The 72,089-nt window shown below is 46.4% G+C and overlaps 1 protein-coding gene across 1 annotated transcript; it reads right to left on the reverse strand.

Annotated features, from left to right (window-relative positions):
- Positions 1-2,465: 2,465 nt before the first annotated feature.
- LOC136303463 (olfactory receptor 6E1-like) lies at positions 2,466-41,008 on the reverse strand (the record flags this gene model as incomplete). The annotated part of the gene is given in 7 exon segments (XM_066207126.1): positions 2,466-2,911; positions 2,914-2,956; positions 2,958-3,048; positions 3,050-3,406; positions 4,866-4,999; positions 31,740-31,879; positions 40,837-41,008. Coding segments are annotated over 7 exon segments (1,383 nt in total), but the record flags the coding sequence as incomplete, so codon positions are not given.
- Between the last annotated feature and the right edge of the window lie 31,081 nt (positions 41,009-72,089).

The raw sequence follows: 72,089 nt of genomic DNA on the forward strand, positions 1-72,089 counted from the left end.
TAGTCCGGGGTGCAATGGGGCTCAATTGGGCCGCGGTGCATGACGGGAGTTGAAGGCAAAACCGACACGTGGCACCGACACCAGGCACCGCCCCGAGGCCCCGGTTTCCTGGCACTGATTGGGTGCTGGCGGTGACGGGCGGGAGCCTCGGCAAATGGGAGTTTGCGGAGGCGGGAACAGCCAATTCAACCCCTCTAGTCCTTCCCAGTACAGCCCAGTTCATCCCCAGTACAGCCCAGTTCATCCCCAGTACAGCCCAGTTCTACCCCTGTGGCCCTTCAGTCCCCCCCTTTACAGCCCATTTCATCACCAGTACAGCCCAGTCCCTCCCAATACACCTGAGTTCATTCCCATTCCCTTCCAGTTCCCCCCAGTATCTTCCATAGCATGCCCCAGTATTCCCCAGTCTTCCCCACAGTGTTGCCATTGTCCCCAGTTTGTCCCAGTGTGTCCGTGGCCACAGCCCCTTGCAGTGGCCCAGGGCAGGTTGGGATGCTGATCCACCCTCACAGCCGGCCCAGGGCAGGGCTGGAGTGGTTTTGGTGGCCCCTTGGGCTGGCACACACTTGAGGAGTGTGTCTGTTTTCAGTGGGGAAAATTACGAGTTTTACATTGCTTCAAAAATAGAAAAGCCCTTTTTGTCTGAGTGCAGGCAGCTCTCTGAGCAAAGCAGGTCCCAGGTGAGTGAGGACAGGCAGGATGGGCTTGGGGAATGTGGAACAAGGTTGTCCACACTGGGTCAGACCTCAAGGCACAGCTTCTCTGCGCAGGCCAGACCTAAGGAGGGACCATGGATCGACATCAATCACAGAATGCTGCAATCACCTCTGCTCCAAAGAGAACAGTAATAAAACACACCCTTTATAACAGGAATGTGTATTTCTTAGAAGTTCTTTGAAATCTTTCTCCATAACTGCAGTACAAAACCTTCCTAATGAACTGCACCAGAGCAGAGGGAAATCAAGGCAGAGCCGTGGTTTGTCAGGACTTGCTTGATCCCAAAGAGCCCCGTGGTGCATTTGGTGCTGAGCCCTCAGGGCCTGAGAGGAGATGGCACAAACCTTTCCAGGAGTCCAAGTCAGAGGAAAAACCCAACGTGTCTCAAAGCATTCCTGGGTCCCACTGAGGTCCATCCCCAACACAGGCTCCTCATGGACTCCTTGGAGGAGAGAACTGGAGGCCAAGAGTGCCCAGAAACCTCTCAGAGACGGAGTGTGGGAAGGAAAACCCAAAGTACCTTAAAAGACATTGAGTATCTCAGAGCATTAATGAGCCCCACTGAGTGTCAGTACAAAGCCTCTCTAGGGACTAATTACAGCAGATAATTGGAGGCCATGACTGCAGAAACCTCTCAGAGTGATTCAGTGTCAAAAAGTAGTACTTTAATGACTCTTGAGTAACTTGAGGCATTAATGAGCCCCACTGAGTGTTGTTAGTGACAAAACATCTCAAGGGACTAATTACAGCAGACAATTGGAGGCCGTGATTGCACAAACCCCTCAGAGACTCCCAGGCAAAAGCAAAACCCAAAGTGCTTTGAAAAACCTGCAGTCCCTGGGAGCACTGAGGAGCCCCCCCTGGGCCATTCCTGACCAAGGCTCCCCAGGGACTGGTCCCAGCAGATCCCTGGGGCCACTGGGATGTGGGGGGATGCTGAGGGCAGGACAAGGGGGTGACAGTGCCCAGCCTTGCTGGGGCTGTGCCAGGAGGCCCCAGGGCCTCAGGACAAGGTGTCCCCTCCCAGCCCTTGGTGGCACAGACCCTGCTGTGCCCCAGGGCACCAAGACTTGGCTTCTCCTGGGCACTGCCAGCCCTGCCGGGCCCTTGGCCACGTCCAGCACAGCTTGTCCTGCGCTGTCCCACAGCTGCTGCTGTGTCCCTGCAGGCTGCACACTCCCATCTCGCTGCCCCCCTGGCTCTGCCCTGCATTTCCCTTTCTCTTCTCCCTGATATCCTGGGATGGAACGTGTGAGAATGGTTCAAAGCTGTACCAGGGAGGGTTTAGACTGCACAGGAGAAAGTCTTTCTTTACTGGGAGGGTGACTTTGGGGTTTCAAACTTTGGGGTTTCAAAGCAGGGCTGATGGCTGTCCCAGGAAAGGAGCTGGGACAAGGTGTCCATCGCTCAGGAGCTGTAATTTGGATTGTCACTTGCCACTGTTCCTCTGAGCTCTTCTCTGTTCCAGAGATGGGCTCTTAATGAGCTGGTGGCTCTCCTGAGATGGGCCCGGGAGCAGCCCGGGCAGAGAATGAACTGAGTTTGTCCTGCTGCCATTGTTGGTGCCCTGTCTGGGAGTGCAGATGAGTCTCTTCTCTCTTAACCTGACACAACCCAGCAGGAGCATCAATCTCCTGAGGCAGCCGTGTTTGGAGGCTGCACACACAGGCACTGGTTTTGTGTAACATGATACCAGATCCTTGGGATGGCTTTCCAGAAATGCATCATGCTTAGAGGAAAGGCTTTGTTCTTGGCCTGGCAATGGATTTGTTCAGGGCCAGGATCACAGATTTGTTCCCAAGGCTGCAGATGAATGGATTTAGGAATGGGAACAGGACTGTGTTCAGCAGAGCTCCAGTTCTGTTGGTCCTCAAGGAAACATCTTCTGCAGGACACGTGCAGAGAGCAATGCAGCTCCCACGGGCAATGGATAAGGTGACGGGATGGGTAGAACACGTGGTCAAAGCTTTCTTCCTCCCAGAGGCTGCTGGAAGATGCAGAACACAGAAAAGGACGCAGATGTCAAATGCCAGAGTCAAACATAAGGAGCCCAGCACGACACACGGTAAGAAGACAGAGTCTGTTTCCCAAAGCAGGCTGGTGTCAGAGCAGGACAGTTTGAACAAGGGGGAGTTGTCCCAGAGGAAATGGGGGATCTTGGAGCCACAGAAAGACAGCTCAGAGAGGAAGAGCAGCGGTAGCTCAGCAGGACAAAGCCGAGGACCCAAAGAACCAACACCCAGGTGGACACAGAGCTGAGGCTTTGTGATGTCAGCGTAGAGCAAAGGGTGGCAGATGGCAACACAGTGGTCAAAGGACATGACAACCAGGGAAAAACTCTGTGCAGCCCAGGGCAAAATAAAAATAGTTTTGGGCAAAGCAGCTGCCTAGTGAGAGAGTGTTCTGACCAGAACTCAGCATCACAAGCCATTTGATGCTTGTGGAGGATGTAAACCAGATTTCCAGGAAGGCCAGGCTGCAGATGAAAACGTCCATGGGGGTTTGCAGGTGGTGATCCACACACAGGAGGAAAAGGATGGTTTCACTCCCCATCACTGTTGTCAGGTACATGAGCAGAAGGGCCTGAGATAAAAACATCCGCAGTCTTGGATCATGCTCTGGGAAACCCTCTAGGATGAACTCAGTAACTGCTGTTGCATTTTCTGGTGCAGAATTCCAGCTCTTTGTGCTGAGACAGGATCATGGCAAAAACAAGGGCGATAATTTCACAGTCTGGACAAACATTTCTATCCTTCCTTCTCTGCTTCTTTCTTTTCCTGCAGTCTTGCCATAAAGCACAGTGATTGCACTTCAAACACTTTGTTGCCCAGTACTTTTTAGAGGAGTAGTTTCCTGCCCAATAGTTTCTTGGGGATTAGTTTCTTGCCCAATATTATCTTACCCAGTAGTTTCTTAGGGAGTAGTCCCGCCGTCCCTTTTATTTAATCTTCCTTTCTTTCATTTCTTTCTTTCTCTCTCTCTCTCTCTCTCTCTCCTCCTTCCTTCCTTTCTTCCTTCCTTCCTTCCTTCCTTCCTTCCTTCCTTCCTTCCTTCCATCCTTCCATCCTTCCATCCTTCCATCCTTCCATCCTCCCTTTCTGTAATGTGGTGCCCTTATCCTCCCCAAATCACTGCCACGTAACCTCAGCCCTGCACAGCTTGGGACCTTTACCTCTGCCTTCCCAATTTCACTGTGATCTCCCAGAATGCACTTCTAGGCCCCAAAATTGCTACAAGCAACAGGAGCCTCCAAAAAGTGCCTCTTGCTTTCCCTTCCTCTAGACCCACTACTCCAAGAGCAAAAATTACCCAATACCTCATTGCAATCCCTACACCTGCCAAGTTCCTTACCACCCCCACAGTGCAATCCCCACATTTCACCGCTCCACACCACCCTACCCCACGGTACCCTACACCATCCCATCCCATCCCATCCCATCCCATCCCATCCCATCCCATCCCATGACTTCGGGGCAGGAAATCCCTTCCAACCAGGACTTAAAACCTCCCAGGGATTCAGGGGCAGCCGCAGCCTCTCGGGCCAACCTGGGCCACGGCCCGACCGCCCTCCCAGGGTACAAGTCCATGCCCACATCCCATCTCGGCCTGGCCCCAGCAGCACAAAGCCCTTCCCTGTGGCCTCTCCTTGCAGACCCTTGGCAAGAGTCTCTCTCAGCCAGCAATTACTGCTCCTCCCTGCTGTGGGTCACAAGCTGCAAGTTGATTTTCTCCCCGTGGCCCCGGCCCAGCCCAGAGCCAGGGCCAGGACCTTTCCCCGCAGCTCTGCGGCCGCTGCCTCCCTTCGGCCGCAGCCCAGCAGACGCAGCTCGGAGCTCCCCGGGGGCTGCGGCTCCTTGCCAGGGCCGGCGCTGGGGCAGCTCCACCTGGGCCCCGGGGGAGCAGGGACAGCAGCCCAGGGAACGGCTGGGGCTGGGCCAGGCTGGCTCCGGGCCAGAGAGCAGCAAAAGCTCCTTCCCCTACAGGGGGCTGGGACACTGACCAGGCTCCCAGGGAATGATCACAGCCCCGAGGCTGCCGCAGCTCCAGGAGCCTTTGGACAGCCCTCCCAGTGATGCCCAGGCTGCCATTGCCTGCACTCCATCATTCCTCTGGGTCCCTCTCGGCTCAGCCTCTTCTGCCATTCTCACCTCTGGCTCAGCCTGTGTGTCCACTCCAGGGGCTGACAGAGCCCTTCAGAAGCTGGTGGGGTAGGCACAAAGAACTGGTTGAAGGGCTGGGAGAAAACTTCCCCTGCTGTCATTTCCTCACAGAAAGTACCATTCTTAAAGTAACCCCAAAAACATACACTTAGAGTGTGATAGCCGTGTATCTATGTGCTTTAACTTCAAGCAGAAGTTAAATATCCATGAATTCCTCACCTTATCTGTTGGGTTTGGTCTCCTCACCTGAGCTTGAAGATGGTAAAAAGCCTTTTTTCCCTCTGAAAGCCCCGAGCCAGGTCGCAAGAAAGAAGCGGAGTCCTCAAGGTCTTGTTCTCTTGATATTTCGTGTTGTTTATTGTTTCATATCTTAAAATGTTCACCGTGCCAAGTGGAGATCTGAACAGCAGCTGGGACACGAGGCGACTCCCCCCACAGTGGGACGTCGCAGTCCCTTTATACAGAAAGTAACGTATCACCTGTTTACACTTATATTCCAATACCTAGCACCTATAGTAAAATGGTCAACTTTACTCTAATCCAATCTCCTTAAACTACTTTGTGCCACCGTCACCAAAAGATGGAGGCCAGGGGAGAAGAAGGAAGAACTAAGGGCAACACCCTAAGCCCTCCATCTTGTCCCCCATGTACCTATATTCTAAAAACTCAAAACTACATCATTTCTCATCCTATACCAAACTAAACTACTTTTTTCACATCTTTGTGGTTTGTTATTCTTCCCTCAATGTTGGAAGCCGTTCCCATGGACTGAAGTCAAAGACAGTGTCTTCCTGAGCTCCGTGCCAGGGTCTCCAACCTCCCTGTAGAGCTCCAAAACCCCCCTGTACAGATCTCAAACCCTCATGCTCAGGTCTGTGGCCTCCCAGGGCATCCAGAAAAATGCCCTGGACTCCGACATTATCAACCCATAAAACAAACTAGATAACAGACCCAGTAGCCTTAGTTATAGGGCCCCTGTTTTGATAAGGGCCTGCAAATGGGAGGAATACAGCCACAACCATGTGCCATCCAAACCAGGGTAAGCTAGACAACATGGTGTTACCTAATGAGGTTTCTATATCCAGCTCACAGAAAATTACAAGCTGGCCAGAAGGTGAAAACTTTGGTCTCACTGATGAAGAGGAGCAGAAACAAGTGACAAAGGCTGAAGAAGCTCCTCTGTCCAACCAACTGCCAGCAGAAGAAACACTCTACGCTCTTTTCACTGACAGCTCCTGTCGCATCGTAGGGACGAACTGGAGGTGGAAGGCAGCTGTGTGGAGCCCCAGGCAGGGGAGTATGGAGACAGGCCGCTGAAGCTCCTGAAGGAGAAGGTGGATCGAGTCAACTTGCTGAACTCAAAGCTGTTCAATTGGCCCTGGACATTGCTGAAAGAGAGAAGCTCTACCTCTACACTGATTTGTGGATGGCAGCCAATGCTCTGTGGGGCTGGCTGGAAAGGTGGAAAAAGGCCAGCTGGCAGCAGAGGGGAAAACCAGTCTGGGCTGCTGATGAATGGAAAGACATTGCCACTAGAGAACAGTGAGATGTTACTTGGGTAGAGAAGCTACCTATGAAAGTCCGCCATGTAGATGCCCATGTCCCCAAGAGTCGGGCTAATGAGGAGCAGGGAGATCAGGCTGCAAAGACAGAGGTGTCAAAGATAGATTTAGATTGGCAACACAATGGAGAGTTGTTCCTAGCTCGATGGGCCCATGATGCCTCAGGTCCTCAGGGGAGAGATGCCGCCTGTAAGTGGGCACGAGACTGAGGGGTGAATTTAACCATGGACAGTATTTCTCAGGTTATCCGTGACTGTGAGACATGTGCTGCAGTCAAACAAGCCATGCGGGTGAAGCCCCTATGGTATGGTGGGCGGTGGTCCAAATATAAGCATGGAGAGGCCTGGCAGATTGACTACATCACCCTTCCCCAAACCCTCCAAGGAAAGTGCTATGTGCTGGCCATGGTGGAAGGCACCACTGGCTGGTTGGAGACCCACCCTGTGCCTCACGCTACTGCCCAGAACACCATCCTGGGCCTGGAAAAACAAGTCCTGTGGAGACATGGCACCCCTGAGAGAATCGAGTCTGACAATGGGACTCATTTCAAGAACAGCCTTACCAACACCTGGGCTAGAGAACATGGCATGGAGTGGGTGTACCATATTCCTTATCATGCACCAGCGGCCGGGAAAGTTGAACGGTGCAATGGCCTGCTTAAAACTACCTTGAAGGCACTGGGTGGGGGAACCTTCAAGAATTGGGATATTAATTTTGCAAAGGCCACCTGGTTGGTGAACTCTTCAGGTTCCACGAACAGAGCAGCCCTGCCCAATCTGAGCCCCTGAGAACAATAGATGGAGATAAGGTTCCAGTGGCACACATGAGAGATATGCTGGGAAAAACTGGATTAATTCTGCCTTCAGCAAAGACAATCCCATCCGTGGGGTTGTCTTTGCTCAGGGATGAAGTTGCACCTGGTGGGTGATGCAAAAGGATGGAGAGATCCGATGCATACCTCAAGGGACCCTTGTTTTAGGGAGAACTACCCGTGACACTGTATCTGTATCCATGTTTGCATGTATATATGTATATAATTAAGGAAGTGAATGTATGTATATTCTTTAAAGGTTTAAATTCAATGTAATATGTTGGTATGGGGAAAAAAATTGGGGTGGATATTGTTGGGGGTTAGATTTGTTTCTTTTTTGCTTACAGAATTTTGTCCGATAGGTTGCTAGGAGACTAACTGCTGGGTACTTGTGGGTGCTTGACTAAAACAAAGCAGTAGCCAAAAGTCAGGAGAGTAAGTGTAGCATTGGACTACACTTCTTTTGTCTCTGGGAGTTTCCCTCGGAGGGGGAAGATAATCTGAGTTTTGGAGGCAGGTAGAGGATGGGGCTGGGGGCAGCTACGCTGTCTCTTGCCCTCGTATTTAGGAGAGAGGACGGCCAGGCTGCTGCATGCTGTGGGAGGAATCCACTGACACTACCAAGTCCGGTCCTGGGAAATCTACCCTCTGCTCGTGTTCCCAGGAATTCAGGGCTGCCTCCTCCTGCCCTGCTGGAGCTGGGCCGGCCCTGTCTCACCACTGCCCCTTCTTCGGCACAGCCCTTTTTGCTACTCTGTGGGCCTGCACTCCCCTGTCCTGCCGGGACGTCCCTGCCAATGCAGCTACCACCGTGGAGCTTCTGATATACCTTACCCACCAGCCCAGGATTTTTCACTGTTCCAGCTTGGTGCTCTCATAGTCCCGCAGGGGCACCAAAATCAGACTGCCCCAAGCTTTCTGAAACAAAGACGCTCAAGGTTCCTGGTTCTGTTTTGTTGTTAATGCTGTTGTTCTTGTTGTTTGTTTGCCTTGTTATACATACTAGAAAAGAACTGTTTTTCCTATCCCCATATCTTTGCCTAAGAGCCCCCTCAAAATTCAAAATTATAATAATTTGGAGGGAGGGGGTTTGAGTTCTCCCTGCCCCTCCCTAGTAAACACTTGTCTTTTCCAAACCAAGACACCCTTATAACCTGGAAACCGTTAAACAATAAAGATGTTAAATTTCCCAAAAATGTTTCAGGTAAAGAGGATTAGTAGGAGAAGAAAAAGAGAGATTGAGAAAGACAGAAGATCTATATCCAAAGACACACATATAGCTAGCAACTGCTTGGGTTCCAGTGTGGGTGAGACACAAACCCCAGGAGAAGGAGGGTCCACACCATGGGCTGAGCTTGTGATCCGTCTTTTAAGCTCCTGGGCCTTTGTGTGGCCACTGTGACACTGCAGAGCCAAGGAGACCATTGCTGACAGTACAGAACCCTACAGAACCGAGGGGCCATGGGGACACTGTGGTGCCTCATGGAATCAAGGGGACCATTGTGAAACTCAGGGGCCCCATGGAAGCAAGGGAACGTGGAATAGGCCTGGCTGGTTTGGCCTCCCGGGGGCTGCTGGACAGGTCTGGCTGACCTTGGCATGTTGAGGGCTGCTGCTCATCTGCCCCGGAAGCTCTGGGGCTCTGTGTTCTCCTTCTGTGGAAAAGAGCTGTCCTTCTCCTCCAAGGGCCTGTGGCTAAATTTGCAATTCCTCCTCCAAATTTCCTTAAATGGAAAGATTGTTTCCAGATGACATCTGCCAGGAGAGACTGATCTAGCTGGCCTGGAAACCTGGGGTCCATCTCACATTGTAGTAGTTTGAAGACAAAACAAATGAGAGGCTCCAAGTCAGAGATACAATTTAATAGGAAAAAAAAAAAAGAAAGAAAGTAAAATAAAATAGATGCAATAATACAAAAGACCACTGACAGAGTCAGAATACAACCTGAGCGTAGTGATGGAAGCAGTCCAGATGAGGTGGTCTTCCTGAAGCAGTGATCCTGTAGAAAGGTCTGGTAGCTCGGGTCCTCTGGGAATCCAGTGGGTAAGCGCCCCTCTGGTGTTCAGAGTCTCAGCTTATATCCAGGCTGGAATGCTTGGTTTCTCCCTCTGGACGGAGCATCCCACAATGGGATGGTGAGTCATGTGATAAGGCCTGATGGGCCCATTAACAGGAGGTAGTCCAGGAGGGGGTTATCTGTGAGCTGTGTAGCAAAGGTGCTGATGGCCCATTAACAGAAGATAAGCCAGAGTGGAGGAGGCAGGGAGCACTGCCTCACCTGGTTTCAACAGTTCTTGAAGATGGTGATAGAATATACTTCAACCCAGGACATTATCCACCCCTTATTCTATTACCATCTACATCATCCCAAATCAATACCTTCCTTAAACTACACACACACACACATATATATATAATGAAATCCTACACACAGTTCTCACTTAAAATAAGGTCTCCTTGTGGTACACAGTGGGTGTCCCCATCCTTTTGCATCACCCACCAAGTGTAACCAGGTCCTTGTGCAAAGACAGCCCCTCGGATGGGTTTGCCCTTGCCCGAGGTGGGATTAATCCAAACAGTCTTTCCTAACATACCTCTCATGTGTACCACAGGGACCCTATCTCCATCCACTGTATGCAAGGATTCAGACTGGGCAGGACCAGCTCGATTGATGGACCCTCGGGTATTGACCATCCAGGTGGCCTTCGCTAAGTTCAGTTCCCAATTTTTGAAGGTCCCTCCACCAAGTGCCTTAAGGGTAGTTTTAAGCAGTCCATTGCAGCGTTCCACCTTCCCGGCAGCTGGTGCATGGTATGGGATATGGTATATCCATTCGATTCCGTGTTCTCTGGCCCAAGTGCTTATGAGGCCATTCTTGAAATGAGTCCCGTTGTCTGACTCAATTCTCTCAGGGGTGCCATGTCTCCACAGGACCTGCTTTTCCAGACCCAAGATGGTGTTCCGGGCAGTAGCATGAGGCACAGGGTAGGTCTCCAGCCATCCAGTGGTTGCTTCCACCATGGTGAGCACGTAGCGCTTGCCTTGGCGGGTTTGGGGAAGGGTGATGTAGTCAATTTGCCAGGCTTCCCCATACCTATACTTTGACCATCGTCTGCCATACCACAGAGGCTTCACTCATTTGGCCTGTTTGATCGCAGCACAGGTCTCGCAGTCATGGATAGCCTGGGAGATGCTGTCCATAGTAATGTCCACCCCTCGGTCACGAGCCCATCGATATGTTGCATCTCTCCCTTGATGACCAGAGGCATCATGAGCCCAACGAGCTAGGAATAATTCTCCTTTGTGCTGCCAGTCTAGATCAACCTGAGATACTTTCACCTTGGCAGCTCGATCCACCTGCTCGTTGTTATGATGTTCTTCATTAGCCCGACTCTTGGGTACGTGCGCATCCACGTGTCGAACCTTCATGGTCAGCCTTTCTACTCGGGTGGCGATGTCCTGCCAAATCTCAGCAGCCCAGATGGGTTTCCCTCTGCGCTGCCAGTTGGCCTTTCTCCAGCGGTCCAGCCATCCCCACAGAGCATTAGCTACCATCCATGAGTCAGTGTAGAGATAGAGCCTTGGCCACTTCTCTCGTTCAGCAATATCCAAAGCCAGCTGGACAGCTTTAAGCTCTGCGACCTGACTTGATCCACCTTCTCCCTCGGTAGCTTGTGCAACTCGTCGTGTGGGGCTCCATACAGCAGCTTTCCATTTCCGGTTAGCACCTACAATTCGGCAGGAACCGTTGGTGAAAAGGGCATATCGTCTCTCACTCTCTGGTAGCTCATTATATGGTGGGGCTTCCTCGGCCCGTGTCACTTGCTCCTCCTCTTCTTCAGAGGATAATCCAAAGGTCTCACCTTCAGGCCAGTTTGTTATAATTTCCAGAATCCCAGGGCGATTCAGGTTTCCAATACGGGCGCGCTGCGTGATCAGGGCGATCCATTTGCTCCACGTGGTGTCGGTGGCGTGATGTGTGGTAGGAACCTTTCCCTTGAACATCCACCCCAGCACTGGTAGTCGAGGTGCCAGAAGCAGCTGTACTTCAGTACCAATCACCTCTGAGGCAGCTTGGACTCCTTCATAGGCGGCTAAGATTTCCTTCTCTGTGGGAGTGTAGTTGGCTTCGGATCCTCTGTAGCTTCGGCTCCAGAATCCCAGTGGTCGTCCCCGAGTCTCACCCGGCACCTTCTGCCAAAGGCTCCATGACAGACCATGGCTCCCGGCTGCAGAGTAAAGCACATTCTTCACCTCTGATCCCGTCCTGACTGGGCCAAGGGCTACCGCATGAGCGATTTCCTGCTTGATCTGGGCGAAAGCTTGCTGCTGTTCTGGGCCCCAGTGGAAATCGTTCTTCTTGCGGGTAACCAGGTAGAGAGGGCTCACGATTTGGCTATACTCGGGAATGTGCATCCTCCAGAAGCCTATGGCACCTAGGAAAGCTTGTGTTTCCTTCTTGTTGGTCGGTGGAGACATTGCAGTGATCTTATTGATGACTTCAGTGGGAATCTGACGCCGTCCATTTTGCCACTTCACTCCCAGAAACTGGATCTCTCGAGCAGGTCCCTTGACTTTGCTCCTTTTGATGGCGAAGCCGGCCTTCAGGAGAATCTGAATGATCTTCTCTCCCTTCTCAAAGACTTCTGTTGCAGTGTTTCCCTACACGATAATGTCGTCAATGTATTGCAGGTGTTCTGGAGCCTCACCCTTTTCCAGTGCAGCCTGGATCAGTCCATGGCAAATGGTGGGACTGTGCTTCCACCCCTGGGGCAGTCGGTTCCAGGTGTACTGTACGCCCCTCCAGGTGAAGGCAAACTGAGGCTTGCATTCTGCTGCCAGAGGAATGGAGAAAAAGGCATTTGCAATATCAATGGTCGCATACCATTTTGCTGCCTTGGATTCCAGCTCATACTGAAGCTCCAACATGTCTGGTACGGCAGCGCTCAGGGGTGGTGTGACTTCATTCAGGCCACGGTAATCCACTGTCAGTCTTCATTCTCCGCTGGACTTACGCACGGGCCATATAGGGCTATTAAAGGGTGAACGAGTCTTGCTTACCACCCCTTGGCTTTCCAGCTCACGAATCATCTTATGGATGGGGACCACAGAGTCTCTGTCGGTGCGATATTGCCTACGGTGCACTGTTGCTCGGGCGATTGGCACCTGTTGTTCTTCAACTTTCAGTAGTCCCACAGCAGAGGGGTCGTCTGAGAGTCCAGGCAAGGTACTCAGTTGTCTGATGCCTTCTGTCTCTAGAGCAGTTATGCCAAAAACCCAGCGGTATCCTCTTGGGTCTTTGAAATACCCATTTCTGAGATAGTCTATGCCCAAAATGCATGGGGCCTCTGGACCAGTCACAATGGGGTGTTTCTGCCATTCTTTCCCAGTTAGACTTACTTCAGCTTCTAGTACAGTCAGCTCCTGGGATCCTCCTGTCACCCCAGAAATGGAAATGGGTTCTGCTCCCACGTACCTTGATGGCATCAGCGTACACTGAGCACCGGTATCAACCAGAGCCGTATATCTTTGTGGGTCAGATGTTCCAGGCCATCGGATCCACACAGTCCAGTAGATCCGATTGTCCCTTTCCTCTACCTGGCTAGAGGCAGGGCCCCCCTATTCCTGGTCATGGCATACATTGCTCTCTTCTTGTAAATATGTTTCTGAGGTTCCTTCAAGAGGATCAGTCATATCATCATTCCTGTACCGTCTGGAGTTCTGTGCACGAGAGACCGGAGCAACATTGATTCTAGATGGGCTCTTTGTGGTAGGTGTTTCTCTTTTCAGTTCACGTACCCGGGCTGCTAAGGAGGAGGTGGGTTTTCCATCCCACTTCCTCATGTCTTCTCCATGCTCCCGAAGAAAAGACCAGAGGTTACCTCGGGGTGTGTATCCTCTCTCCCTGGCTGGGGAGCGCCTGCTCCTAATGGCAGAGACTCTCATTGGCTCTGGCTGGATATGGTAAATTTCTTCCTTAAGTTTTTTTTTCAGTTTTTGATGGCCTTCTTCAATCAAGTTCCGGACTTGCTCAGCTAGTCTTGTTTCCACAGACGAGACATGGGTACGAACTGGGGCAGTGACAGTGTCCTCGTAAATTCTTAGTTTATTAGCCAAGACACCTACCCTGTCCTCACCTTCCCTCCATTGCAGTGTTGCCAGGTAACGTGAGTACATCTCGGGTCCAAGCCGTGCAAATCTCAACCACATCCGTGATGTGCACTGGACACCATCTGGGTTTTTAGGAAATCTCTCATCTTCTGAAAAAAGGATTTCCAACACAGCCAATTCCCTCAGGCATCGGATACCTTGTTCTATTGTGTTCCATTTTCTTTGGTGCACTTGGAGGTCTTCTTTACAAAGGTACCTATCCTTCACACTTGTTAGCAGTCGCTGCCAGAGGCTGAGAGGTTCTTGGCTTTTCCCAATCCCCTGGTCAATGACCACATCCCGGGACAACGATCCCAGTTGCCTGGCCTCACTTCCATCCAGAATGGTGTCATTGGCTGCAGCGTCCCAGATGCGGAGCAGCCAGGTCAGGATGGACTCGTTGGTCTGGCGGGTGAATTCCCTTCGCAGGTCACGCAGCTCACCCAGAGATAGAGAGCGAGTGATGATTTCTGGCTCTGTCTCTTCTGCTGATTGTGAAGGTCCTGCTGCACTCTCATCAGTCACTATGCGGACTGATTTGGTCCTTGATTTCTTCTTCTGAACGGGGGCAACTGCTACTGGTTTAGGCTGTTCCGGTTCAGTGATGGTTTGTGTGGAGATGCTGATGGCACCCTTAGTCTCTTTCTCTTCTGTGACAGTCTGCGTAGATGTGGACACTGTTGCTTCACTTTTGGCTTCTTTCTCCTCTGTGACGGTCTGTGTAGATGAGGACACTGTTGCCTTGCCTTTGGTTCCTTTCACCTCTGTGACACTCTGTGTAGACACTGATATCGTTGCTCTGCTACTTTTTCCCTCTTCCTCTTCCTTCAGAACACGCTGTATCACACCATGTAGTGTTTTGATTCTAAGCATGGTGCGGGCCGTGCAGAGAAGACAAAGCAGGACTAACAACAACATCATGCTGTCCTTGGCATCCAGAGGGTATTCCATATTTTCAAAAACTGCTGTGTCATGCCTGAAAAGCTGGAAAAAATCATTCTTCACCCCTCCCCACAGGGGCTGGGTGAGATTGTTGAGGCCCCAGATGTAGCATCCTAGACCAGAACAAGAAAACAAAAGTGGGTGTATATTCTGAATAATGTTCATTGCCTCAGAGTTTATAAAGCAATGGACATAATAGACTACTAAAGCAATTTTAGTACCATACCCTGGTCTATGCAGGAGCATTAAGACTGGCAGATAGTACCCCAGTTGTGGAAAAATATAGAGAGATAGATATAAGACACATGTAAGCATGTTGAGCATCATAGCGAACAGGTGTCTTCTTCAATACAAAATTGTAATTCTGACTTTTCTCAGTGCCTTGTGCCCCACGTTGGGCGCCAAAAATGTAGTAGTTTGAAGGCAAAACAGATGAGAGGCTCCAAGTCAGAGATACAATTTAATAGGAAAAAAGAAAAAAGGAAAGAAAGTAAAATAAAATCGATGCAATAATACAAAAGACCACTGACAGAGTCAGAATACAACCTGAGCGTAGTGATGGAAGCAGTCTAGATGAGGTGGTCTTCCTGAAGCAGTGATCCTGTAGAAAGGTCTGGTAGCTTGGGTCCTCTGGGAATCCAGTGGGTAAGCGCCCCTCTGGTGTTCAGAGTCTCAGCTTATATCCAGGCTGGAATGCTTGGTTTCTCCCTCTGGGCGGAGCATCCCACAATGGGATGGTGAGTCATGTGATAAGGCCTGATGGGCCCATTAACAGGAGGTAGTCCAGGAGGGGGTTATCTGTGAGCTGTGTAGCAAAGGTGCTGATGGCCCATTAACAGAAGATAAGCCAGAGTGGAGGAGGCAGGGAGCACTGCCTCACCTGGTTTCAACAGTTCATGAAGATGGTGATAGAATATACTTCAACCCAGGACAGGCATGTATAAAAACTTACGAATTCCCCATTGTTTCCCAAGTTTATATTTCAGTGGTCTACATAAATACACTTTCAGGTTGGCCAATTGCCTCCTTCACCATACCATAATCATCTGTTATAGGTATTAAAGCTTTATTTAACACTGAGTACGTTGTCCCTGTGTCCCCCCAAAATTTCATTTCCTTTCCTTTGTTCCCTATCTTGATTACAACCAGAGGCTCCCCTAGGGTAAAATCCTCTAGTCCTCCTCAGTCTTCTTTGATGTGAGCAACCACCCCCTCCGCTTTTCAGTCTCCTTTAATCATCGCCTTTTCTTTGTTCTGGGCACTGGTTCTTCCAGCTTCCAAATTTCTTACAGAATGCACACTGGTCTTTCCCTAGTCGGGGTGGTCCTTGCTTTGGTGGTCCTTGTCCACATCTCCCTTTTTCTTCTTCCCTTACTACTGCTGTTAATTTTCTTATCTCTTGTTTGTATCCTTCCTCTCAATTGCTAAAAACTCTCCAATCCTCATCTAGCAAAGAAGAAGCCGAAGGCGAGGCAGAACTGATGATAGTAGATTTTCCAGGACTGGATCCTTTTGGCCACAGTGAAACTTTTCCAGCCAGCAACAGCCATTCTCTCTCTCTCCCCGAACGCAGGAAAAAGAAGAGCCCACCTGCGTTATCTCCCCCTTCCACCTTTGTCCACCTCTTTGTTTCAGTTAAGTACTCTCAAGTATCCAACACTTGGTCTCCTTGGTAACTTGTGGGAAAAAATTCTTTAGAGAAAGAAGGAACAAACCTAACCCCCAACAATTATTCTTTGCATTGTTTATCCAGCTAATTTGAACACTGTTACCCTTTCCAAAAGCTGAATCACTGCTTCCTTCTGGTCTTCTGTTGCATTATCCAAATGTTCCAGCCAAACTGAAAGTTCCCTTCCATGTGTACTCAAACACTCCACTGTCACGTAAAACCTGTCCAGGAAACAAAGGGGGAGGTGTGTAAATAAACCTCAAAACACCTCAAATACAAAACTCCAGGAGATGCAGATCTTTTTGTACAGTAACTTCATGATTCCTTCTTTTGGGAAAGAAAAGAGGAAGAGCAGGTCGATGAAAAGAAGTACCTGCCACTCTCCTCACCCCCTCAACTCAAGAGGCCTTTTCTTTCCACTCACTAGTGGGACTTGTCAACTGCACAGTGGACACTAAAAACCTTACCTCTATAATTTCTGGAAAGCAGGTTATACTGCTTTCAGAGGGTTGTACATCTTCATGTCATCACAGGCAGAAAAAAAGTGCGCCTTAACAACAGCCTGTAGGACAGTTTAGAAAACTACTGATCTAACAAAGAAAATCATCGCTAAATTAAACCTGAATCAGGTGTCGACCACACAATCATGCAGTAAAGGTATCTGCTGCTTCAAGAAAAAAATTTACCATCCTGGCATTTCAGACCAGTGGGATATAGTGAATATCCCAATATTTCAATTCAAATATGTATGTTGATGATTAATTGTTTGCTGGAAGTTTTCAGATGAGAGTGGGTACTTGTAACAAACATTTTCATCAGTAAATAGAAGACTGATTTTTCACCAGATAGCTTCTCTGTTTCAGAGATGTCCGACAAGAAAAATGTATTAGAATTCCTCTGCTACAGCAACACTGTATAGGACTATGTTGCACTGACAATGATACGCAAGGTAAGCGTGTTACTTTACAGACCTGCCCAAAAGTCCCAAGGCCAGAAACCAGTGGGATCATTTACACTACTTTGCAGTCAATGAGCCAGCATCGTTGCATTCATTTGCAAAATGTTTTCCTGAAAAGTGGAAGAAGACCGTAGTAACGGAAACCCCCAACTATTGAAAGGGCCCAAGACAAAGCAACTTCCCTCATCAATCATATTTCATTCCCTAATCATTCCATGTCAATCCCTGCTACCTCCTCAAAGCCAGGTCCACTCCTTTCTCCTGACATGACAAGCCAAGTCTTGACAGAGTACTTATTTGACAAGCCTGCAGTAAAATAGAGCTGGGGCCCTGATGGTTTCCACCAATTATGGAGAGCATTAAAAAATGTTGGAATCCTCCTTGGGAAGGGGTGGGACGGCTCCCATCAGTAGCTCATTTCCCTGGTCTGCAGCTCAGGCTTTCCAGACAAGTGGAAACCAGCACACTCTTTCTTGTGAGGGAACATCTCCAGAGACACAAAGAGCTACAGCAACCTTCTCCTCCGTTCATCAGGGAGGCAAAAAATGTTTTCCTTGTAAAAAACCTTCCAGCTCAGAAGGGAGTTTTCACTACTGCTAAGACTGTAATTCCTGCTGCTTTACAAAAGGGTCACCCCTAAAATGGCTGGACTAATTTAAAACTAGGCGATGCCAGAGGAAAACATTTGAGGACAACAGAGCAAGCAAACATAACTTTGCACCAGCCTCTTACCTGTCCTCTGAACCAGGCAAACTTGTTGGCAGGAAGTTCTAAAGCCACTTTCAGGATATGGTGCTGCAGAAGAGGAGGGACCTCCTCCTGCAGGCCCTTTCCAGTGACGATACCTGAGGTGTGAACGCAAGAAACAAACTTCACTTCGGTTCCTCTGCCTGAGACTTCAGAACACTCCTGTTTTAGGGTTTAGAACACAACTGTGAGACAAGCTGGCAATTCACAGATCTTCATGTCATGGGATCCCCAGACACACTGCAGCGAAGGCTGGCCAACCCAAGGTGGGAATCCAGCCCTCGGAGGGAGATTTCATCAGCTAACCCCAGCACAAAGCACTGGTCGTGCATGGAAATATAAAATCTCTTCTATCAGTCTCAGCAACCTTGAAAAGCTGTGACCTACAGGCAGGACAAAGGATGGACAAACTGGAGAGCAAAATACAGAATTTAACTCAACAAATGCTTGTACCACGACAATACTTGCTCCAGACAATGGAACTTCACACTCATGTCTCTCCCTGCATCACTGCTATCACCAGCTCATGAATAACATCACTTATTCTTGTGACAGCTCAGGGAGCTGTCGCAGTGCAATCAGAACCTGAGCTGCCCCCATCTGACCTGACATCAGCAGCACAAAGCACTGGTGTCTGAGCCTCTCGGAGCCTGTGTAGGATCTTTGTGGCCCTCATTCGAGAAACAACACCACATTTTAAAAAGTCACCACCAAGGCAATCCAACAGTAAGACCAAACAACAAAAACTTAATAAATAATAAAAACATAACAGAGAAACTAAAATGGGCTACTTTTAGAAAACAGTTCCTTTATCTCCACAGAAAAGCAAACCTTCCTTTTTGCTGTGGACTTTATAAACAGCCAGAGAAAACACTGGAGGAAATACAAACCCCCATCACATACCTTTTAGCAGCTTGCTAAAATCAAAGTTGCTCTGTGCTACCAAGTGGGGCACAACCTTCTGATAAAGACATGACCTGAAGCAATGCAGCTTTCAGAAGCAGCATCTCAGCATCATCTGAACCTAAACAAAATATTACCATAATTGGCTTCTCCTTCCTTCACAGCAAGAGTGAAGTGTCACACCTCCATTACCCTGCACGAGCATTACCAACTTTATTTCCAGCAGACTTGCCTAGGAAATGACCTGCCATCTTCCCAACAGGAATGAGAAAAACACCCACGGAATCCCCAGTTTCCTTCCCCACACATTCCTGTATGAACACTTTCAAAACTAAATCCACTTATTCGGTGCTTAGATCGAGAGCTGCCGTTTCTAATTTGACTCACAAGTGCTCACACATGTAAAACACAACCTGAACATCTGAATACTCACTGTAAGAACCCCACCAGTCCCACTGCTGTTCAGTGCAGGGCTGAACAACAGGAAAAAGCGAAGGAAAGGATATGGTCATGCTGCTGATTTCTGGGCGCGCTACTTTTAGCTAATGTCAGGTAGGTTTGGCTGGGGAAGTGCACGAGACAGTACACTACAGTTTGTGGCAAATTTATTATTTCACTTAAAAATTTCTCTCTTTCCCTTTCCCCTTTCAAAATAAGGCTTGTCAGCGTAAGCTTTTGGCAAGAGGCAGACAACAAATACCTGTCCGAGAGAAACAGCAATAGCACTTAATGCAACTGCTCACTTCCTAGGAAAAGCCATCTCAGGTTTCAGTTGTAACATGAGGAGGCATAAAAGCTACCTGTTATCCAGCCATTAATGAAAGCAAGCAAAGCACATGGACCAAAACAATCAACACCTAACTTTTCCCTGTTAACTTCATCTCCCTCGGGGAGCTAGAAAGAACTGGATGAATGCCATGGATAAACTTTGTTTGCCTGAGTCTCAGCTCCCATTAGAAAGGAATTCTCTAGAGGCCACAATGCAAATAAAGCTGTTAAAGGTGAACTGGGAGTAAGTGACAGCATCATGACCACAGAATGCTGAGGAACTACAGCTGCAGTCCTACAGAACCCAGCTGCCCCACTGGTTTCCAAGCCTTGGACTGTCAGTGCTGACATTTTGCTGCCCAATGGGAGGCACAGAAGGACGTCCACTGAAAAACCTTTTGCTCCAGGAAGTGTCTCTGTGGAATATGCCCTCTGAAGGGTGAAACTGGTTTCAGATTTATCTCCAGCCTACAAGGAAAACTTCACAGGCCAGTGGCCAAGATGCAGACAATCCTGAAACTTCCCATCCCCTGCTGTGGGAAGCAGTGGGACTGTGGAAGCAAGCCCTTCCGGAGGGATGCTGAGCTTGAGAGAGGAAAACTGAAGCCTTCACCACGTCCCTCTTCCAACGCTCACAATTCCACTCCTGTATTACGTCAAGACAAGCATTGGTGTAGCCACAGTACCTAACTGCTAAAAAACAAATATGACCTCCTGGTAAAATAACCTGGACAAACAAAAACCTCTCAAAAAATTATTTTTCAGGCATATGAGTGTCCCTGCGAGTTTTCCTTTGTGGCTGTGAAACAGCCACCAGCATGGAAAGGTCAAGGGCAGGAGGGCTGGGTTCAACAGGAGGAAGAGCAGAGCCCTGCACCTGAGAAGGAACAGACCCATTCCACAGTGCAAGTGGAGAGCAGGTTGCCAGGGAAGGATCTGAAGGCCCTGGTGTCCTGACGTCAGGGAGCATCTCCTTCCCCTCCTCTCAGCGCTGGGGAGGCCAAACCAGGAGTGCTGTGTTCAGGCCTGGACTCCCCAGAACATGAAGACACTGGAGGGAGTCAGGCAAAGGCTCACAAAAATGCTGAAGGGACTGGAACATCTCTCCTGTGAGAAACGGCTGGGAGAGCCGGGACTGTTCAGGCTGAAGAGAAGGCTCAGGGCCACCTCATCAATATGTATGAACACCTGAAGTGAGGCTGCAAAGCTCCTCCCAGAAGCACCCAGCGCAGGAGCAGAGACACTGGGCACAAAGTGAAACACAGGAACACTCTGAGCACCAGGAAACACTCTCTGACTATGGAGGCGATCGAGCACCCACACAAGTTGCCTAAAGAGGTCCTGGGGTCTCCGTCTTTGGAGATGTTCAAAAGCTGTGTGAACATGGACCTGGGTAACCACCAGGATTAGGCAGAGGTATCAGGCAAGATGATTTGCAGAGATGCCTTCCAGCCTCAACCATTCTGTGATCCTGGGACAGCAAAGTCAAACTGCTTAACCTTCCAGTAACAGTGGCAGCCTACACATTCAACTGTGTTTTCAGGCAATTCTAATGCCCTGAAGAAATGAACAAAGAAACGGTGAGCAGTAAATACACAAGTGAGATCTGGATTCTGCTGAAGTGAAGGGTGGGATGAGGATTTCACAACACCCATTCCCACACAGATAGGAAGCTGTAACTCCACCTGCTTTGCCTACCATGCTGCTCAGCAACTTCCATCTCGGTCATTGCCCTCACAGTGGAGACATCACCTTCCTTTTTTCTCTGCTGGGCTGTCGCTGTGTTGTCTCTCTTCCTTCAGAAGAGACTGCCAGACAGCCACGATACTACTCACGTCCGGTAAAACCTAAAAGCAAAACGGGTAAATTGCAACAGCTCTCCTTTGTAAGACAAAGCTCCTACGACAAATACATCCCCAAACCCAACAGGAAGATTTGCTGCTCTTCACAAAGGTAAGAATTGACCTTGTGTGCAATCAGGGAATGACCTGAAATCAAGCAGTTCCACTTCTGTAGAACAAAAGTACTGGAAAGAACATTTTACTGAAAAGGTTTCCTGTGAAAATTTTGTTTGGTTCTTCCTTCTCATGGTATATTTCCAACTCAAGTGCTCCTTTGTTTAGTAAGTTCTGAGTAACCTCTGCGGGCTACATTGACTTGAACCAGGACGAGAACTTGCTTCCTGGCCTTGAAAGGCATTTGCAGCTCAAGAGCCATTAATGTTACAGATCATCTCACCACAGAATTTTATTTGCATTCCTGTCAGACAGATGTGTCAGGAAACGCAAGCTCCTACCTCACCATTTCATCCACAGCCTCCCCCAGGATACCATCTCCTGGCTCCTAGGGTTCAACTACATGAGGAGAAAGTACAGAGGAAAGCAGTTGTCAGCCGCCTGCAAAATGCCTCCTGTCAGCCCCCAGTTGTCTCTTTCTTTCTACCTTGCGGACAGCTTCTCTGTAGAGCCGCACCAACTCCTGCATTGTTGGCAGCGTGTAGATTTGTGACCTTTGCCAGGTTCCTCCAGACAAACAGTGCTCAGTGTTCCTCAGGGCTCTTCTCAGCACCATGGATTCCAGTGACAGGATGCTGTGCTTCACCACTGTGCTGGGCAAATAAAAGAAGAAGTCAGTTAGAGACACTTCAGTGATTCCTGTTATGCGTTGCACAGAACCTATACTTTGAATGTGTTAAAACTGGTCAATGAATTAATTATTTTCTAGGTCTTGGCTAGCAGTAAAGAATCCATAGGTTTTCAGATTCCCAGCCTAAACTACCACCGGACAGCGGAAGAACTGGTGCTTGTGAAAGGCACCTGGAATCAATATCAGCGGTTTTCATTCATTTCCCAGTGCTTTCCCAAGCCAGATTTCTGCTGGGGCGGACAATACAAAACACAGGTAATTAACCAACTAAAGAAATTTCTTCAATGATCACACAGCAAAATCAAACAGTACTAACTGGGAGAGAAAAGTCACTGAAATACCACAGACTGCCCTTACATTTAACCCCTGGGTGAACATTATTTTATTGCACACTGCAGGGACTGTTGTTACCATCACCATCAAAAGCAATCTGGGGAGAGGAAGAAATTCTGAAGTCTTAGAAGACTTGGAGATCTCTGGTTGAGCCTCATAGATCTGAAAGAAATGAAAGAAAAGAAAGAAACTTTATGCCCCATTGGTACATTCCCAGAGATGACAGCTTCCTTCTTCTGGGGAGCATTATACAGAAGGATTTTGACTTGTCTGAAGTAACAGCATCATTAAATATCAATTTTTAGGCAAATATGCTAGAGCATCCGCCAGAGTCCTACTCAACTAAATGCACTCTCTGTATGCAACCAGCATCCCTGCTAAAGGCCATCCCTTTTCAAGAGATTCCAGATCCTACTTGATCATTTTCATCTAAACAAATAGGCAGTGGAACACTCGGAAACGACAGAACGTTCTTTTAGCTGAGCTTTGATGCTGCTGCCTCAAAAAATACATCACTGATGTGATGTTTTCCACTGTTTCTTACACCAAAATTCCTTCTTTCTCAGTTCAGTTGAAGTGTTTATAGAGCCTCCTGCTCTGAGCATGGTTTTTTACCATCATCCATACTCTTACCTTCTTGAGTAACTTCATGTTGTCCATCCAAGCAGACATCGCTCTAGGAACGAAGGAATAGTGGGTCTCCTACAAGTATCTATTCAGTAAATCTGGGCATACTTTGAAAATATTCACCATGAGGTCAGCAACCATTTCATCTTCTGTAGTCGTTTTTAAACCAAGCAGGAAGTGCAGAAGTACCAGATTTCCTCCCTTGTTGAAGACAAAAACTTTATTTTGAATAAGAAATCCTTATTTTGATACTTTATATGGGATGTGAACTCTGCAGCTTCTCTAACTGTTAATTGAAGGCAAGATCTCTCACCCTCCTGGCATAATTTCTGAGTTTACGCTCAGAGAAGTAAGAAATTAATTTACCTCCACGTTTTCTGCATGACAAACAGTGAATTACTACCACACATTTTAGGGCAAACACGATAACCAGTGAGGTCTCTTCTGCTTCTAGCAAAAATTCCATGCCCACTCCCAGCCGCACAGTGACTTACTTGCCAGAAGTTCCAAGACTCGGATCATAGAAGGTTATGCCACGTTTCAGAGAGTAGCAGAGGTCCATTAGGAAACTATGCACAAGCTCTCATACCATTGCCTTTCCCACTTCCTCAGAACCTTGAGCCACCTTTAAAAACCAAAAAGGAGTAAAAAAGGCATATGAGATTTGACATCACAGGTATCAACTGCACTCTACATTTCATATGGCTCCTCTTAGGGAAATACTAAAAGAAAGTTTGGCTTCTGTTCAGATTAAGAAGAGAAGCTTCAGGACCTGAAGGTCCCTTCCAACCCAAACCATTCTGTGATTCTAAATTCCATTAACCTTCTAAATCTGGAGCAACTCAAGATGCCTATGGATGAGGAGACTCCTGACAAGTGTGGCTGGGAAATCCCGAATCACATGACGTACAGGGACTGCCAGGAACTGTAACAACTTAATCTTATTCAGAACTGAAATGCATGCTTATGAATGGGGTCAGAGATTTGCACAGCTCCAAGCAGACCCCTACTAGAAACAGATCTCCTCCAAAGGGTGTTTACGGTGTATCAGGATGGGAGTGGCGGGGTCATAAGCATCTAGTAGAGGAATACACGAGAGCAGACACAAGAGTAAAAAGATCTGTAGCCAAAACCCAGCGAGAAGCAGCAGAAATTTGGGAGATTCTTTTTAAATAGGCTCAGTAGATTCCTCTTTTTGAACTCATCAAGCTCAGAGCCATTGGGAGCTGTTCCAAAAGCTGTGGGCTGCAAGAGGCAGGGTAAAAAACAGGCAGCAGAAGGACTAGGAGTAACAAAGAAATAATGACAGACCCTTAAATCCTCAGGGCTGACATCAGTAATCCCATTTCAACAGTACAGTGAAGCGATGTGAAGCAACACTCCCGCAGTGAAAAAAACGCACCTTCCGCCTTTTACTGATACTTTTATTATGAACCACCTAAAAATGAGAAAAAAGCAAACTCTTCTAGTTATTGCAAGTTATGACAAAATCATGGCAAAATAACAACACACTTCATTCTTCTAGCACACACAGAGCTGGCTTTCCTCACCAGGGCAGAAGAAAGGGTCTGCCTGTCCTGTCAACACTTCTCTCACATGCCCCTGCTCCACTTGGACCCTACACCAACCTCGGCAAGCCCTGCACACGCTGGACAGGACAGATGTCCACGTTCGGCTGAGGAGCACAGATCATGTTTAGAGCATCACAGCCACAGACTACAACCACGGGAACCTGGGAGCAGACATGGTAAAGGCTACTACAAAGGAAGTTTGAATGAAAGGGAATACACAGCCAAAGAAGTTCCTCAAAAGTTCTTCTACTGTGTTTTACTGCTGGCATTGCTTTAATTCTGATTTTTCTTGCTAGGCTGAAAGAGTCATACAGTGTGCTAGGGTCCACCAATAACGTAATGGCCCATGATTCCCATACAGGAAAAGCCTCATTTGAAAAACAAAGTTTTCGAGGAGGTTTATTTTACATTTAAATGGTAGCTTTTTTTATTCTCCTTCTTTTTCATGTTATTGCAACAGCAAAATGAAAGAACATTTTTGGCTTTAATTGGTCAGTTGTGAAAAGCCCAAGTCTGAGGCAGGCTCTTGTGACTACACTCTAAATTTGAAACTATTTCCTCTTCATTCCCTCAAATGTTCACCCAACAGCTTCTGCAACATTGCTACAGCAGTTCAGAACAGGTATTTTAAGAAAACATAGATACTGGAGCTAAAAACGTCTTTAAAGAAACAAAATGCATCTCAGGTGCAGCTGCTCTACAAGCAACAAGTGCATCCCAGGGAATAGGCAGGGCCACGCTCAGAAGGTGACAGAGCACAGGAAAGGCAGCCACCACTAAACCAACTCTCACACCCTTCAGCAATTCCTGCTTCCCTGTTTTCAACCCTGAGACAGTAATATAGCCAAGCTACCAACCCCCAACACATATTGCCAGTCACAGACACTGCAGCGGCACACTGCCAGCAGCCCTAAGAACTGAACACTGAGAGAAATCACTGCAAAACTGTTTCCTGTTGTGAGGAAAATAGAAAACATGAGGCAACACAGTTTCAAGGGTGTATCATACCTTAGTTCTCAGGGTGGAAAGTAACAGATTGACAGTAGAAACTCTGTCTTCCTTTATTTCAGAGCGAAGAATATCTGGAATGAAATCTAAGAGGACATTTCAAATGTTAAGTCAGAATGTGAAAGCTCTTTTCATACTAAAATGCTTCAGGGAATTCACAGCCATTCCTCTTCCTTCTCACATTATTTACCCTGCTGTTACATTCCAGGATGAACCTAAAGGCAGCAAGCAGAGCTCAGAAGGATGATGTGTCTGACTACGGTGATGAGCAACTGAAGCTGCCAAACCTACTCTCATCTTGACTGGCTAATTTGCCCACTTGCTGATTAACACTGCTACAGCATCTGTCAACTTCAAACACATTTTGGGCCCTGAAATGCCGTACCTAAATTCATATTCTTCCCAATGAAGCACTTGTAATTGTTTCACTGAGTGATTCTCAAATGTTTGGAGATTCCATCTCCAACCACATGTATCATCCTTTGGCTCACCTGTGCACCCCAAAGTTAGACAACTTCAGTTTAGAGAGAACTCAGGGCTCTCACAGGGGAATGAAAGCCAGCTGTACTGACTGGGCCGGGGTGTGCAATCCCCAGCCTGAAAGAACTGAACAATTGCCAGCACCTAAAGAAAATCAGCAGCCCAGGACAACTGCAGCCAGTTCTCAGTCCCCCGCCTGAGGAGAAATAACCTGCTGCCAGCTAATGGCTTAAGGACCTGTTTTTAAGCAATATTTCTACATCCCTCCTGAATTCTCCCATAACTTTACCAAGGGTCACAATTCACAGGGCAGAAAGGCAACTGAAGCACACACTTTTCAATAGAAAATTAATGCAATATATCCACTGTTACTGTCTGATGAGCAAGACTGGAGGCCATGATTTGTTTTATGTTTATTGACTCTATGACCTCAAAGTTTTACGTTAGATTTACTTTTTTTTTAATCTGCGTCACCAAAGACTTTCTATTTTTGCAAAGTTCTAGCAGTTAGCGTATTGCTCTCCAGCAGGAGACTTATTTATTAAACTACCAAAGAAGTTTAAAGCTTTTCAGGTAATAAGAAGAAAATATATATATTTTGCTTCTCATCAGTGCTCTCGACCTGGTTTGCATTTTAATTAGGTCATGTAAATGACCGTGCCTTAGAAAACAAAAACCCAAATGCAATTATGAAGTACCTTTTAATTCCAGCACCTGTGCCAAGACTGCATTGCCGCCAGCAATGAGAAAGGAGAGCGCAAACTGAATACAGGCCATGCGGGCATCTGTTCTCCCCTGGAAACATAAAAATGTAAATATAAAATTAAAAAAAAAAAGTTGTCAGCACACAGGCTGTACCCAACTGCAGAATCAATACTGCAACTGCTGATTACCTGTACCAGTGCCACAAATGGGCAAATGGAACAACTTCTGTAAACATGCTGCATACAGCCACAGACCCACATTTACATGCAATACATCCACAGTGTATTCAGCTAAAACACTTCTGGCATGAAGCAGATCACTTTTACCTAAAAAGGAAAATGTGCTAGTTCACGTGCTCTTCAATTCCGGAGATATGAGACCAGGCCACAGATCTAAAGAAAAAGGAAACATTAACAGCAGTTTCATGCCAAACCCTGCATCACTGAACTTCCTCCCTTGTGCCCTGCTTGGTCAGGTCACAAAAATGCCCATTAAAAGGGGCAAGTATAAAACTACCAACTCAGGCACACTGGAAGCAGCGACACCCTGACCTGTAACAGCACCACAGGATATGAACAACGGATCATGGAACGGTTCGAGTTGGAAAGGACCCTAAGGATCACCTCATTCACCTCCTGCCATGGGCAGAGATGGCTTCCACTATCCCAGGGTGCTCCAAGCCCTGTCCAACCTGACCTTGGACACTTCCAGGGAGAGGGCAGTGACAGCTTCTCTGGGCAACCTGTGCTGGACAGCGTCTCACCACCCTCATGGCCAAGAATCTCCCCCCAATATCCTATGTAAATACACCCTCTTTTAAAAAAACCCTCATCCCTCGCCCAATCACTACACTCCCTGACAGAGTCCCCCCATGATTTACAATTTTTTATAAACCTGCTGTGCAAAATAATCTGCATGTAAAGATGATTCTGAGTAGGCAAAAGATAAGGCAGCAGGGACTCATGAAAAGGCTGAAAGAAGAAATAAAGAGAAACAAACAAAATTTTGCTGGAAGCTTTGGGCCTGGTATTTTTGTGTTAAAAACTCACCTCTGATAACCAGCTGTGACACGATTTCATTGAAAGCTGTACAAGAGTAAGACCTTTGGGATGCTTTTTCCTTGTACCTTACTGGAGTACTTGAGCAGCTTGCAGTCAAAAGACTGCACCCAAGCATTTAAAATTAAGGGTGGAGGTACTCCTGCAGACAACTCCTGCAGTGAGGTCAAAACTTGTGGAATCTGACAGCTCCAGAACTATAAAAGGTGGTTCCAGGGAAAAAGGGATGTTTGGTTTTTTGCCTTCCCTTTGACTGCTTAATAAAGAAAACGTCTGAATTTTCACCTCAGATGGCACAAACCTAACACAAACTTACACATTCACTCTGCAAGTAATCTTTAAAATCTAGAAACAATATGTCAAGATTGCAACCAATACTGGATTTATTTTATACTTGCATTTGGAATGACACTTAGATATTCTTGTTCTGGTTTGGATCAATCCTGACTATTTTGAGCAAACAGGGAGGAAACAAGAGATAGTTTCTTCAGGAAAAAAGGAGTGACTTCTTCCCCTCATTCACATATTCCTCTTAAGGATTTCCAGTTAGAGATAATTTGGATTATTCTGTTTATGCTTTCAAACACAATTACCCTGGATTAGTACTGAGCAATATCCCCTCTTCAGTTTCCATTTATTTCAGTGGGACCAAACTGCAAAATGACTGACTAGTTTTCAGGAGTGTACTATCACTTTCACTCTGTTTAAAACACCAGAAGGACAGTTGACAGAAACTGCACATTTATGTTTCTCCACAGCTCGTTGGCAACACGTACGGCATTTTCATGTGCCCAGTTAGGCACAGTCAAGGACTTCAGCCTGACACAGGACAGGAAGGGAGAGTTAAGTTCTTGCAGATGAAAATACAACAAACATTGGCAACAGCTTTGTTCCCAACAGTTAGCTAAAAATGCTGGTGGAGCCATGGCATAGCATTTCATTGCATGCAGGACCTTAATTTACCTTCTTGCATCTTCTTTCCAACAATCCAGGCAGGTATTTGTCATTGAAATCCAAATGACTATATACATCCCTTGCTGAACCCGGGCCCTGAGCCACCATTGCTGACAGCAGTGTAAGGCACCCCTGGCTCACCCTAAAAAGACAAAGCAGAGGGAAAACCTGCAGGTTATTTCCAGGATCATGGTTATACTAATCACTAAACCAACAGATTAAAACTTCAAGAGAAAATAGAAGGGAAGTTAAATAATCAAAGTAATTATTTTAGGTAGTAATAACAGCAGCTGGGAAAGAGGGGTGAGGGAAGAAGGGAGAAGGAAATGCCTTTTCATATTCTTCCCCAAAATTAAGCCATAAGGTGAGGCTGGATAATCCCTTTATAAAATAGTTTTAAAGGGTGAAAGTGCCAAAATGACCAACTCTAAGATGACCTGTACATGGCAGTGGGGCAGGACTACACAAGCCTTAATTATGATTCTATGAACTCCTAAATTCATAGAGGTCTGCCATTTATTTCAACAGGAATACGTAAGAGGACAGCAGACCTCCATCATCTGAACAGCCACTACCATGAACAGATTTGTAACCTGTCCATCGTGCATCTGTCATGGACAATCTGTAAAAAGCCGTGTGGTTCAAGCAGAGATTCTATCTAGACATGCAATAAAGAAAATCCCTCTGCACAGCAAAGAGGTTGCACAGAAAATGCAGAGCATCTCCCACCAGAAATCTGCAGCCCCCTCTGTGCAAGTTCTAGAAGGATTCCTCCAGAACCTGCAATCTTTAAACATTTTATCAGAAGCGCACATCTTGCACAGCCTCAAAATTTGTTTCCCGTATACAGATTTGAGATGCTTTGTCAGGTTAAAAAGCCTGCTGCAATAAGATCAACTGCACAGCTCAGGAAGCACAGCTGTGCCTATGAACTAGGCAAGCAGAGAAAAGGTTTTCCAGTTCTGCTCAAAGACTGAAAGATGAGACATTTGCCTCAGACAAGTCAATTTCAGTCTGTTTTTTTTCTCTACTTCCCTCTTCCTCCCAGGTTTGTACCGAAATGTCTCTGGAATTTGCAACTTTTTTCCCCATCCACAGGAGCACGAGAAATTGTTTGGTCTGGACTAAATAACAACAGTTATTGAACAACCTAAAATGACCTCAGTGTTAAGAGACTGAAAAAATTACAGAAGCAAAGCCAGTCTGAAAGAGAAAAATCCATTATAAACATGGCAACCTGACTCCAAAAAATACAGGGAAACAAAGAACTCAAGAGCAGCTCTTTTTGCTATCACAGGAAGACTGCCCAGCCCTGTTCCACGCAGTACATTCCACCCCACAAATCAAGCAGCAATAAAGAAAGAGGACTCAAGCTACCACCTGTGTTAGCTGTCACTAGGGCAGGCCCAACCAATGAAAACTACACCTTCAGGAAATTATCCTACAGCACTGGATTGTATGATGCATCAGAGCTTTCACTTTGCAAAGACTTCCACAGGCAATTATTTTATGACAAGTGGAAAAGGATTATTAAATAAAGGTGGATTATTAGCAATAACTCAAAATGAATTTTGCAACGTCCAGTACAGTCCCTCCAGATCAACTGACAGAGATTCTCCAGCAGAGCACCAAGAAGACTTACTTGTGATTTTCAGAATACAAAGCAGCATAGACCAGTCTCATATAGGAATGAATCAACTTTCTGACGATGTTCATTCCCACAAATGTGAGCGGTCGCTGGCTGTCCTCAGTAAAATGGCTTCTAGGGCTTGAAAGACTAACAGCATCTGCAGGATAAAAAAGTATGTTAGCATCTGACAATGATCAGGTAAGACTTGAAATTATTAGCTGAGCAAATAGTAATAACCACCATCAATAAAGGGTAACCCCACCCCAAGAGGAAAGCTTCCACACATGAAAGTGACATTAACTTCTAGATTCTCTCCCAAATTAATGCTTCCTCTCTGAAAAGATCACTTGGGAGAGCATGCAGTTTCAAGGAATCAGTGCTTCAAGAGACGGCTGCTCCTAAGTGGACGACGAAAACCAAAATGCGCTGGAGAAAAACACTGGGGCTATTCCGGTCTTGCAATTATTTCCCTGCAGAGGAATCCGGAAACCACACAGCACTGGGCTGCGCCCATTACAAACACCAGCCCCTGTGAGCAATGGGATATTGAGGGAAGGCTGTCACTGAACACGACACAGATAAAAATGATACTGGAAGACAAAGAATAGCAAGCGATGGTTAAAAAGCCACACAATACAGTACTATGTTGTAAGCAGTCAGCAATGCTGCACCAGCATTCACAGTGAAAAATTACTGAACTCTTTGTTCATTCGTCATATTCTGATGAGGATAAATTGTGTCCAGCTAAAATAAGAAAAATGAGGTCAACTTTACCAGCGGCTTCCTAGAAATACTGATATATCAGGGAGATACCTAAGAACATTTACTTTCACCAGACTATTGTTTTGCTTACTTAACTGCTTTTATTGATCCCCTTATTTCCTAAAAGATCTTTTGATAACATTTAAAGAACTTTAACAGCTTGATTTGGACGGGACTATTGGCTGTGTGTGTCATTAAATCCAGGAACACCTATGAACTGAAAAGAGCATCTCCCACTCGGTAGGTGCTTCTGCCACTGCTACTTCCAGAAAAAAAGAAAAAAACCAAACCAAAGCCATATTCAATTATCAGAGTTATCTACACCACAAAGCATTTAGTCACAGAACCACAGAATATCTTGAGCTGGACCCACAAGGATCATCCAGTCCAACTCCTGGTCCTGCACAGCCACCCCAACAGTCCCACGCCTGACAGCGCTGCCCAAACCTTCCTGGAGCTCTGGCAGCCTTGGCCACTGTGACCATTTTCTGGAAACCTTTTGTCGCTTCTTCTCCAGGGTGGGATTGTTGGGACTGCAGTCGCCAGTCCCTGAATTACAAGCCCCCTGTCCAACTTACTTCACTTTCAGGCTTCCTTTCTCCATCGAGAAGCTTGAATATCTCAGCACAGTCCATGGAAATTTTCACGTATCTCTCCACGACATCGTACACTTGGGCCGATGGCAGCGTCCTGGCGACGGACACGAACGTCTCCAGCCCTGCAAAGGCGCAGCGTCAACCCGGGGCACCGGCGCCCCGTGCAGGGCCCGCTCCGGCCCGGCCGCGACCCTGAGGGGCCGAGCGGTGCCATGTGCGCCAGCCCCGCCAGCAGCAGCGCCGGTGCCACCCACCCCCTGCGACGTGCCCCGGGACAGCCGCCTCAGCCCGATGCGCCCGGGACGGCGCGGCCGCCTCAGCCCGGGACGGGACGGCCGCCTCAGCCCGGGACGGGACGGCCGCCTCAGCCCGGGACGGCGCGGCCGCCTCAGCCCGGGACGGCGCGGCCGCCTCAGCCCGGGACGGCGCGGCCGCCTCAGCCCGGGACGGCGCGGCCGCCTTTGTCCAGCGCGGCCGCCTCAGGGCGCGCCTCTCCCGCCACGCAGAGCCCCTCACCTTTGGCGGCGGCCGCGGGGTCCCGCAGCAGCGCCGTGAGGCGGGCGCCATCGAACTCCTCGTCCCGCGGGCCGCAGGCTCCCCGCTCCGCTTCCCGGCCATGCCCGGTTCGGAGCCGGCACGGCGGCACCCCGGAATCGCCGCTGCTCCCGCAGGCAGGGGCGGGCGGAGCGGGAGCGGCAGCGGCCCGGGGATATCGCGGCCCGGGCAGGGTGCTGCTCCTGCGAGTTGTCGGGCCTGCCCAGCGACCGGTGCTCAGGTGAGCAACAAGAGTTAAAAATAATTACCATGGAACGGCACAGAATCCCCCTCTGGTTCACAAATTCAGAGTGTGCAGAGCCCGTTTTTATACAGTTTTTGGGCTTGGGCAACCGATTACGTCATGGGTTCTTTGTGTGTATGATTCTTGATTCATATTCATCTAGGGTCTTTTACGATTGCAAGTCAGGTGAATAGTTTTTTCCGGGGAGACAGAAGCTTTTGTCCGGGTTTGCCGGAACCAGGTATTGAGATGTATGTCCTTGTGAGAGTCGGGATGATGGCTGTGGGGCGCTGAGCACTCGGCTGACGGTGGCTGATGGCGGTGCTCAGCTCCATCAGCCAGGGGTCACACCCTCCTTTCTCTCCGCGATGGATGATGATCTTCCCTCTCGGCAGAGGAATGTCTTCCGGGAACCCCGCATTCCTTTAGGCTTAAGAAAGTGATGTTATCCAGTAAAACACAAACTAACTCTAAAATATCTACTACACAGGCTTATAAAGTATATTATTAAATCCCACGAATTAATCTCAAAACATTCACCTCAATCTCGTTCCACCATCCCTTCCCACCCCCTGCCGTGGGCAGGACACCCAGGCGGCTTTACCTCTAGTTCAGTCAGGCCACAGGGATCCGGGGCAGCCACAGCTTCTCTGGGCCCTGTGCCAGGGCCTCAGCACCCTCACAGACGAGAATTCCTTCCCAATATCCCATCTGCAGCAGTCTCTCTCTTTTGTTTCAGCCTTACAGTTTTCTTGAAACTTAAATTTATGCAGGTATCCAAATACATTGGCAATTCCAGAAATTGGTAAGCACATAATATGGAAAGTAAATAACATTCTCAAGAGGGAGTTGCTCTGCTTTTGAGGGGGTGAAAAGAAAGGCTAGTGCTAGCAGAACTAGGGGGAAAAAAAATTGATTTAACTCTGTTTTAAAAGGCTTAAAGTACCCATACTGAAATCTTCAAGGTAAAAGTCCTAGTTACCAGGCTTACAAGCCTGATAGTTATCATCACACCATATTTCATGGTTCTAGTATTTTAAAAGTACTGCAGAATGCTACTGAAAATTATTTTTATTTCAACTTGAAGTTCAATTATTCTCTCCCCTCACTGCCTGTGGAGCTGTTAGAGGCTTCCAGGAGGCTGGGGAAGCAGACTACGGGTTTCATTTCCAGCCAGGTCACTTCCATGTTCTGCTGGAGTGGACTTTGAAGCCTGTGTCCTTTTCTTTCTCTATTATATCTGACAACTTTCCTCCCCCAAGTCTGCTTTTTGGCAAGACGCATTTATGGAGGGTCAGTCGAAGACCTCAGGCTCAGAAAAAAATCATCTGTTCTGCTGTGCTTATGTGTGCAACAGATGGGAGCAGCAATGAGTCAAGTAGTAACTTCTGAGCTGCCCGGTCTTTCAGTAAATCAAAATATTCTGTGATTCTTGCCAGATGAACTTATCATCATATCCAAGTTACACACACCCCTCTGGCATTTTCAAGGCTAAAAAACAATTCCTGGTCCCTTGCATGAACCTCAGCTCCCCCCCTTGTTCAAGGAACAGTTCTAGATACAAGACTAACTGAGCCAAGCGACCCTTTCCTGCCTCAGTTACGACCCCTGAGGCCTTTACTGTCCTGAACAGAATGTAAACAGCCAAGCCCCAGCCCCGCAGTCCTGCCCAACTTGCCTTTGCTCCCAAACCTGAACCTTTTTCTTTGCTGTGGGATTCCTTACTCGTGCAATCCTGAAGACAAGTATCTGATTGGGCAGATGAGACCATTTCTAACACAAAAGCTTCACCGAGGTTTCTCTTCTGATTTCAGCCTTAAGCACTCCTGTCCTTCTCAGGCAGCCCCTATCTCCAGCCGTTAGCCATGGATCCTTGCTGTTCTCTAGCTGACATTGCCACCCCTCAAGTCTCTTGATACGCATTTACATCACTCCGTAACGGCGTCCTCCTGACCCTTCCCAAACTCAGCCTGATCTCCAGGCCTACAGCCTCTCCCTGCAGATGAGGGACTATGAGAAGGGCTGCAGACAGACCTTTGCATGACCCCAGCTATACAGCCCATGCTAATCCCAGCCCAAACCTGTCCTGCTGTTGGGATACCCCACTTACAGTTACAGTAACCCCTGTGGTGGTTTCACTTCACTTCATCTGTGAGTTGCAATCTCCCACCCTTCACTCCTTTGGTAAGAAATGCATTAGTGTCTTAAAATAAATGTTTCATTTTATGTATAAATTAAGTATAGAAAGCATTCAGAGGGAATACATTTAATCCAAAATCACACCTTAAAACTGTAGCTCTCAGTGTTCGCTCTCAGTTTACACAACTATTACACAGAAAAGTTTCCTTCAGTTTTTCCCCAAATTTCAAGTGTGATATAGAGCGCTTTGTCAAATCTTCCTGCTTTCCAGCCTTTGGCACCCTGAGGCATGGGATGACAGAAGGAGAGAGGGTGACGCTGCCCAGAGATGGGCTGACAGGACCACCTCCTCGGCACGGCCTCCCAAGAAGGGAATGCTCCCAACACTATCACTTCTTTGTCATCACATGTCCAAATGCCCTGTGCCCCGCACCTCCATGATCCTTGCTGGGATCAGCCCAGTGCCAGCTCACACACTTGGACACATTCATTGCAGAGCTTGAATTCCAGGAGTTTGGCATCGAGGAGTCCAGGGTATGTGCAAGGTCCGTGTATGGACCCAGGAGATGAGTGGGCTGGCATGGCTGAGGTAAAACCACAACTTTTTTTATTCTAGATGCTGTAAAACAAAATCATCTCTCCTCCTCTTCTTCCTCCTCCGCCAATCCCGTAGTTATTTCAGCTGGAGTGCAAGGAGTGCATTTTAAGCCTGACTAATGGCAATTTATCTTCCTCCCACGAGGAATATTGGAGCCTGTCGATATGGAAGGATCTGCCGACCAGGCATTATGAGCATCAGGGGTTTGAGTCAGAGCATGGTGAGACTCTGGAACTGGGCTGCATGCCCAGCTGCCGAAGATGGGTGGAAAGACCAGAAAAAAAGGGAAGAGGACAGAAAAGTGTCAATGAGCAGGCTGTGCAGAGCCAGAGGAGGCATTTGCTGAGAGCACCTCTGAGTATCTACTGCGATTCTCGGGTATTTCTGTGTACTGAAATCCTTCCCACCTTATACACATGGAATAATCTTCAAGCATCATCCAGTCTGAGTTTGACATAGTCACTGAGTCACAGAATTTACCAGGGAGCCCTTACAGTCTTGACGGGAAAAGCAGGCACTTACAAGCACTGCAATATCATTTTAAATTTTTGTTATATGCTTCTAATTTCACTGTGCTCAGGTCGAATTAGCCTGAGGTCTGGTTCTCAAAACTATTAACTCTCACTGATTAGATATTGATATGGGCTATTCTTTTCTGAAACACCACCAGTTTTGCATGCCTTTGCATACCTAACTTGAGAGATCGGGAAGCCCGATTTTTTCAAGGCTCTTGGAAAAGCCACAGTTTTTTCAGTGTTTTGACATTGATTCTGTGGCTTTAAAAAGCTTCTGTCTTGAATTTCAAGTACGTAGTCATTGGTCATTTTGGAAAATCTTGTCTTAAATACTTACGGAAGGGGAACAGTGTCATGATAACGACCCATCAGAGGCAGGCTCATAAAACCGTAGTAAAGCACTTTGACAAAGAGGGTGATTTCCCTGACCGTGCTCCACCCAGTAACTGTGGCCTAATGTCCTTCCTAACTGAGGGGCAGGACACACAGTCTTTCCCAGTGTGTCTTTGAAACATCATGTCGGGAAGTGACCAGGGACATTCTCTTGTTTGCAGCGTAAGCTCTCTGAGATGGGACTTGCCTCTTACTTCATGTCTATACAAGTGCCAGGTGCACTGCTAGAAAAAATAATCTGCGTACAGGAGAAGTGCCAGCAAGACTGGCAGCATTCAGGGGGGTGGGGAGCGGGGACGTTCTGCTGCCTCTCCTGAGGAAATGGAGTGAGGTTTCATTCCAAATGAAACGTGAGGTGATTGGCTTTGCAAACTTCATGGGTCACATCTTCTGTCTCGTGAAGTGGTGGGGGTCTCTATGGTGTTATGGCTAGTTTGGCCAAGGAGCAGCTCATGATCACCAAACTCAGAACTTGCTTAGCTCAGCTCACTCTCTCTGAAGCAAGTCAAAAAATAGCAGAAAGCAGCAAATCATTCCCCTCCTTCTAAACCTGCTGGGTGGAGTACTTCACTCAGAATTCATTCCAATTTCTATTTATACACACAAGAATGTTTCCTTACTCTGGCTCACAGAATTGGTCCTCTCCAGTTCAAATTACAGCACACTTGAAGCTCTTGTTAGATCGTATCATCCATAGCACCTTGTGAGAACTTAACAGCATCCTAAACACATTCAGAATTGGAAAAAACTATGGAACAGGCTTCTCTACAACGATTTTCAGCTTGTATCCATAGGAATAGAGATTGGATTGGGGAAAATGCGCTCTATTATTTCAAATAATGAAAATGCAGTGATTACTGTAAAGTATGTGCTTTGTTTTAAGTGGTCTGACACTCATTTCCATAGAAACAGAGAGAGGATAACAGCCCCCTTGTTTGAACTGTCCTGTGGATTCTGTCTGTGTCAGAATGCAGGAATATAAAGCTTTTAAAAATGTGGGAAATGCCTGGGGTTTTGCTCTTAATTTTTTTTTGTTTTGTTTTGTTTTGTTTTAATCCTCAAAAGCCAAAAAGAACATTAGGGAACTTCTTGGAAATTTTATTCTGGGAGAATAGAATGAAAATGACAAATATCAGCTCTTAAAAAATTACAGGGGAGAAAGCAGGAAGAAAAAGCAGTAGGATGGGGAGAAGTGTACACACACACAGAAGAGTGAGAGAGAGTGTGTGTGTGTGTGAAAAAGTATTTCTGAGATATTTTTCTGACAACTCTTGTTATTCTACATTAGATCTAGTGATTTTTTTCACTAATAGAAGATTTTAGGCCATCTAACTGAAGTATTTTATTTCAAATTACTATTTTCACATTCACTTTCTTTATTTCACATTGTTTACTTCTTAACTGACACACTAATTTTATCGGAATTTCCATACACTAAGCAATGATACGAGTTTTGAATTGGCAGTTTGGCTGAAATTCAGGGGAAAATGAATAACAAGGAGAAAAAGAAGTTAAGTGCTCAAATTTTGGCTTTGCTTTTTTAAAGCTTCCATGTAACAACACAATTCCTGCATTTCTGGCACAGTAAAATAATTCCTCCCCAAGTTCAAGAGAGACAAACTCTCTGAAGCAGATGTGATATTTCTCTTGGATTCTAACTTCTGGACTTTCAAGTGATTTTTTTCTTTGGGGAAAAAATGAATCCAATTCCTGTTGCTCGTGAGGGAAGGACAAGGCTGAGATACTGTAATTCTACATGCTGAACATGTCTGGATTAGTTATATTGTCTTCCAGCAACTGAATGTTGCCAGCTTGTAGAAGCAGCTTTCAAGGCTGTAGCAAAGAGGTGCATTCTGCACATCATGATAAACACTTGCTCCCTTCCTGCCTTTGTGTTTTACACTACTGTCTCCAAGTTTTCTATTCACACACTACCCATCACAGGGGATAGCAGAGATTCGCAAAAATACTTTCTATATTTTAGGGTAGTTGGTTTTTAGGTTAATGTTGAATAGCAAAGTAGCCCCCATTCAGCGGGAAAAGAAAAAAAAAGTGTATATATATATCTCTGTGCCATTCCACTGAAAGCATGTCTTCAGTTCCTGTCAGCCACAGTGTCCGTGAGTTTTCCTTCTCCACAGGAAGGCTTCCCTGGAAGATGTGTACAAGCCGGAGCACCCAGCTGCCTCTTGCGCTGTCGTTCAGCCCTCCCCGCTTCACCTCTCTGGAGGTTACCTACATTTCAAACCTCTCCCAGTTCAGTCATTCCACTTGGAAACTGCCTTGGCCTTTGGGTTATACTTGCACAGTGCCAAAAGCATACCAGGCTCATTCCTGCACTTTGGGATGGTCTTTTGCCTACAGCATCACCAGGCTAGAAGAAGTTACGTTATCTCACTGGGAAGATTCACAAATACTCATCAGGCAACAGCCCTGGCAGACCTTCTGATTCAAAGCCTTTCAAGTACAAGTATGGGATACTTCCCAGTTATTTTTGATGCTGTCTACATTCTTCTGCATTGGTTGAGCTTCAATGACCTCCTACAAAATTTGTTTGAATTTTAAAACCCCACTGTGTTAAGAGATTCTTCCCCTACAAAACTGGGGGGCAGACAGTACAAAAGGTTTGACTGTAGCCATTTGCATTAAGTGTCCTTTGCAGGCTTTGACTATTTCCACCCACCCCTGAAAGAGCCTGGGAGACGGGCATTAACGGCCAATCATTAGGCAATGGCTTTTTGAGATAACAATCAGGCTTGCCTAGTATCAATGAGACCTGTTAAAATTCAGTCTTTGCCTTGCAGAGTCACTTTGTGTTGACATGTGGGATGCTGAGATGCGATACAGCGCATCCTCTTCCCCTAGGCAAGTTTAATCTCATCTTCTCATAATCTCAAAATTCTGCTTGTCCCTGCCATGGCATCCCGGTTATCAAACCAGCTGTGCTAATTAAATGTGTCTTCCTCTCTGTCTTGTGTATTGCCACATCCCAGCATTCATTTCTGCCTTTGGCAGGACTGACCTGAGACAGCAAGTGCAGGAAGTGTCCAACTGAATGATCACCCTGAAGGCAAGGTCAAGGGGAAAAAGAAGGAGAGTAGGGGGAGACTACCACAAGTCTCCTTCCAGCTCCCCAGGTGGAAGGCAGAGGGTAACTGACTGAGTTCAAAGGCAAACACTGTCCTTATCTGAGGCAAGGGTTTCACCTGCAGACCTACTGTTTTCTCTGCCCATCTGTGTTTGCAGTTGCAGATGTTTCAGAGTGATTTTATACTGTTATTTGGGAATCTTTGATCCCATTTGAGTTCAGTAACACTTGATGGAATGTCCCTGACCTCAGACAGGTTCATGTGAAACCTGTTTTGCTCTTATCTGCCCAAGACTAAGGAGGAATAGTCTGATATATGTGATACCCAGTTGTTTTTCTGGGTGTGAAGAGGGACAAGGTGAGGAACAAAAGTGGATTCAGATTCAAATGTGAAGACCAAGTTGGTCAAAGTTCAGTGTAACCTCTGAAAAGAGGTGCCAGACTTTGGAAATTCAAATCTGGATGCATTCCAACTTCAGTTGGAACAGGAGGAGAGGAATAGTTTTAACACAATTAGTTTGGTTCCATCGTCTTTCACCTACTCACTCATGGGGTTTTGGTTTTTTTTTGTTTTTTTTTTTTTTTTTTCAGGAGAAAGATCAGTGTGAACATGCATAGCATAATGTAAACAGTTGGATATTCATGTTTACCCACTGTATACCACAGCACAGCCCCAGGAAGAAAAGATGCTTTCATTCCCCATTTTCAGAGTTGGTTCTAAGCTCTCTTTCCTGAGGACAGCTCTTACAGGAACTGGGAAATGAGTGTCCTGATTTATCCCCTTGAGTCCCTCATACCTTAAAAGAAGCACCAAATTACATTTGAAGGTAGTTTCACAGGTAGTAATGACAATTTGTTTGAACTTCTCACCGGTTCACTTTTCTGTATCACAAAAGATTACAGGGAACAACTTGAACTCTCTCAAAGTAACTTCAAGATGTTTCCCCACTTTGCAGTGAAGGTTTTAAGCCAAGCCTACACACTTCAAACTCAAGACCCGCTGGAGTCGGAACGCTGTGGGGATGAGGTAAGGTGGTGTCACCGGTGTGAGGAAAGAGAGAAGGTCCTTTTGCAGCCTGGAAGAGTCAGTGCTGTTTGCCCACTGAAATCCCTCATCCAGAGATCCTGCCAGGCGTAGGTCCCAGCTGGGTCCCCTCAGAGACCCGTGAGCCGAGGTGTAAGGGCTGCAGCGGCAGACTTGGCAGGGTCTGGCATGAGGGCCGAGGGCATCTGGAGCAGGCAAGGCAGGGAAGTTGGGCTGCGGGGGACGGGGAGTGATGGGGAGCACCTTGCACCTGTCTCGGGAAAAACACAAGCAGGGAAACGTGGTCACGAGTCGCAGTGTGTGTAAGTCCGTGAAAGTCCTCCAACCATTGCCAAGCAAGAATGATGGGGGAGACGGTGAGATCGAGCCTCTAGAGCAGAGGGAGGCGCAAACTTCTCGGAGAGGGGTGGGGAGAGCCGGAGAGGGCAGGCGAGGTGCAGCCAGGTCTGAGTCAGCCCGGCCGCACGATGTGAGCGGAGGGCAGTGCCCGGCACGGCACCGCCAGAAACCCGTGTCCCTTCACGTCTCTTCCCCACCGCCCCCGCGTCGCGGGCGCCCACGCCCGCTGGACCTGCTCCTGCCACGGCCGCTGGCAGGGCTGCTCCGCCCTCGCCCTCCTTCTGCCCCTTCTCCTCCTCCGCCCGCACGGGGCAAGGGCAACCCCGAGGGTTCCCGGAGGCCCAGGGGAGATGCATCGCCAGCCGGGATCGGCAGCACCGTGTGAAGCGGCGGGGCTGCCCCCCGCCCCGAGCCGCCCTCTCCCGCACCATGAGGGACGGGGATGCGGGGCAGCGCCCACGCCGCGCACAGGCAGAGCCCGGGCGGCTCCTCCGCCTCCTGTCCTGCGCGGTCCTTGTGTGCGGGGTGGAGGTCGCGGCTCTTGCCTTCTCAGGTATGGGGCGGGCACCGAGTGACGGGCTCCCGGGTGCGGGGGGCTGCGGGGCTCTGAAGGGATGGGCAGAGGTGGACACGGCACGGGCAGGGTCTGGCGGGGGCTGTCAGCCCCCCGCAATGCCCCGGGGGGACCCGCCACATCCAGGGCAGGGGCCGCGGGCTCCCGGCCGGAGCGCTCCGTGTTCGTCCCCCCTCTGCGGGGCCGTGTCCCTGGCCTGCACCCCGGGGAGCGCGGCTCCAATGCGCCGCAAAGGCAGGAAGGAGGAGAGGGTTAAGGGCTTCCAGAGGGGCCGGGTGGGAAGGGACACGAGGAGCTGAGCGGTCGCTGTGCGGTGGGAACGCTGGGCGTGGATCGGCCAGGCCCTGACCAAAAGTGCGTGGAAGTCCCTTGAAAGGTTCCCACTTTCTCCTGGAGACTTGGAGTCGGGCCCTGGGGAGCGGACAAGTGCTGCACTTCTCTCTGCTGGGAGGGAAGCCTCGTAGCACCGGGATGAGGGGAGTCCCTGCCCAGGGAGCTGAGGCACCAGCTGTCGCCCAGAAATCACAGACGTGATCCCTAGGAAGGTGCTGCATCACTGCAAAGTGAAGTGACTGCAGGAACTGGGAAAGTATCCTTGTTTCCATCAGGATGAGGAAGAAATCTGTATTCTTTGTGAAAACTGCACTCTTGTACCTTTTCCAGTGCTCCAGGACATCCCACTGCTGTTAGAAAGTTATTTAGAAGAGCTGTTTCTATGTGTCACAGGGAGCACAGCATATTCCTGGCAGCTGGAAGCTTATGGAACTGCCTCTAGGGCAGAAAGCAAACCTGACCCGTATTGAACAGAGCAGAACTTCCCAAAAGTCAGTCGAGTGCACTGGAAGAAAGTTAATATATAATTAATAGCCAAAATGTGTTGTTATGCACTTTAAAATTGTTTGTGTTGATACAGTTCAAAATGCTGGTCATGGTTCTGTAGAAAATATTTCCTCAGTAAGAGAAAAATACAGTTTGTAATTTCTTAAATTGTGTCTGGCTCCAGAAGCATGAAAATTTCTAATCAAGCAGCCAAAAAATATAAAGACCAGAATTATGTGCTTGGATAAGCTACATTTCTCATCTTAAATTCCTTTCACATGTAAAAGGCTTTTAAATGCTTGCTGTACCATTCTTTGGGTTTTTTTTACTTAACTGCTGGTTTGGGATGTTAGTTTTGGAATCACACGGTGGTTCTCCACAATAACATAAAACAAATGTTCAAATTGTCCCTTTCAACTAGCCACTGAGTTAAAAATTATCCCTTTATGTAGGAAAGTTCCTCTCATAAAAGCCCACAGCCTGGAGCTGCCACGCGTGTCCGTGACGGGCAGGGGGACAACTGCAGTACTGCTCTCTGCCCACGGGGTGGCAGCACTGCCGCACGGCGGCGCGGAGCGGAGGCAAAAAAGAACGTGGCCAGAAATGCCCTTCCAAACAGCCTCTGGAATAAATGGCCCAAAAGACCCCCGAGCACAACTGCAACAACCCCGCCATCAAACAAACTGAAACCAAAATAGCCTTAAGTTTAGCCTATATTTCAAAAATCCCCCCCAAAATCTTCCCAAAATCTTGAAAACATACCCCTAAAATCGCCCCCAAAATCCCCCCAAGTCTTCCCCAAAAATCATGCAGAAATTCCCAAAAAATCCGCCAAAAAGTCCCCCAAAATCCCCCGAAAATCCCTCAAAATCCCCCCCAAAAATCTCCCCAAATACCCTCCAAGAATCCTCCAATAATCCCCTTAAAGTCCCCCAACCTCCCCCAACAATCCCCAAAAAATCCCTCCAAAAATCCCCCTAAAATTCTCCAAAAATTCACAAAAAATCCATAAAAAAATCTCCCAGAAATCCACAAAAATCCCCAAAAATCCCCCCAAAATCATCCCAAATCCCCTTAAATCGCCCCAAAAATCTCCTAAATATCATCAAAAAATTGCCCCAGAAATCCCCTCCAAAAATCCCCCCAAAATCACGCCAAAAAATGCCTCAGATCCACCCAAAAATCCTGCTAAAATCCCCCGAAAAATCTTTCCAAAAATCCTTCCAAACATTCCCCAAATCCCCCCAAATCCCCCCAAAATTCTCAAAAAATCCCTCCAAAATGCCCCCAAATCCTCCCAAAAATCCCCCCCAAAATCCACAAAAAAATCCCAAAAAATGTTTCCAAAATTCCCAAAATTTCCCCCCAAAATCCCACCAAAATCCCCCCAAAAATCCTCCTAAAAATTCCATCAAAATCGTCCCAAAATTCCCCCCAGAAATTCCGCCAAAAATCGCCCCAAAAATCCCCCCCCCAAATCCCCCTGAAATCCCACAAAAATTCTCCCAAAATCCCACCAAAAATCCCCCAATATATCCTTACAAAATCCTCCCAAAATGCAAAAAAAAAATCCCCAAAAATACCCCCCAAAATCCCGAAAAATCTTCCGAAAAATCTCCAAAAAAATCCCCCAAAATCCCCTTAAAATCCCCAAAAATCCCCCGAAATCCCCCCCAAAATCCCCTCAAAATTCCCACAAAATGCCCCCCAAAATCCTTCCAAATTCCTCCCCAAATCCACAAAAAATCCACAAAAAATACCTCCACAATCCCCTAAAAATATAGTCCCAAAAATTTCCCAAAACTTCCCCCAAATTTCCCAAAAATCCCCCCAAAAAACTCTGAAAAATCCCTCAAAAAATCCCCAAAAAATCAACCGAAAAATACCCCCAAAATTCCCACAAAATCCCCCCAAAAATTCTCCCAAAAATTCCACAACATCCCCAAAAAATCCTCCCAAAATCCACAAAAAGTCCTCCCAAAAATCCCTCCACACTCCCCCCAAAAATTCCCCCCAAAATCCCCTCAAAAATCCTCTGAAAAATTCAATCAAAATCCTACCAAAATCCATAAAAAATCTCTCAAAATTTCCCCCAAATCCCCCCCAAAATCCCCCTAAATTCCTCCCCAAAATACACAAAAAAGTCTCCCCAAAATCCCCCCAAAATCCCACCAAAAATCCTACTAAATATTCCCCCAAAATCCCATAAAATTCCCCCAAAAATCCCCCGAAAAATCCCCCAAGTCCCCGAAAACACCCCAAAATCCCCCCAAAAATCCCATCAAAATGCCACAAAAAAATCCAGCCAAAAATCTTCCCAAATCTCCACAAAAATCCAATAAAAATCGTCCCAAAATCCAAAAAAATCCCTCCCGAATCCCCCCAAAACTTCCCTACAAATGCCCCCAAAATCCCCCCAGAAATCCTCCCAATCACCCCAAAAATCACATAAAAATCCCCCCAAAATCCCCCCGAAAATCACACAAAAAAGCCCCCCAAAAATTTCCTAAAATCCCCCCAAGACACCTCCAAAAATTCCCCAAAAATCCCCGCCAAAATCCCCCCGAAAATCCCCCCTAAATTCCTCCCCACAAGCTCCCCAAAATACACAAAAAATCCCCCAAAATACCTCCAAAAATCCCCGCCCAAATCCCCCCAAAAATTCCCCCCAAATCTCCCCAAATCTACAAAAAATCCTTCCAAAATCCCCCCCAAAATCCCCCAAAAATCTCCAAAAAGCCCCCCCCCCAAATTTCCCCAAATCCCCCCAAAAATCCCTAAAAAAATCCCACCAAAATCCTCCAAAAAATCCCACCAAAATCCTCCTAAAATCCACAAAAAATCCCTCCTGAACCCCCCTAAAAATCCCGCCAACTGTAAGTTACTGTACAAAAAGATCTGCATCTCCTGGAGTTTTGTATTTGAGGTGCTTTGAGGTTTATTTACGCACCTCCCCCTTTGTTTCCTGGACAGGTTTTACGTGACAGTGGAGTGTTTGAGTACACATGGAAGGGAACTTTCAGTTTGGCTGGAACATTTGGATAATGCAACAGAAGACCAGAAGGAAGCAGTGATTCAGCTTTTGGAAAGGGTAACAGTGTTCAGATTAGCTGGATAAACAATGCAAAGAATAATGTTGGTGGGAACTAGAGATTTTGTTCTGTTGTTGAGAAACCTGTCAAAGACCAGTGAATGGATTCTCAGAAAAGCATTGTTTGGGGTTCTTTATACAGAGGTGGCATCATTCTTGACTCGAATGGGAGGACAGGAAAATTATTTGCAGGAAAATGCAATCCAAAAGGATCAGTTATTATTACAGCATTGTTGGTATAAGTGTAGAGAGCCGTATGTGTGGTATCTTTGATCTCCTCTTTAGGTGCCAAAATTATCAGACCTCAGTGAATTGTGATCTTTTACGAGGAAAGCTGACACTTGCTGTTACTCTTCAGGATGTTGAATGCCCAGTGCTTCATTTCCAGTGCGGTCTCCCCAGGGACTCAGTCTGTGGTAGCAATCTAGATGCCAAATTGCAGTGGACCTTTCTTTTTTCCGCTCCCATGCAGAGCAGGAACCGTAGACAGAATGCTGCAGAAGTGATATGGAAGTTGTCCTTCTAAAACCTGCCCATCTTCCAACACCTTTTCGCACACGGTCTTTCTTAGCAGCATATGCTTCCCCTGCGCTTGACAGCCAGCGCACTTACCTTCCTCTCCACCTTTGCTGGCAGATCCTGCTGAAGCTGGTGCCAGAGCCCTGCCCCTGCACAGACAAGGCAGCAGACCTGGTTCAGGAAGCCAGCATGCTCCAGGTCGCCGTGTTTAATTAAACAGGACTCTGATAACATCAGCATCCCCGTCTCTCACATTGCTGGTATGTGGTGACGCCTCAAACACAATTCCACGACTTGGGGCTACATTTTCTAGCCCCAGTAAGCAAACTGGGGACGGATAACTATAGAGATCCTGTTAAGTAAGGACCTCCAGGACTCAGCCCTCCATGTGAACTTGGTATCAGAAGTAGAAGTTGGAGTTGCAGTTACCACTTTAACCCCCAAAAGTAATTTCTGATGTGGCGGTGCCACTTTAACAGTATTTGAAGTCTCTATTCATGCTCTTGCAGCAGCATTTTTGAACTAAAATGGAAATTTAGTCCTTCTGCCTGGGGCTGTTCATAGAATCGTGGAATCCCAGAATGGTTTGGATGGGGAGGCACCTTAAGGTTGTCAGTTCCACCCCCTGCTATGGGCAGGGAGACCTTTCGGTAGCCCAGGGTGCTCCAAGCCCCATCCAGCCTGGCTTTGGGCACTGCCGGGGATCCGGGGGCAGCGACAGCTTCTCTGGGCAGCCTGTGCTGGACAGCAGCATTGACAGGCAGAGTGAAGTTCAGCTGTGATTTTTGTGTTGCACTTAACAATGTATTGCGTGACAAATGGGGCTTTCATCCTTTCTTTGACTTTTTTTTTTTTTTTTTTTTTTTTGGAGGAATTGAATTTAAAAAAAATGCCTTGTATTCCTGGAGTGTTGCATTCTGCCTCTGTTGTTTTCCCAGTTAGTCTAGATCCTCTGCTTAGATTTTTTCTTCACTTATTAGATGTCCTGATTATATGGTGGATGTCCTGATCGAGGGCAGTGATGGCTTAGATGAAGAAATCGGGTTCTCTTTAAATGAAGATGTGATTGTCCAAACATTTCCTTTCAGTGCTGTTGTCCCTGCGGTGTTAGAAGCCAGGAATATGCTGTTGCTTCAGTCTGAAACTGGAACAGGTACAGATTTTTTGGTTTAGTGGGTCATTTCTACCAGTGGAGTGAGAAGTGGCATCATTTTTACCCATTTTTAATAATTTTTTGCCATTTATCGTTTTTTAGCTTAAGACATGACATTATCTTCCCTGCAAGCAGAAGGAGATTCAAATCCATGGTGTTTCTTGCTCAAGAGAGGCATTGAAGCTCTGTAGGTGCTTCTGCCATTTTTCCCTGACCTTGAAGAGAAGAGACACTGTCCCTGCATGGACAGTCTGGATCTGGAGGTAGTTGGCTTCAGTAACACAGTGTTTTAAAGGACTGAGTGTGGAGACCAGGAGAGGAAAGTGGTTTCCATGGCTGTAGGCAGCTCTTCCGAGATCAGGGAGAGAGGACTGCGCTGTTAAATAGGAAATGGATGCATTTTCCAAAGAAAACTATTTCAGAAATGAAGCTCTGGTGGCAAAGTTCTGCCACCTCCTTGAAGAAAGCGCTGGAGTCACAGGGGCATCAGGTGGGCTGGGAGCAGGACTTGCCAACTCCACAGCACCTCACTGCGTTCTCAGTGTGTATTTGGCGATCGAGTAGCACCGGGGGTGGACTGAAAGGGGGGTGCACATTGGCAGGCACTCTGTCAGGAAAGTGTAGCAGTGAACAGGAGACCCGGTGATCCATTGCAGGGCGTAACTATGGAGGAACTAATGGGGCTTGGTAATTTTTTGAGAACAGAAGCACAGGCAACTCTTGGTCCTTTTAAGTGTTGTGAAGTGATGCGCCTGGTGCGGCAGGCATTAGACAGAATTAAAGAGCCAGGTGGGATCTCTGCATATATGGGAATAAAGCAAGGAAGGGATGAGGCTTTTGGACCATTTATAGATAAAGTAGCTAATGCAATTAACCAAGCAGGAGTTCCTGAGTTTATGAAAGGTACACTATTAAAACAGTGTGCACTGCAAAATAGCAATCAGGCTACAAAGAATGTACTAAATACTCTAGGGGCCAATTGGTCTATCGAGGAAGCTCTGGAGCGAATGTCCAACATGCCCGCGGGGAGTCAGGCTTTGGTAGTTGATGCTTTGAGGGAAATTGGAATAGGGTTGAAAAAACAAGCAGAGGCTACAACACAGCAGGTACTTGCCGCTCTTGCACCTTTACAAGCAACGGTAACCAGCACGCCGCGTCCAACCACTAGTGGCGGGATGCGGTGCTATCGATGTGGAGGAGCTGGTCACATACGGCGAAACTGCCCGGCAAACAATGTCTGGTGCCAAAACTGCCGATCGGACACACACAGTCTCAGAGTCTGACGACGTCACTCGGGAAACGGGAAGACCGGCACACCCCCCAGCCGCCACGCTCCGACACAAGTAGCTGCTGTGACCAACAACATGCAACAACCCTCCGGCCAGTCACCCCAGGAAGCCTCGGCTTGGACCTGGCAGCCGCAGTAAGGATAACTTTACTGACTACCCAACCGGCAAAAATACCAACGGGAATAAAAGGACCTATAGTAAAAAAAGGACAAGCCATGGGAGCCCTGTTATTGGGTCGCTCATCTGCTACAATGATGGGACTGTTCGTTCTACCTGGAGTAATAGACGCTGATTATACAGGGGAAATCTGTATCATGGACACACTAATACTCCCCCAATTCAAATTGAGAAGGGGCAACGTATAGCTCAGCTGGTACCTTTGCCACAACTTACTAAGGCTTTACCTCCACACCATGCTCAATCAAGAGGTGACCAAGGCTTTGGCTCCTCTGGAGGACTTACCCTGCTGACTATGGGCCTACACGATCGGCCAAGGCGTACGGTATCCATAGAATACCAAGGGGAGCAGAAAAGACTTGAAGGTCTTTTGGATACCGGTGCAGACACTAGCATAATTGCTCCAGAATACTGGCCGCAACATTGGCCACTGCAGTCGAGTACATCCAGTTACAGGGGTCGGTGGATTGACATTGGCACAAAAATTGCCATTACTATTGGTAAAGCTAGATAAAAAATTGGTGCAAACTGTGTTCTCAATTGTTGCTTTGCCTCCCACTGTGCAGTGTCTTATTGCCATGATGTCCTAGCCCAGCTGGGAGTGGTGTTGACTAACGAGTACAAACAGGGTTAAGTTTGGATAGCTAGCTAAAATTATTGGGTTTGAGTGCATGGCTATGTTCTATTGTCAAATTTGCTATAATAGTTAGTATAGTGATTTTTTTTTTAGCTGTATTGATTTTACCATGTTGTTGTTTGTGCTTACAAAAAAATGATGCAAAAAATGGTGGATACTGCATTTAATACCACCCTTCTTGTCCAACAGAAAAACGGGGGAAGTGTGGAGAGTGTGATTGATAACTAGCTAGCTGCAAAAGGTCACGCAGACATGAGAGAGCTTTGCTGAGCACACAGGCACTCTCATGAGAACCAGCAAGGCAGTAAGCTTCGCATGCCCTTGAGCACAGCTGGGATACGATAACAAGACCTTGTAGCTGAATGATATGAGGGAGAAGCACGGTAAAACTAAAACTTACTCAAACTATGTAACCACAAAGAAATGTAGAAAGAGGCGTAGCTGACTTTTAGTCTGAGCACCAATCCTGAGCTTAACTTTTGCAATATGTATGAGCTTATTAGTGTTATTATAAAAGCATTGTGTGAATTAACAATAAACGAGCTTGGTTGACGACCACCTGGTGTCTGCCTCTCCCTTCTCCAACACAAGCTCTGCTGCCCAGGAGGGTCCCGTAGTGCAGGGGTTTGCAGATGGACACGTAGCGGTCGTAGCACATGATGGTCAGGAGGGAAACCTCTGCTGAAATGAAAAACACAAACAGAAAGAGCTGTGCAGCACATCCTTCATAGGAGATGGTCCTGGTGTCCCAGAGGGAATCGTGCATGGCTTTGGGGACAGTGGTGAGGATGGAGCCCAGGTCGGTGAGGGCCAGGTTGAGCAGGAAGAAGAACATGGGGCTGTGCAGGTGGTGGCCGCAGGCTACGGCGCTGGTGACGAGGCCGTTGCCCAGGAGGGCAGCCAGGGAGATGCCCAGGAAGAGGCAGAAGTGCAGGAGCTGCAGCTGCCGCGTGTCTGCCAATGCCAGCAGGAGGAAGTGGCTGATGGAGCTGCTGTTGGACATTTGCTGACTCTGGCCATGGGGGCCTGTTCAAGGAGAAAAGATCAGTGACAGGTTAGGAGAAAGTTCTTTCAGTAAAATCAAAGCCTTTTCCCACAGACCATTCTTCTGTATCACACTGACAGCCTTTTGATTTTCTAGCAGATTTTCCTTAAACTCCAACTGGGGAGCCCTGGTTGGTGCTGGCTGAGTGGGTCTTCAGGTTCAGGGCAATTACATGCAGGGTTTTTACAATTCAGCCTTGCCGTGCAGACGTGAGAGGGGGACAGGGAACCTTGTCCTCGTGTTCCACTTTGAAACCCTGTTGATACAGAAGTCTCTGTCAGCTTGTACTCCCACTGCCAGTGACCAGGAATGGTAAAGTCTGTTTAAATGTTCTAGAGTTTTTTCAACAGCTTTTCTTCATCTCCACTTGACTATTTTTGATGTCAGAAACTCTCAGCATTTCTGCTGCTGCGCTCAGGGAGAACAGAGCAAGTTCTCTGAGGCAAGGTGGTGCATGGAGAATGAGGGGAGGAGGTCTGTCACCCTGTCCTGTTCCAGGATTCTCTGGGCTTTCACCTGTCCCCTACACAGGATGATCACCCTCCCATGTTTCCTTTAAAAACCATCCTGACACTGCTGAGAGCTGATGGATCCACCACAGTCCACCCAATGTCCATCCTCTTCTCAAGGGCTCAGCCCCACATTTGTACCCAAGGACACACGGGACTCATTCCACCAACCCAACAGCATTTTCTCCATCACAGAACTTGTGTGTCTCCCCGTGGGGCTTTCAGATAACACAAAGATGCTACAGGGCAGGTTTGCATTGCGGAGGGAAGCTGGAAGCTTGGAAGGAAATCTCAGGGAGACTTTCAAGTGTCCTAATGATGGCACTGGATTAAATGAGATGGAGCTCCTTCCCTGGCTGCACTGACAGCATTGCCCACAGCCGGGCACTGGGGACAGGGTCACCCTGAGCCAGCTGTGCCCCCTCCCAGAGCCCCCCAGTGCCAGGCAGCTGCTCCCAGCCCTGTGCTCTGCAGAGGGAACTGGGCCCGGGGCTGCAGAGCTGCCCCACGGCTCTGCTGCAGCTCTGCCTGCACAGAAGGGGCTTTACGCCTTGGACCCTCTCTTGGTTTGGGAAGACAGGTATCTGCTAGGTAATAAAAAAAAAAACAACTGCAGTTTCTTTTGGGATGGAGAGTCTAAACACCCCCCCCCTTCACTCTCTTTTTTTTCTTTTTTAATTATAAATTACAATCAGAGGCTCTTAGGCAAAGATTTGGGAAATAGGAATAGCAGTTTTTTATTAGTATGTATTACAAAGTAAACAAACACAAAAAAACCCTCACCAAACAACTACAGCATTAATAATAAACGAAAACAGTACCAAGATCCTTGAGGGTTTTGTTTCACAAAACCCAGGGCAGTTTGGTTTCGGTGTCTCTGCAGGATCCTCAGAGCACCAAGCTGAAACAGTGGAAAAGTCCCGGGCTGGTAGCTGGGATGGCAGGGTGTCCCGGCAGGCAGGGGCAGGATGTCCCGGCAGCGCAGGGGGTGCAGGGTCACGCTGTAGCAAGAGGAGCAGCGCCGAAGAAGCCGAAGGAGAGGCAGAACTGATGATAGTAGATTTTCCAGGACTGGATCCTTTTGGCCACAGTGAAACTTTTCCAGCCAGCAACAGCCATTCTCTCTCTCCCCGAACACCGGAAAAAGAAGAGCCTGCAGCTGCCTCAAGCTTTGTCTTTTACCTGCATTATCTCCCCCTTCCACCTTTGTCCACCTCTTTGTTTCGGTTAAGTACTCTCAAGTATCCAACACTTGGTCTCCTTGGTAACTTGTGGGAAAAAATTCTTTAGAGAAAGAAGGAACAAACCTAACCCCCAACAATTATTCTTTGCATTGTTTATCCAGCTAATTTGAACACTGTTACCCTTTCCAAAAGCTGAATCACTGCTTCCTTCTGGTCTTCTGTGGCATTATCCAAATGTTCCAGCCAAACTGAAAGTTCCCTTCCATGTGTACTCAAACACTCCACTGTCACGTAAAACCTGTCAGGAAACAAAGGGGGAGGTGTGTAAATAAACCTCAAAGCACCTCAAATACAAAACTCCAGGAGATGCAGATCTTTTTGTACAGTAACTTCATGATTCCTTCTTTGGGGAAAGAAAAGAGGAAGAGCAGGTCGATGAAAAGAAGTACCTGCCACTCTCCTCACCCCCTCAACTCAAGAGGCCTTTTCTTTCCACTCACTAGTGGGACTTGTCAACTGCACAGTGGACACTAAAAACCTTACCTCTATAATTTCTGGAAAGCAGGTTATACTGCTTTCAGAGGGTTGTACATCTTCATGTCATCACAGGCAGAAAAAAAGTGCGCCTTAACAACAGCCTGTAGGACAGTTTAGAAAACTACTGATCTAACAAAGAAAATCATCGCTAAATTAAACCTGAATCAGGTGTTGACCACACAATCATGCAGTAAAGGTATCTGCTGCTTCAAGAAAAAATTTTACCATCCTGGCATTTCAGACCAGTGGGATATAGTGAATATCTCGATATTTCAATTCAAATATGTACCTTGATGATTAATTGTTTGCTGGAAGTTTTCAGATGAGAGTGGGTACTTGTAACAAACATTTTCATCAGTAAATAGAAGACTGATTTTTCACCAGATAGCTTCTCTGTTTCAGAGATGTCCTGCAAGAAAAATGTATTAGAATTCCTCTGCTACAGCAACACTGTATAGGACTATGTTGCACTGACAATGATATGTAAGGTAAGCGTGTTACTTTACAGACCTGCCCAAAAGTCCCAAGGCCAGAAACCAGTGGGATCATTTACACTACTTTGCAGTCAATGAGCCAGCATCGTTGCATTCATTTGCAAAATGTTTTCCTGAAAAGTGGAAGAAGACCATAGTAACAGAAACCCCCAACTACTGAAAGGGCCCAAGACAAAGCAACTTCCCTCATCAATCATATTTCATTCCCTAATCATTCCATGTCTATCCCTGCTACCTCCTCAAAGCCAGGTCCACTCCTTTCTCCTGACATGACAAGCCAAGTCTTGTCAGAGTACTTATTTGACAAACCTGCAGTAAAATAGAGCTGGGGCCCTGATGGTTTCCACCAATTATGGAGAGCATTAAAAAATGCTGGAATCCTCCTTGGGAAGGGGTGGGACGGCTCCCATCAGTAGCTCATTTCCCTGGTCTGCAGCTCAGGCTTTCCAGACAAGTGGAAACCAGCACACTCTTTCTTGTGAGGGAACATCTCCAGAGACACAAAGAGCTACAGCAACATTCTCCTTCGTTCATCAGGGAGGCAAAAAATGTTTTCCTTGTAAAAAACCTTCCAGCTCAGAAGGGAGTTTTCACTACTGCTAAGACTGTAATTCCTGCTGCTTTACAAAAGGGTCACCCCTAAAATGGCTGGACTAATTTAAAACTAGGCGATGCCAGAGGAAAACATTTGAGGACAACAGAGCAAGCAAACATAACTTTGCACCAGCCTCTTACCTGTCCTCTGAACCAGGCAAACTTGTTGGCAGGAAGTTCTAAAGCCACTTTCAGGATATGGTGCTGCAGAAGAGGAGGGACCTCCTCCCGCAGGCCCTTTCCAGTGACGATACCTGAGGTGTGAACGCAAGAAACAAACTTCACTTCGGTTCCTCTGCCTGAGACTTCAGAACACTCCTGTTTTAGGGTTTAGAACACAACTGTGAGACAAGCTGGCAATTCAGAGATCTTCATGTCATGGGATCCCCAGACACACTGCAGCGAAGGCTGGCCAACCCAAGGTGGGAATCCAGCCCTCGGAGGGAGATTTCATCAGCTAACCCCAGCACAAAGCACTGGTCGTGCATGGAAATATAAAATCTCTTCTATCAGTCTCAGCAACCTTGAAAAGCTGTGACCTACAGGCAGGACAAAGGATGGACAAACTGGAGAGCAAAATACAGAATTTAACTCAACAAATGCTTGTACCACGACAATACTTGCTCCAGACAATGGAACTTCACACTCATGTCTCTCCCTGCATCCCTGCTATCACCAGCTCATGAATAACCTCACTTATTCTTGTGACAAGTCAGGGAGCTGTCGCAGTGCAATCAGAACCGGAGCTGCCCCCATCTGACCTGACATCAGCAGCACAAAGCACTGGTGTCTGAGCCTCTCGGAGCCTGTGTAGGATCTTTGTGGCCCTCATTCGAGAAACAACACCACATTTTAAAAAGTCACCACCAAGGCAATCCAACAGTAAGACCAAACAACAAAAACTTAAAAAATAATAAAAACATAACAGAGAAACTAAAATGGGCTACTTTTAGAAAACAGTTCCTTTATCTCCACAGAAAAGCAAACCTTCCTTTCTGCTGTGGACTTTGTAAACAGCCAGAGAAAACACTGGAGGAAATACAAACCCCCATCACATACCTTTTAGCAGCTTGCTAAAATCAAAGTTGCTCTGTGCTACCAAGTGGGGCACTACCTTCTGATAAAGACATGACCTGAAGCAGTGCAGCTTTCAGAAGCAGCATCTCAGCATCATCTGAACCTAAACAAAATATTACCATAATTGGCTTCTCCTTCCTTCACAGCAAGAGTGGAGTGTCACACCTCCATTACCCAGCACAGAAACACTGAGCATTACCAACTTTATTTCCAGCAGACTTGCCTAGGAAATGACCTGCCATCTTCCCAACAGGAATGAGAAAAACACCCACGGAATCCCCAGTTTCCTTCCCCACACATTCCTGTATGAACACTTTCAAAACTAAATCCACTTATTCAGTGCTTAGATCGAGAGCTGTCGTTTCTAATTTGACTCACAAGTGCTCACACAGGTAAAACACCACCTGAACATCTGAATACTCACTGTAAGAACCCCACCAGTCCCACTGCTGTTCAGTGCAGGGCTGAACAACAGGAAAAAGCGAAGGAAAGGATATGATCATGCTGCTGATTTCTGGGCGCGCTACTTTTAGCTAATGTCAGGTAGGTTTGGCTGGGGAAGTGCACGAGACAGTACACTACAGTTTGTGGCAAATTTATTATTTCACTTAAAAATTTCTCTCTTTCCCTTTCCCCTTTCAAAATAAGGCTTCTCAGCGTAAGCTTTTGGCAAGAGGCAGACAACAAATACCTGTCCGAGAGAAACAGCAATAGCACTTAATGCAACTGTTCACTTCCTAGGAAAAGCCATCTCAGGTTTCAGTTGTAACATGAGGAGGCATAAAAGCTACCTGTTATCCAGCCATTAATGAAAGCAAGCAAAGCACATGGACCAGAACAATCAACACCTAACTTTTCCCTGTTAACTTCATCTCCCTCGGGGAGCTAGAAAGAACTGGATGAATGCCATGGATAAACTTTGTTTGCCTGAGTCTCAGCTCCCATTAGAAAGGAATTCTCTAGAGGCCACAATGCAAATAAAGCTGTTAAAGGTGAACTGGGAGTAAGTGACAGCATCATGACCACAGAATGCTGAGGAACTACAGCTGCAGTCCTACAGAACCCAGCTGGCCCACTGGTTTCCAAGCCTTGGACTGTCAGTGCTGACATTTTGCTGCCCAATGGGAGGCACAGAAGGACGTCCACTGAAAAACCTTTTGCTCCAGGAAGTGTCTCTGTGGAATATGCCCTCTGAAGGGTGAAACTGGTTTCAGATTTATCTCCAGCCTACAAGGAAAACTTCACAGGCCAGTGGCCAAGATGCAGACAATCCTGAAACTTCCCATCCCCTGCTGTGGGAAGCAGTGGGACTGTGGAAGCAAGCCCTTCTGGAGGGATGCTGAGCTTGAGAGAGGAAAACTGAAGCCTTCACTACATCCCTCTTCCAACGCTCACAATTCCACTCCTGTATTACGTCAAGACAAGCATTTGTGTAGCCACAGTGCCTAACTGCTAAAAAACAAATATGACCTCCTGGTAAAATAACCTGGACAAACAAAATCCTCTCAAAAAATTATTTTTCAGGCATATGAGTGTCCCTGCGAGTTTTCCTTTGTGGCTGTGAAACAGCCACCAGCATGGAAAGGTCAAGGGCAGGAGGGCTGGGTTCAACAGGAGGAAGAGCAGAGCCCTGCACCTGAGAAGGAACAGACCCATTCCACAGTGCAAGTGGAGAGCAGGTTGCCAGGGAAGGATCTGAAGGCCCTGGTGTCCTGACGTCAGGGAGCATCTCCTTCCCCTCCTCTCAGCGCTGGGGAGGCCAAACCAGGAGTGCTGTGTTCAGGCCTGGACTCCCCAGAACATGAAGGCACTGGAGGGAGTCAGGCAAAGGCTCACAAAAATGCTGAAGGGACTGGAACATCTCTCCTGTGAGAAACGGCTGGGAGAGCCGGGACTGTTCAGGCTGAAGAGAAGGCTCAGGGCCACCTCATCAATATGTATGAACACCTGAAGTGAGGCTGCAAAGCTCCTCCCAGAAGCACCCAGCGCAGGAGCAGAGACACTGGGCACAAAGTGAAACACAGGAACACACTGAGCACCAGGAAAGACTCTCTGACTATGAAGGCGATCGAGCACCCACACAAGTTGTCTAAAGAGGTCCTGGGGTCTCCATCTTTGGAGATGTTCAAAAGCTGTGTGAACATGGACCTGGGTAACCACCAGGATTAGGCAGAGGTATCAGGCAAGATGATTTGCAGAGATGCCTTCCAGCCTCAACCATTCTGTGATCCTGGGACAGCAAAGTCAAACTGCTTAACCTTCCAGTAACAGTGGCAGCCTACACATTCAACTGTGTTTTCAGGCAATTCTAATGCCCTGAAGAAATGAACAAAGAAAGGGTGAGCAGTAAATACACAAGTGAGATCTGGATTCTGCTGAAGTGAAGGGTGGGATGAGGATTTCACAACACCCATTCCCACACAGATAGGAAGCTGTAACTCCACCTGCTTTGCCTACCATGCTGCTCAGCAACTTCCGTCTCGGTCATTGCCCTCACAGTGGAGACATCACCTTCCTTTTTTCTCTGCTGGGCTGTCGCTGTGTTGTCTCTCTTCCTTCAGAAGAGACTGCCAGACAACCACGATACTACTCACGTCCAGCAAAACCTAAAAGCAAAACGGGTAAATTGCAACAGCTCTCCGTTGTAAGACAAAGCTCCTGCGACAAATACATCCCCAAACACCCAACAGGAAGATTTGCTGCTCTTCACAAAGGTAAGAATTGACCTTGTGTGCAATCAGGGAATGACCTGAAATCAAGCAGTTCCACTTCCGTAGAACAAAAGTACTGGAAAGAACATTTTACTGAAAAGGTTTCCCGTGAAAATTTTGTTTGGTTCTTCCTTCTCATGGTATATTTCCAACTCAAGTGCTCCTTTGTTTAGTAAGTTCTGAGTAACCTCTGCGGGCTACATTGACTTGAACCAGGAAGAGAACTTGTTTCCTGGCCTTGAAAGGCATTTGCAGCTCAAGAGCCATTAATGTTACAGATCATCTCACCACAGAATTTTATTTGCATTCCTGTCAGACAGATTTGTCAGGAAACGCAAGCTCCTACCTCACCATTTCATCCACAGCCTCCCCCAGGATACCATCTCCTGGCTCCTAGGGTTCAACTACTTGAGGAGAAAGTACAGAGGAAAGCAGTTGTCAGCCGCCTGCAAAATGCCTCCTGTCAGCCCCCAGTTGTCTCTTTCTTTCTACCTTGCTGACAGCTTCTCTGTAGAGCCACACCAACTCCTGCATTGTTGGCAGCGTGTAGATTTGTGACCTTTGCCAGGTTCCTCCAGACAAACAGTGCTCAGTGTTCCTCAGGGCTCTTCTCAGCACCATGGATTCCAGTGACAGGATGCTGTGCTTCACCACTGTGCTGGGCAAATAAAAGAAGAAGTCAGTTAGAGACATTTCAGTGATTCCTGTTATGCTTTGCACAGAACCTGTACTTTGAATGTGTTAAAACTGGTCAATGAATTAATTATTTTCTAGGTCTTGGCTAGCAGTAAAGAATCCATAGGTTTTCACATTCCCAGCCTAAACTACCACCGGACAGCGGAAGAACTGGTGCTTGTGAAAGGCACCTGGAATCACTATCAGCGGTTTTCATTCATTTTCCAGTGCTTTCCCAAGCCAGATTTCTGCTGGGGCGGACAATACAAAACACAGGTAATTAACCAACTAAAGAAATTTCTTCAATGATCCCACAGCAAAATCAAACAGTACTAACTGGGAGAGAAAAGTCACTGAAATACCACAGACTGCTCTTACATTTAACCCCTGGGTGAACATTATTTTATTGCACACTGCAGGGACTGTTGTTACCATCACCATCGAAAGCAATCTGGGGAGAGGAAGAAATTCTGAAGTCTTAGAAGACTTGGAGATCTCTGGTTGAGCCTCATAGATCTGAAAGAAAAGAAAGAAAAGAAAGAAAATTTATGCCCCATTGGTACATTCCCAGAGATGACAGCTTCCTTCTTCTGGGGAGCATTATACAGAAGGATTTTGACTTGTCTGAAGTAACAGCATCATTAAATATCAATTTTTAGGCAAATAGGCTAGAGCATCCTTCAGAGTCCTACTCAACTAAATGCACTCTCTGTATGCAACCAGCATCCCTGCTAAAGGCCATCCCTTTTCAAGAGATTCCAGATCCTACTTGATCATTTTCATCTAAACAAATAGGCAGTGGAACACTCGGAAACGACAGAACGTTCTTTTAGCTGAGCTTTGATGCTGCTGTCTCAAAAAATACATCACTGATGTGATGTTTTCCACTGTTTCTTACACCAAAATTCCTTCTTTCTCAGTTCAGTTGAAGTGTTTATAGAGCCTCCTGCTCTGAGCATGGTTTTTTACCATCATCCATACTCTTACCTTCTTGAGTAACTTCATGTTGTCCATCCAAGCAGACATCGCTCTAGGAACGAAGGAACAGTGAGTCTCCTACAATTATCTATGCAGTAAATCTGGGCATACTTTGAAAATATTCACCATGAGGTCAGCAACCATTTCATCTTCTGTAGTCGTTTTTAAACCAAGCAGGAAGTGCAGAAGTACCAGATTTCCTCCCTTGTTGAAGACAAAAAAATTATTTTGAATAAGAAATCCTTGTTTTGATACTTTATATGGGATGTGAACTCTGCAGCTTCTCTAACTGTTAATTGAAGGCAAGATCTCTCACCCTCCTGGCATAATTTCTGAGTTTACGCTCAGAGAAGTAAGAAATTAATTTACCTCCACGTTTTCTGCATGACAAACAGTGAATTACTACCACACATTTTAGGGCAAACACGATAACCAGTGAGGTCTCTTCTGCTTCTAGCAAAAATTCCATGCCCATTCCCAGCCGCACAGTGACTTACTTGCCAGAAGTTCCAAGACTCGGATCATAGAAGGTTATGCCACGTTTCAGAGAGTAGCAGAGGTCCATTAGGAAACTATGCACAAGCTCTCATACCATTGCCTTTCCCACTTCCTCAGAACCTTGAGCCACCTTTAAAAACCAAAAAGGAGTAAAAAAGGCATATGAGATTTGACATCACAGGTATCAACTGCACTCTACATTTCATATGGCTCCTCTTAGGGAAATACTAAAAGAAAGTTTGGCTTCTGTTCAGATTAAGAAGAGAAGCTTCAGGACCTGAAGGTCCCTTCCAACCCAAACCATTCTGTGATTCTAAATTCCATTAACCTTCTAAATCTGGAACAACTCAAGATGCCTATGGATGAGGAGACTCCTGACAAGTGTGGCTGGGAAATCCCGAATCACATGACGTACAGGGACTGCCAGGAACTGTAACAACTTAATCTTATTCAGAACTGAAATGCATGCTTATGAATGGGGTCAGAGATTTGCACAGCTCCAAGCAGACCCCTACTAGAAACAGATCTCCTCCAAAGGGTGCTTACGGTGTATCAGGATGGGAGTGGCGGGGTCATAAGCATCTAGTAGAGGAATACACGAGAGCAGACACAAGAGTAAAAAGATCTGTAGCCAAAACCCAGCGAGAAGCAGCAGAAATTTGGGAGATTCTTTTTAAATAGGCTCAGTAGATTCCTCTTTTTGAACTCATCAAGCTCAGAGCCATTGGGAGCTGTTCCAAAAGCTGTGGGCTGCAAGAGGCAGGGTAAAAAACAGGCAGCAGAAGGACTAGGAGTAACAAAGAAATAATGACAGACCCTTAAATCCTCAGGGCTGACATCAGTAATCCCATTTCAACAGTACAGTGAAGCGATGTGAAGCAACACTCCCGCAGTGAAAAAAACGCACCTTCCACCTTTTACTGATACTTTTATTATGAACCACCTAAAAATGAGAAAAAAGCAAACTCTTCTAGTTATTGCAAGTTATGACAAAATCATGGCAAAATAACAACACACTTCATTCTTCTAGCACACACAGAGCTGGCTTTCCTCACCAGGGCAGAAGAAAGGGTCTGCCTGTCCTGTCAACACTTCTCTCACATGCTCCTGCTCCACTTGGACCCTACACCAACCTCGGCAAGCCCTGCACACGCTGGACAGGACAGATGTCCACGTTGGGCTGAGGAGCACAGATCATGTTTAGAGCATCACAGCCACAGACTACAACCACGGGAACCTGGGAGCAGACATGGTAAAGGCTACTACAAAGGAAGTTTGAATGAAAGGGAATACACAGCCAAAGAAGTTCCTCAAAAGTTCTTCTACTGTGTTTTACTGCTGGCATTGCTTTAATTCTGATTTTTCTTGCTAGCCTGAAAGAGTCATACAGTGTGCTAGGGTCCACCAATAACCTAATGGCCCATGATTCCCATACAGGAAAAGCTTCATTTGAAAAACAAAGTTTTCGAGGAGGTTTATTTTACATTTAAATGGTAGCTTTTTTTATTCTCCTTCTTTTTCATGTTATTGCAACAGCAAAACGAAAGAACATTTTTGGCTTTAATTGGTCAGTTGTGAAAAGCCCAAGTCTGAGGCAGGCTCTTGTGACTACACTCTAAATTTGAAATTGTTTCCTCTTCATTCCCCCAAATGTTCACCCAACAGCTTCTGCAACATTGCTACAGCAGTTCAGAACAGGTATTTTAAGAAAACATAGATACTGGAGCTAAAAACATCTTTAAAGAAATAAAATACATCTCAGGTGCAGCTGCTCTACAAGCAACAAGTGCGTCCCAGGGAATAGGCAGGGCCACGCTCAGAAGGTGACAGAGCACAGGAAAGGCAGCCACCACTAAACCAACTCTCACACCCTTCAGCAATTCCTGCTTCCCTGTTTTCAACCCTGAGACAGTAATATAGCCAAGCTACCAACCCCCAACACATATTGCCAGTCACAGACACTGCAGCGGCACACTGCCAGCAGCCCTGAGAACTGAACACTGAGAGAAATCACTGCAAAACTGTTTCCTGTTGTGAGGAAAATAGAAAACATGAGGCAACACAGTTTCAAGGGTGTATCATACCTTAGTTCTCAGGGTGGAAAGTAACAGATTGACAGTAGAAACTCTGTCTTCCTTTATTTCAGAGCGAAGAATATCTGGAATGAAATCTAAGAGGACATTTCAAACGTTAAGTCAAAATGTGAAAGCTCTTTTCATACTAAAATGCTTCAGGGAATTCACAGCCATTCCTCTTCCTTCTCACATTATTTACCCTGCTGTTACATTCCAGGATGAACCTAAAGGCAGCAAGCAGAGCTCAGAAGGATGATGTGTCTGACTACGGTGATGAGCAACTGAAGCTGCCAAACCTACTCTCATCTTGACTGGCTAATTTGCCCACTTGCTGATTAACACTGCTACAGCATCTGTCAACTTTAAACACATTTTGGGCCCTGAAATGCCGTACCTAAATTCATATTCTTCCCAATGAAGCACTTGTAATTGTTTCACTGAGTGATTCTCAAATGTTTGGAGATTCCACCTCCAACCACATGTATCATCCTTTGGCTCACCTGTGCACCCCAAAGTTAGACAACTTCAGTTTAGAGAGAACTCAGGGCTCTCACAGGGGAATGAAAGCCAGCTGTACTGACTGGGCCGGGGTGTGCAATCCCCAGCCTGAAAGAACTGAACAACTGCCAGCACCTAAAGAAAATCAGCAGCCCAGGACAACTGCAGCCAGTTCTCAGTCCCCCGCCTCAGGAGAAATAACCTGCTGCCAGCTAATGGCTTAAGGACCTTTTTTTTAAGCAATATTTCTACATCCCTCCTGAATTCTCCCATAACTTTACCAAGGGTCACAATTCACAGGGCAGAAAGGCAACTGAAGCACACACTTTTCAATAGAAAATTAATGCAATATATCCACTGTTACTGTCTGATGAGCAAGACTGGAGGCCATGATTTGTTTTATGTTTATTGACTCTATGACCTCAAAGTTTTACATTAGATTTACTTTTTTTTTAATCTGCATCACCAAAGACTTTCTATTTTTGCAAAGTTCTAGCAGTTAGCGTATTGCTCTCCAGCAGGAGACTTATTTGTTAAACTACAAAAGAAGTTTAAAGCTTTTCAGGTAATAATAAGAAAATATATATATTTTGCTTCTCATTAGTGCTCTCGACCTGGTCTGCATTTTAATTAGGTCATGTAAATGACCGTGCCTTAGAAAACAAAAACCCAAATGCAATTATGAAGTCCCTTTTAATTCCAGCACCTGTGCCAAGACTGCATTGCCGCCAGCAATGAGAAAGGAGAGCGCAAACTGAATACAGGCCATGTGGGCATCTGTTCTCCCCTGGAAACATAAAAATGTAAATATAAAATTAAAAAAAAAAGTTGTCAGCACACAGGCTGTACCCAACTGCAGAATCAATACTGCAACTGCTGATTACCTGTACCAGTGCCACAAATGGGCAAATGAAACAACTTCTGTAAACATGCTGCATGCAGCCACAGACCCACATTTACATGCAATACATCCACAGTGTATTCAGCTAAAACACTTCTGGCATGAAGCAGATCACTTTTACCTAAAAAGGAAAATGTGCTAGTTCACGTGCTCTTCAATTCCGGAGATATGAGACCAGGCCACAGATCTAAAGAAAAAGGAAACATTAACAGCAGTTTCATGCCAAACCCTGCATCACTGAACTTCCTCCCTTGTGCCCTGCTTGGTCAGGTCACAAAAATGCCCATTAAAAGGGGCAAGTATAAAACTACCAACTCAGGCACACTGGAAGCAGCGACACCCTGACCTGTAACAGCACCACAGCATATGAACAACGGATCACGGAACGGTTCGAGTTGGAAAGGACCCTAAGGATCACCTCATTCACCTCCTGCCATGGGCAGAGATGGCTTCCACTATCCCAGGGTGCTCCAAGCCCTGTCCAACCTGACCTTGGACACTTCCAGGGACAGGGCACTGACAGCTTCTCTGGGCAACCTGTGCTGGACAGCGTCTCACCACCCTCATGGCCAAGAATCTCCCCCCAATATCCTATGTAAATACACCCTCTTTTAAAAAAACCCTCATCCCTTGCCCAATCACTACACTCCCTGACAGAGTCCCCCCATGATTTACAATTTTTTATAAACCTGCTGTGCAAAATAATCTGCATGTAAAGATGATTCTGAGTAGGCAAAAGATAAGGCAGCAGGGACTCATGAAAAGGCTGAAAGAAGAAATAAAGAGAAACAAACGAAATTTTGCTGGAAGCTTTGGGCCTGGTATTTTTGTGTTAAAAACTCACCTCTGATAACCAGCTGTGACACGATTTCATTGAAAGCTGTACAAGAGTAAGACCTTTGGGATGCTTTTTTCCTTGTACCTTACTGGAGTACTTGAGCAGCTTGCGGTCAAAAGACTTCACCCAAGCATTTAAAATTAAGGGTGGAGGTACTCCTGCAGACAACTCCTGCAGTGAGGTCAAAACTTGTGGAATCTGACAGCTCCAGAACTATAAAAGGTGGTTCCAGGGAAAAAGGGATGTTTGGTTTTTTGCCTTCCCTTTGACTGCTTAATAAAGAAAACGTCTGAATTTTCACCTCAGATGGCACAAACCTAACACAAACTTACACATTCACCCTGCAAGTAATCTTTAAAATCTAGAAACAATATGCCAAGATTGCAACCAATACTGGATTTATTTTATACTTGCATTTGGAATGACACTTAGATATTCTTGTTCTGGTTTGGATCAATCCTGACTATTTTTAGCAAACAGGGAGGAAACAAGAGATAGTTTCTTCAGGAAAAAAAGGAGTGACTTCTTCCCCTCATTCACATATTCCTCTTAAGGATTTCCACTTAGAGATAATTTGGATTATTCTGTTTATGCTTTCAAACACAATTACCCTGTATTAGTACTGAGCAATATCCCCTCTCCAGTTTCCATTTATTTCAGTGGGACCAAACTGCAAAATGACTGACTAGTTTTCAGGAGTGTACTATCACTTTCACTCTGTTTAAAACACCAGAAGGACAGTTCACAGAAACTGCACATTTATGTTTCTCCACAGCTCGTTGGCAACACGTACGGCATTTTCATGTGCCCAGTTAGGCACAGTCAAGGACTTCAGCCTGACACAGGACAGGAAGGGAGAGTTAAGTTCTTGCAGATGAAAATACAACAAACATTGGCAACAGCTTTGTTCCCAACAGTTAGCTAAAAATGCTGGTGGAGCCATGGCATAGCATTTCATTGCATGCAGGACCTTAATTTACCTTCTTGCATCTTCTTTCCAACAATCCAGGCAGGTATTTGTCATTGATATCGAAATGACTATATACATCCCTTGCTGAACCCGGGCCCTGAGCCACCATTGCTGACAGCAGTGTAAGGCACCCCTGGCTCACCCTAAAAAGACAAAGCAGAGGGAAAACCTGCAGGTTATTTCCAGGATCATGGTTATACTAATCACCAAACCAACAGATTAAAACTTAGAGAGAAAATAGAAGGGACGTTAAATAATCAAAGTAATTATTTTAGGCACTAATAACAGCAGCTGGGAAAGAGGGGTGAGGGAAGAAGGGAGAAGGAAATGCCTTTTTATATTCTTCCCCAAAATTAAGCCATAAGGTGAGGCTGGATAATCCCTTTATGAAATAGTTTTAAAGGGTGAAAGTGCCAAAATGACCAACTCTAAGATGACCCGTACATGGCAGTGGGGCTGGACTACGCAAGCCTTAATTATGATTCTATGAACTCCTAAATTCATAGAGGTCTGCCATTTATTTCAACAGGAATATGTAAGAGGACAGCAGACCTCCATCATCTGAACAGCCACTACCATGAACAGATTTGTAACCTGTCCATCGTGCATCTGTCATGGACAATCTGTAAAAAGCCGTGTGGTTCAAGCAGAGATTCTATCTAGACATGCAATAAAGAAAATCCCTCTGCACAGCAAAGAGGTTGCACAGAAAATGCAGAGCATCTCCCACCAGAAATCTGCAGCCCCCTCTGTGCAGGTTCTAGAAGGATTCCTTCAGAACCTGCAATCTTTAAACATTTTATCAGAAGCGCACATCTTGCACAGCCTCAAAATTTGTTTCCCGTATACAGATTTGAGATTCTTTGTCAGGTTAAAAAGCCTGCTGCAATAAGATCAACTGCACAGCTCAGGAAGCACAGCTGTGCCTATGAACTAGGCAAGCAGAGAAAAGGTTTTCCAGTTCTGCTCAAAGACTGAAAGATGAGACATTTGCCTCAGACAAGTCAATTTCAGTCTGGTTTTTTTCTCTACTTCCCTCTTCCTCCCAGGTTTGTACCGAAATGTCTCTGGAATTTGCAACTTTTTTCCCCATCCACAGGAGCACGAGAAATTGTTTGGTCTGGACTAAATAACAACAGTTATTGAACAACCTAAAATGACCTCAGTGTTAAGAGACTGAAAAAATTACAGAAGCAAAGCCAGTCTGAAAGAGAAAAATCCATTATAAACATGGCAACCTGACTCCAAAAAATACAGGGAAACAAAGAACTCAAGAGCAGCTCTTTTTGCTATCACAGGAAGACTGCCCAGCCCTGTTCCACGCAGTACATTCCACCCCACAAATCAAGCAGCAATAAAGAAAGAGGACTCAAGCTACCACCTGTGTTAGCTGTCACTAGGGCAGGCCCAACCGATGAAAACTACACCTTCAGGAAATTATCCTACAGCACTGGATTTTATGATGCATCAGAGCTTTCACTTTGCAAAGACTTCCACAGGCAATTATTTTATGACAAGTGGAAAAGGATTATTAAATAAAGGTGGATTATTAGCAATAACTCAAAATGAATTTTGCAACGTCCAGTACAGTCCCTCCAGATCAACTGACAGAGATTCTCCAGCAGAGCACCAAGAAGACTTACTTGTGATTTTCAGAATACAAAGCAGCATAGACCAGTCTCATATAGGAATGAATCAACTTTCTGACGATGTTCATTCCCACAAATGTGAGCGGTCGCTGGCTGTCCTCAGTAAAATGGCTTCTAGGGCTTGAAAGACTAACAGCATCTGCAGGATAAAAAAGTATGTTAGCATCTGACAATTATCAGGTAAGACTTGAAATTATTAGCTGAGCAAATAGTAATAACCACCATCAATAAAGGGTAACCCCACCCCAAGAGGAAAGCTTCCACACATGAAAGTGACATTAACTTCTAGATTCTCTCCCAAATTAATGCTTCCTCTCTGAAAAGATCACTTGGGAGAGCATGCAGTTTCAAGGAATCAGTGCTTCAAGAGACGGCTGCTCCTAAGTGGACGACGAAAACCAAAATGCGCTGGAGAAAAACACTGGGGCTGTTCCGGTCTTGCAATTATTTCCCTGCAGAGGAATCCGGAAACCACACAGCACTGGGCTGCGCCCATTACAAACACCAGCCCCTGTGAGCAATGGGATATTGAGGGAAGGCTGTCACTGAACACGACACAGATAAAAATGATACTGGAAGACAAAGAATAGCAAGCGATGGTTAAAAAGCCACACAATACAGTACTATGTTGTAAGCAGTCAGCAATGCTGCACCAGCATTCACAGTGAAAAATTACTGAACTCTTTGTTCATTCGTCATATTCTGATGAGGATAAATTGTGTCCAGCTAAAATAAGAAAAATGAGGTCAACTTTACCAGCGGCTTCCTAGAAATACTGATATATCAGGGAGATACCTAAGAACATTTACTTTCACCAGACTATTGTTTTGCTTACTTAACTGCTTTTATTGATCCCCTTATTTCCTAAAAGATCTTTTGATAACATTTAAAGAACTTTAACAGCTTGATTTGGACGGGACTATTGGCTGTGTGTGTCATTAAATCCAGGAACACCTATGAACTGAAAAGAGCATCTCCCACTCGGTAGGTGCTTCTGCCACTGCTACTTCCAGAAAAAAAGAAAAAAACCAAACCAAAGCCATATTCAATTATCAGAGTTATCTACACTGTTACTGATATGTTTGTTCATTAAATCCAGGATGTGGGTGACAAGTTAAGTGATAAAGGTAGTCTCACATAATTTGCGGTTGTAAGCAATATTTTCCAGGAAGTCAGCGATTCTGAGTCTTGAAACGCGGCAGGGGAAGAGCAGACCCCAGCAACAGAGACGCACATGCGCAGAGTACTATTCAAGGAAGTCACGCACGCCGGAAACCGGACTGTATAAGAGGAAGAACTAAAACCCTGACTGGCGCGGCAGTGGCGGGACAATGGTCCCCCTGTCGCCCAGCGCTGCATTACCTTATTGTTACGCTTGCTGTAATTAATAAAATCCTTGATTGGGACAAGCAACGGTGTCAGACTATTCCGTGCAAAATTTCCTCTATAACAATTTGGTGCCGTGACTCGGATAAGAATACGGATCCGACAGAGGGACTAGGGGAGGCGCCCCGCCTGTACAGGCGGCCTCTGGTTCTGAAGTCGGGATCTTGCTCTTACCGACGAACCCAAATTTGTAACAATAAGGTAAGGAAAACCCTATAAGCTCGGTGCACTCGAGGTCCGGACGAAGACGCAGGAGACGCGTAAGTAACTGCCCATTGTGCAGGGGAATCCGTCCGGGCTGGGTTGGGATCCTGGAATACAACGTGTGTACGTGTGAGTGAGAGGAGAACTGGCAGCCAGATTCTCCAAGTGAGTGCGGACCCTTAAGTAGTGCGTTTCCCATCGCCCGCGAGGGACTGGGCCACGAAAAAGGGGAAGTGAGTGAGTACACACACGGCTGAGAGAGGGTATTCCAGAAGATGGGACAGGGGAAAAGCAAGCCCCCTCCACCCATGAGACCCCCTTCGGTTCCTAGGGATTCACCGCTGGGGTTTATGTTAGAGAATTGGAAATATTATCCCACCACGGGGGACAAGGACAAAGTTAAGATGATACACTTTTGTGTAGAAGTCTGGGGAGGACAAATCTCCAAGGCAGTTTGGTGGCCCAGGTTTGGGTCATCAGAATTATGGGTTCAGAGATTTTTGAATCAGTGGGTACGTAGGTAGGTCCCCTTTAATCAGGAAGAGGCTGATTATGCTGCAGTATGGGTCACCCGCCCAGGGGACCAGGGAGTAGCAATATTCAATCTCTCCCAAATGGAGTTTGGGCATAAAGATAAAAAGACTGAAAAATTGCAGGAGGAGGAGGATGCTCCCCTAATACCACCCCCATATGCACTTCCCCCATTACCACCGGCGCCTCAGATATTACCTCCTCCTACACCCCCTCCCTCCCCTGGAGATGAAGGTATCGGAGCCGCAGTCAGAAGGAGGAGAAGGGAGCAAAGAGAACATAAGTTACACCCCTTAAGGGAAGTGCCAATAGGAGGAGCCCAGCCACAACTAGGATTTGTATCTGTCCCTTTGAACTCAAATACTGTTAAGAAATACAGTCTATTTTGAGGATTTTGTTTACTGCAGAAGAAAGGACACATGAAAAGAGACTGCAGACAGAGGATAAAGGATGAGGCGGCATTCAAAGAAGATTAGGGGGGTCAGGGGCTCTATGTATTGGGGACCCGTACGAACAAAGAGCCCTTGATAAAACTGAAACTAGGTCCCCAGTCACAGGAGGTAGAATTTTTGGTAGACTCAGGAGCTGAGAGGTCTACCCTCCAGCAAATACCCCCTGGGTACAAATTATCTAAAGATACTGCCCATGTGGTTGGAGCAAAGGGAAAACCCTTCAAGGTAGGGATTATACAACAAGTTTTAATAGAAACAGAATCTAAATTAGGTATGGGAAATTTTCTCTTAGTCCCAGAAGCCGATTTTAATCTTTTGGGAAGGGATTTGATGGTAGAATTAGGAATAGGTTTGGAAGTTAAAAAAGGGGAGCTGGGAATTAAAATATGTGCCCTTAGGGTTGAAGATGAACAAGAAATTAATCCCGAAGTCTGGTATACCCCTGAGACCGTGGGCAGACTAAACATCTCGCCATTTAAAGTAACCCTCAAGAACCCGGAGAACCCCGTCCAAATTAAGCAATATTCTATGTCTATAGAAGGGCGGAAGGGGTTGAAACCCGAAGTTGAGAGATTAATATCTCAGGGACTATTAGAACCGTGTATGTCCCCATTTAATACCCCAATTTTACCAGTAAAGAAACCCAATGGCACTTATCGACTAGTGCACGATTTAAGAGAAATCAATAAGCGCACTATGTCCAGATTCCCAGTAGTAGCAAACCCCTATACCCTTTTGAGTAAATTGGGGCCAGAAAATTTGTGGTACAGTGTAATAGACTTAAAGGATGCTTTTTGGGCTTGCCCTTTAGACGAAAGCTGTAGAGACTATTTTGCATTTGAATGGGAAGACCCTGACACAGGGCGCAAACAACAATTGAGGTGGACCGTGCTTCCACAGGGGTTTACAGAAAGCCCTAATTTGTTTGGACAAGCCCTAGAACAGATTCTTCAAGATTTTACCCCAGACCCAGAAATTACCCTGATTCAGTATGTGGATGACCTATTGATAGCAGGAAAAATGGAAAATCAAGTCAGAAAAGAAAGTATAAAACTTTTAAATTTTCTGGGACTTAAGGGGCTGAAGGTATCAAAGTCTAAATTACAATTTGTAGAAGATAAGGTAAAGTATTTAGGACACTACATTGAGAAGGGAGAGAAGACAATTGACCCGGAACGGGTACAGGGAATTTTATCTTTACCCCCTCCAGCAAGTAAAAAACAGGTTAGACAATGGTTAGGACTATTGGGATATTGCCGCTTATGGATTGAAAACTACAGTAGTAAAGTTAAATTTTTATATGCCAAGCTCACCGAGTCTAATCGTATAAGCTGGGGAAAGACAGATGAAGAGCAACTCTGGGCATTAAAGAGAGAATTGGCAAATGCACCAGTTTTAAGTTTGCCAGACTTAAACCGACCATTTTATCTATTCGCCAACATAGAGAATGGGACAGCATATGGAGTATTAACCCAAGATTGGGCAGGGAAAAAGAAGCCCATAGGATACTTGTCTAAATTATTAGACCCTGTGAGTAGGGGCTGGCCCACATGTTTACAGGCCATTGTTGGATGTGCCTTAATGATAGAGGAGGCTCGAAAAATAACCTTCAATAGTACCATTAAGGTATTATCCCCCCACAATGTGAGGAGTGTTTTGCAGCAAAAAGCTGAAAAATGGATCTCTGATTCCAGATTATTAAAATATGAGGGAATCTTGCTGGAAGCCCCGAATTTAACATTAGAAACTACATCTTTACAAAGCCCTGCTCAGTTTTTATTTGGGGAACCAAAACCATCAGAAGAACTGGCCCACGATTGCCTCCGAACTATTGAAGAACAGACTAAGATTAGGCCCGATTTAGAGGAGGAGGAGCTCTCAGAGGGAGAAGTAATTTTTGTGGATGGCTCATCCCGGATAGTGGATGGAAGACGTAGATCAGGGTATGCACTAGTAGCAGGGAAGGATTTTGAGGTTTTAGAAGCAGGACCCTTGAATCCGTCATGGTCAGCCCAAGCATGTGAATTATACGCCATCTTGCGGGCTCTTAGAAGACTAAAAGGAAAAACAGGAACCATTTATACTGATTCGAAGTACAGTTATGGAGTGGTGCACACATTTGGGAAGATATGGGAGGAAAGAGGTCTAATTAATTCCCAAGGGAAAGACCTTATACATCAAGAATTAATCAAGGAAGTATTGCACGCCCTGAGAGACCCCGTGAGAATAGCAATAGTACATCTCAGAGGACATCAAACAGGGACAGATCGTAAGACCAGGGGAAACAACAAAGCAGATGCAGAGGCTAAAAAGGCTGCCCTTAGAATAGAACTTCTTAAGCATAAGAATCCTAGATCAGAACTGGACCCTCCCAACCCTTACCCTGTTCGATTTACACCCCAAGAAGAGCGTAAACTGAAAGATATGGGAGTACAACAAGATGAAGAAGGGAAATGGAGACTACCGGACGGGAGAGAAGTCATCCCGAAGGCTTTGGCTTTCCAATTGTTGTCGAATATACATCAAAAGACTCATTGGGGAAGTCAGGCACTAATAGATCAATTTGCTTTAAAATATATGAGTATTGGGGTACATGATCTAGCCAAATCAATCACTCAGCGCTGTGAGATTTGCTTGAAGGTAAACCGCTCTGTACAAAGAAAACTACCAAGAGGAGGAAGACCGGTTGCCGTAAGGCCTTTTTCTAAAATACAAATAGATTTCACTGAACTTCCCAAGGTGGGAAGATATAAGTATGTGTTAGTACTAATAGACCACCTCACCCATTTCGTAGAGGCATTTCCAACCGCAAGAGCCACTGCACACATGGTGGCCAAAGTGTTACTAGAACAAATTGTGCCCAGGTATGGAGTAGCTGAAAGTATAGACTCAGACCAAGGACCACACTTTGTATCAAAAGTTATTAAGGCCTTGTCAGAAGCCCTTGGAATTAGATGGGAAGAACATACCCCGTGGCATCCTCAAAGTTCGGGGTTAGTAGAGAGAGTTAATGGAGAATTAAAGAAACAGCTAACGAAGTTAACTTTAGAAACCAAACTTAATTGGATTAAGTGTCTCCCCCTGGCTTTGTTAAATCTCAGAACTCTGCCCCGATCTGATGTGGGGATATCTCCTTTTGAAATGCTGTATGGGATGCCGTATGATGCAGGTATGCCTCGAGACCACCCCGGAATAATTGATAAACAAATGAAAACATATATAACCGAGATGATGGACTTTAGGAAGAAGTTATGGGAAAAAGGGCAGATATTGCAGAGACCACCCTTAAATATCACTCTACATCAGGTGCAACCGGGAGACTGGGTCTTAATCCGAACATGGAAAGAAACTACTCTCCAGCCCCATTGGGAT

Source organism: Chamaea fasciata, unplaced genomic scaffold (genome assembly GCF_029207755.1).
Source record: "Chamaea fasciata isolate MVZ Bird 193981 ecotype frontalis unplaced genomic scaffold, bChaFas1.0.hap1 SCAF_35, whole genome shotgun sequence".
NCBI classification, from domain to species: Eukaryota; Metazoa; Chordata; class Aves; order Passeriformes; family Sylviidae; genus Chamaea; species Chamaea fasciata.